Source organism: Elgaria multicarinata, chromosome 11, assembly GCF_023053635.1.
Source record: "Elgaria multicarinata webbii isolate HBS135686 ecotype San Diego chromosome 11, rElgMul1.1.pri, whole genome shotgun sequence".
In the NCBI taxonomy this organism is placed as follows: Eukaryota; Metazoa; Chordata; class Lepidosauria; order Squamata; family Anguidae; genus Elgaria; species Elgaria multicarinata.
Genome location: NC_086181.1, coordinates 24,428,909 through 24,500,683, shown reverse-complemented (window position 1 = coordinate 24,500,683; position 71,775 = coordinate 24,428,909). Strand labels below are relative to the sequence as shown.

The window sequence follows — 71,775 nt, the reverse complement described above, 5'->3', positions numbered from 1 at the left end:
TGCCTCACAGTGTACACCTCAAGCCTTATAGTCTCTCCCCTGTCCCAATTCCAGGATGTTTTAAACTATAGGCTCAATGATAACGCTCATTTCACTTCAAAGAAATCATAGCCTTAAAAGTATACAGAATCTCTGAATGGAGGGGATTTGAAACAAGGGATAATTGACATTGTCCAACCTTAATCTTGTTAGGTTGTTTGATCAGGCCAATTTCCCAAAATATTCCTTGCTTTCTTTTCTTTGTTTCTCTCCCCCCACCCCCATTTTACTTATGCTCTTAATGTTCAGTGCTTCCTGGCAGCCAATGAACACATACAGTCCTTACTGATCCATTTTGGGAGCTTTTCTTTTCTTGTTTAAACCTGCCCACTAATATTTTTCTTCATTTATTTATTTATTTATTTATTTATTTCACTTATATACCACTCCCATAGCCAGGGCTCTCTGGGCGGTTTACAGAAATTCTAAAATTAAGATAAAAACGAGTATACAAAATTTAAAATTCTAAAACACAGAACAAACACACATAAAGCATTAAAAACTGTTAAAAAAAACTAAATATGTGGGTGATTAAGATATCTTGGGAGTTCCCCTCATATGTAGAAACCCCTACCTTGTCTGTTTTTGCAGTGCTTCACAACCTTGTGGGACCACCACGTTGACTGTTAGACCTGATTGTTATTATAACAATCTTGCAAATACAGCCTCAGAACTTTCACTAGTCCTGATGGCTAAGTGCAACATCCAGTATCAGTGGCAACAAGCCTGTATACACTAGATGCTGGAGAACATGGATGGGAGGGTGATGTTGCACCATGCCCTGCTTGTGGATTCCTGATTGATAACTGGTTAGCCACTGTATGAACAGTGTACTAGACTAGATGGACACTTGATCTAATCCAGCATGGCTCTTCTTATGTTCCTTTGTTCTCATTATGAGAGAGAGAGAGAGAGAGAGAGAGAGAGAGAGAGAGAGAGAGAGAGAGAGAGAGAGAGAGAGAAGATGGTCTTTGTTTATTTCTGAAGAACATATCAAGGCAAAGAAAAAAACATTTTAGCGTTCTTTCATAATATGCATATGTGCCTGAGTGTTTTGTGTGTTGTCATTCTTTAGATAGCCTACTGTGTATTAGCACCAGCAGTGAATGTTCAACAGCACCTTCCTTCCTTCTACCGAATGGTTCCTAGTGAAGAATGTCAGTACTCAGGGATAGTCCAGCTCCTTCTTCATTTCCAGTGGACATGGGTTGGAATCATTGCAGCAGATGATGACAAAGGAGAACAGTTTGAGAAGAGGTTATTACCAATACTTTCCCAACATGGGATCTGTACAGGGATCACTGTAAAAACACCCTCCCTATCTGACATCTTAGAGACCTTCCATTCATTAGAACCCATACTGGGCATGATCATTGCAATAGCTAATTCCAGTATCAATGCATTTGTTGTAAATGCTGATCCTCAGACCACGACATGTCTAAAATGGTTGATATATTATGGAATATTCCAAGGCATTGCAGAGACATCTATCGCTAAAGTGTGGATCATGACAGCCCACTGGGATTTCTCATCGCAGAAAGTGCAGAGGGATTTTGAGATACATGTCTTCCATGGCATGCTGTCTTTTGCAATTCATTCCAATGAGTTGCTGTGTTTTCCAAAATTCCTTCAGAGCCTAGATCCTAACTCACCCAAAGGAGATGGGTTTATCAGGATCTTCTGGGAAGAGGCATTTGGCTGTTCATTTTCTGATTCTGATGAGGGGAAGGAGAGCAGACATACTTGCACTGGGCAAGAAAGGCTGGAGAACCTCCCTGGGACTTTATTTGAAATGACCATGACTGGCCAAAGCTACAGCATCTATAATGCAGTCCACGCCATAGCACATGCTTTACATAAGATGTTGTCATTTATATCCATACCCAAATGGAGAGTGGAAAGAGGCAGACAGGACATTGAAAATGTGAAACCTTGGCAGGTAATAGTTCAGATCTGAACAACTCTGTTATCATGGCTATTCTGACCTATGATACCCCTCGCTTCACAGCATTGGTTGTTGGCTAATATCAGGACTGGCGCTATTATTGCTGGTCTGCTGAACAGTAGGATGTGGAAGAAGGTGGAGAGATGGCTGTATGTATGTATGTCTCACTTTTGTTTCAATGTTAGTTCGATCCTCTATTAGCATGAGCTTGCAATGTATATTATTTCAAAAGTCCACAGGAAAATACATACATATTTTATGTGTGTTTCACAACATGTATGCACACTTGTAAGCACTTCTCAAATATAGGCACATTTATATGTACTTTTCCAAACATGTATATTTTTGAAAGCAATCTACCCCAAAATAAAGTGTTTTTGTGTATATATTTCCATAGTATATGTAATATAGGCATGTGCATATGTGTGTTTTTCTGGAATATATGCATTTTTTCTTTGCAAAGTGCGTCAAAAATTCTGAAAATGTGAATATTGCTGTATAACTTTATTCTGGTTTGCGTGTAGATTTGGGAAATGAGAATTTCTTATCCATCTCTAATTAGGGAAGGTTTTTCTGGCACCTGCTGTTTATAAACATTAGAGTAATTGTATCTGTTCCAGTTTCTTTCTTTTTTAATCCACTGCTATCTCTTTACAGCATTTTTTTTTTAAAAAAAAATGTGTTTCTACCTCTTTTTATTCTAGCTTCACGCAATTCTGCAGAGGATCTCATTTAACAACAGTGCTGGGGACTTGGTGTCTTTTGATGAAAATGGTGAATTAGCATCTGGTTTGGATATTATTAATTGGGTTACTTTCCCGAATAAATCCTTCTTAGGAATGAAAGTAGGAAGGATGGATCCACAGGCTTCACCAGATCAAGAGCTCACCATTAATAAGGAGGCCATCACATGGCACAGTATATTTAATCAGGTGGGATTCAGGCATTAGAGAAAAAGTTAAATGGGAAGTGTTCTGCTATTGAACTTGAATTATCCCTCCCATTGTGCAAGGTGATTAAAAGATGAAATTATTACATGGAGGAATTATTATTGAAATCAATTTTTTTCTCTTTGAAATCACTCCTTTACAACCTAATTTGAAGCCCACATTCAGGAGCATTGTCCATCTCACCATTTTTTACATTTTCAAAATGAACTAGATACTAGGGGTGTGCACGGACCCCCCGCTCCACCCCGTGGGCCAATCCAAAAATTTCGGATCGGCCCGCTCCGCGCTGCTCCGCCCATACTCCGCTCCTCTTCACCGTGGAGCTCCGGCTCCGAATCAGAGCTCTGCAGTGGAGGGGAGTTGTGCCAGGTAAGGCCAGGAGAGGAGGGTGGGGGGTTTACCGGGCCCTGCCGCCGTCGCCGCGATGGTGGCAGAGCCCGGTAAGGGACCAAGGGGGAGAGGGGCCTTACCCGCCTCCGTCCGCGGTCCGTCGGCTTCTTCAATTGAGCCTGCGGTTCAACCAGGAAGTCTGGACCGTGCAGCCCAGACTTCCTGGTTGAACTGCGGGCTCAATTGAAGAAGCCGACGGACCGTGGACGGAGGCAGGTAAGGGAGAGGAGGGGGGTTTACCGGGCCCTGCCGCTGTCGCCACATGGGCGACAGCGACAGCAGCAGGGCCCGGTAAACCCCACTTACCTTTCCGGCGGAGCTCCGGATCGAGGTGAAGGATCCGCCTTCAACTCGATCCTCTTTGCCACACTCCAACGGCCCCCCAATCCTCTTCGCCTCCGCCTTAAGGGGAGGCAAAGCACCCCGCTCCGCTTCTAATTCACCGGTCCGATTAGAAGCGGAGCACATCCCTACTAGATACCTCCTCATCCCTTCTGTTCAGGGAAGTGATTCCCTTGCATGTCCTCCCCATATTGAAGTAACCTTATCCCTATTTACTCATTTTGAATATGGGTAGAATCAGCACATGGAAAGAAATTACTACTCCTATCCATGTATTGATCGGTTCAGGGTATCCAGAGCCTACATTCACACAGGCTTTCTCTCTGTGATGTGGCATAATATAAAGTATAAGCTCTAGGCAGAGTCTTTACAATGCATGAGACTCTGGGGCTAGAACAAGAAGTACGATCATGATTCTCCTCTTTGATTGTTGATTGTATCCATTGATTATTGCCAGATACCGTGTCATATGCATAGATTTTATGATTCCATGGTAGAAGAGTCATGTATTCTCCCTTTTTTTTATGGATAGGTGCTCCCCCTAGCTGTGTGTAATGATAACTGCCATCCAGGTTACAGAAGAAAAAAGAAGGAAGGGAAGCCATTTTGTTGCTATGACTGTGTTCCATGTTCAGATGGAAAGATTTCAGACCAGAAAGGTAGGAGATATAGGCCGTAGCTAGACCTAAGGTTTATCCCAGGATCATCCAGGGTTCGTCCCTGCCTGAGCGCTGGATGCCCTGTGTGGTACTTAGATGAACAGGTTTGACCCCAGGACAATCCTGGGATAAACCTTACATCTAGCTACAGCCATAATGTTCACTGTTATGAAATTCATTGATGTGCTGTATTTCCCCTGACCTAACCATGACATTCTGCTCTTAAACTGTTTTTGCTTTCTGTGAAGCTATTGTGGGAATGTATCTGTTTACTTGAGATCAGAGACAATTATGAGAAAGCTTCTAATTATTGGAATAGTGCCTTTGAAATGGAACCCACTGTACATGATAATTCCCTTTCTACTCTTCAGTGACTCGGTTTTGTTTAGAGTGGAGCCAGTAGAGGCTGGTAACTCTGATGTTAGTGTGGCAGTGAATCCACTTTGATTTCAGTCGAAACTCTAAAGGACTCTCACTGACATCAGAGCCACTAGCTTCCACTGAGTGGAGCAATATTTCAAAGAAAGATGGTTTGATGGCAGAATAAAAGAAAAGCATCCATTCACTTCATTGATTACAATACATTAAAAAAGAAGCTCAACTTATATTTGTTGTATTTTTCAGACATGGATGATTGCTTCAAGTGTCCAGAAGATAAGTTTCCCAACAGAAACCAAAAACAATGTCTTCCCAAGGCCCTAAACTTTCTCGCTTACACAGAACCATTGGGAATTACTATAATTTTCTTGGCTTTGTCTTTTTCTCTGATCACAGCCTTGGTACTAGCAATTTTCATTAAGAACCAGAACACTCCCATTGTCAAAGCCAATAATCGGGACCTCAGTTACTGTCTGCTAAATTCCCTCTTGCTCTGCTTCCTCTCTGCCTTGCTCTTTATTGGCCAGCCTCAGTCAGTGACCTGCTATTTACGTCAAACAACTTTTGGTATCGTCTTCTCAGTGGCTGTTTCTTGCATATTAGCAAAAACCATCACTGTGATTCTGGCTTTCATGGGCACCAAGCCTGGATCCAGGGTGAGGAAATGGGTAGGGAAAAGATTGGCAATTCCTATTATTTCTGGCTGTTGCCTTATTCAAGTCAGTATTTGTGTTGTGTGGCTCTGTAATGCACCTCCATTCCTGGACATTGACATGCATGCTCTGGCTGAAGAAATCATCGTGCAATGCAATGAAGGTTCAGATACAATGTTTTATTGTGTTTTGGGGTATCTGGGATGTCTTGCCATTATCAGTTTCACAGTGGCTTTTCTAGCCAGAAAATTACCTGACAGTTTCAATGAAGCCAAATTCATCACTATCAGCATGCTGGTGTTCTGCACTGTTTGGTTATCCTTTGTTCCCTCTTACCTGAGCACCAGAGGGAAATACATGGTGGCTGTGGAGATCTTCTCCATTTTGGCCTCTAGTGTAGGATTACTAGGTTGTACATTTTTTCCAAAATGCTACATAATCATCCTGAAACCTGAATTGAACAGCAGGGATCAGCTAATATGGAGGAATTAATAATACTCTTTACTGCCCCATAAAGGAAGAGAGAAGATGGATCACATTGGGTATAAGGGTCACACCTTTTCTTTAATATTAACAAAAAGGATTTGCAATCAGCAAATAAGTAGGTCTATGTTCAGGCATCTGTTTAGCTCCTATAGATTGCTGGATAGAACCAGCAAACACACACTTGGCTAATCCACCCTGGGTGTCCTAATAAAGGGATGATATGTTGTGCCTAATTTCTGGGTACAAAGTACTGCCACACCTGAAGGAAAGAGGGAATTTGTACATTCCTGTTCACCCCAGCTAGGGCTGTCATGAGATCAGGAGTATATGGGCTCATGCTTGGATCACTTCTGAACTGATTCTGTTGTGATGACAAAGTTGCAAAACACCAGGTCATTCTCACCTAAATGAACATTCAAGCTCTGTTGGATAGGGCCCTCTGATGCCAATTTCTAAAATGTGGGCCATCGATTGCCCCAAAACGTCCCTCCTTTCCCCAACCACTTGACTCCAACCTGATCACTGATTTCAAAGTGGGTCATGCTACAGGAACTAGCTATCCAGCGATGGGCCCAAAAGGTGATGGGATGGCTGCATACCTGGAGCCATGCTGGACATGTGTGGTGGCCCCTCCACCCCTCTGTATCATCTTAGAGAATCACACCATGGTCCTCATGGTTAACTGGATGTAATTCACCCAGAGAACATTAATTACTGGGTAGATTAGAAATATCCCAAATAAATGAATGAATGGTCTTTGATTCAAACTGTAAGTCTCTAGCTGCTAATTCACAGCTTGAAGCATCCAACTTGGACTTTGCCAAAAGGTTGTGTATGTGTAGTACTGCATAAAGGCCATCAGGGTGGATGCTGTGATCAAAGCAAAATCACAGTCATTCTTGACAAGCACAGATAATTTGCATCAGTTGGAAGTGTGAGAAGATTGCCCATTTCATCTAGTGAAGACATACCAGGTAGGGTGAAATCTTATGATGTTAGATCTCAGCAAAGTGGATTTTCCTTTCCACCAAGGCCTTGTATCCTTACTATACAACCTGAAGGATGGGTATTCTTGCTGGTGCATCATGGGAGATGTAACAAAGAGGCAACACTGCTTAAATCTCTATGTAGAAGGGGATCTCCAGCTTTTTGCTAAGAAGTTGTATTATTATTATTATTATTATTATTATTATTATTATTATTATTATTATCTGGGCTGCTTACAGTGCAGTAAGATGGACCCTGAAAGGATCTTCTTCCTAGCCTCCTAGCATTTATTATTAAGGGAATGTGGAAGCAACATCCAACATCCCTACTAGAGGACTGTTCTCTGTTTGAAGATATTATCTATTTGAATGGCTACCCTGTCCAATTCTTATATAAAGATATAGAATTATGAGAATTGTTACCCATAACCACTTAGCACTTGGACATGAGACTAAACAAACAGTCCTGTTATGTCTCACCTGGTCACAGAATTCCACATTGCAGTGAGATGTACCACATTTATTTTTGAATTAAACTGATTATTTTTAAATTTGCACCGATACATATGAATTGACATATGCAAATTTTATGCAATTCACTATTGTCTTTTGTTTTCTTTAGTATTCTTTTGACTTCTTTTGTCCTCCTTTTGGGCGATTTGTAAATTGCCATCCTAGGACCTGTTGCAAAACTGGGCAGAATAGCTGGGAGGGCCGAAGGAGCTGGCTATTTAAGGAGAAGTTTCTCCTCCCCTCCTTCATTTATAGTTCATCCACCACCTACCTTCCCATGTTATAGTATGGGAAAGTTTCTGGTTACCAAACTTTGGCACAATAAGTCCCATATCTAACACAACCTAAGTAAGCTACAGCTTATAGACTCACAATATGAGGGACCAGTGAATAACAATAAAAAGAAAGGGGAGGATGTGGTGGACGTGGTGGTGGTGGTGGTGGAGGAGGAGGAGGAGGAGGAGGAGGAGGAGGAGGAGGAGGAAGAAGAAGAAGAAGAAGAAGAAGAAGAAGAAGAAGAAGAAGAAGAAGAGATAGTTTAATATTTTACATAATGCTATCTGGGGGCTCATCTAAACCAAGCAGATATTCCACTATAAAAGCAGTGTGAAAGCGGTATATATAAGGCAGGAGCCATACTACTGCTTTATAGTGGTATTGAAGTGCACTGACAACTGTTGGGTCCCATGACATATACCATATACCACTTTGGCCATGGCTAGAACAGGCCTATATCCCAGGATTGTCCCGGGATCATCCCTGTGCATCCAAATGACACACAGGGGATCCCGGAAGCAGACAGGGATGACCCCTGGGATAATCCTTAGGTCTAGCTAAGGCCTTTCATACCACTTTCAAAGTGTTATATCCTGCTTGGTGTAGATGTGTCATGGGCCCCAACAGTTGTCAGTGCACTTCAGTACTGCTATAAAGCAGTAGTGTAGATCCTACAGTGCACTTCAATACTGCTGTAAAGCAGTAGTGTGGCTCCTGCCTTTTATATACCACTTCCATACCATTTTCATAGTGGAATATCCTGCTTGGGGTAGATGAACCCACAGTCTGGCATCATCAGAGATAAAATTCAGTTGGTTTCCTGAATGTAGAAACAATTTTGCTGCAATTTGTTTGTGTTTTCAAAAGAAAGGTCTTATTTGCAGTAGGAAAATATCAAGAATAAACTGTGAACAACAATGCTTCAAGAAAAGCTGTCTGCACTAACCATGACACACATATAATGTGATGGACTTGTTAACCTATCATTTGATGATGTCATCTATTACTTTGATTTCCAAAATCATGATTGTTTTAACGTTTCATATGATATAAAACAGGCATGGTGCAGGTTGCATTGCATTTTAATTTCAGTAATGATGAACTGGATAACTGCTGTAGTATTTCTGTAAATTCAAAGTTTGTATAAAGGCTAAGTGAGATGGAATTGACCTTGGTCACGCTGAAGGATGATCATCTTCAGGAGAGGGACAGGGGGAGTGCAACCCTGTTACGACTCCTTGATCTCTCAGCTGCTTTTGATATCATTGACCATGTTATCCTCCTGGACCGCCTCCATGAGTTAGGAGTTGGAGGCACTGTTCTACAGTGGCTGAACTCATAGTTGTGTGGTCAGTTCCAGGGAATATCATTAGGAGACTGCACTTCTGCCCCAGGGCAGTTGAACTGGGTTGGTAGAAGGGAAATGAGAAATTTGGGGAGCACCTTGAGGCATCAAGGTGGCTTGCAATTTCAGATGTACCTTGGAAGGTTTTGATGCTTAGAGTTGGGGAAACGGAGATAGAATCAATAGGGTGCTTACACACCCACTATTTCTTTATGCCCTGCCAATTGCATTGTGCAAACAGCCCCCACTGTTTGTGCAATAACAATTTAGATCTTCAGGGGTAACCCAAAATGAGCAGTAACACTCATGTCTTGAAGGAGGTGGGTTGTGAGGTCTCACATAAGTGAACTTCACCAACCTGCTTCCTTCCAGAAATGAGTGTTTTCACTCATTTGGAGGTTTCTTTAGGAAGTGCTAAATCTCCCTTGTGTAAGCTGTGGATCCCGCTTGCACAAAGCACTTGGAGGGACCCACCGGTTTTCGAAAGGAATTCATGAGGCAGAGAAGAACCAACAGGAGTATAAGGGCCTTGCTAGATGAGGCTTTAGCCCGGCGCGAGGCCCGGGCTCATCCCTGAGCGTCCAGATGATGCACAGGGTATCCCAGGCTCAGGCAGGGGTCAACCCTCCCTGGGTCTTGGGTAACCATCACCTCTTTTAGCCTGGTTTTTCCTGTGGTCTCGGGCTGAGCCCAAGACCACAGGCATGTAGCCAAGTCTGTCACTTTTCCCAGCTACCGCATTTATGCCCAAGTAGCCAGGAAAAGCAGCAGATGGGCCGCAGCACTCCTGCCGCTGCTGATGTCCTCAGCCTCCATTTCCCACCGCCACCAATGTCCCACAGGACATCGGCGGCGGCAGGCATCACAGGCCGGGGGACATCGGCAGCGGTGGCAAATGGAGGCTGGAGACATCGGCGGCAGGGGGAAATGGAGGCTGGAGACATTGGGGGGATCATAGGCCAGGGAAGTTCATGGAGGGAGGAAATCGGGGAAAGGGGGGAGCAGGGGCCCCAATTTTTTTAACCTTTAGCAGTGGTGCACTCCTGCGCATGTGGCCCCTTTAACTGAAAATAAAAATGGCGGACATGACAGGGCTTTCCTAGACCCCATCGCATCTGATGTGTAGACGGGGCTGACAGGCCGTGCTACTTCTAGCATGTCCCGGCCCCTCTACAGGCCCGGATTTTAAGGTAGGTCTAGCAAAGCCCTTAGTGTCCCATTGAATTGTGCCAGGAGCTCCACTTCAGGCCTGTCCAACTCACCAACTCAATGCCACAACACTCAAGGTATGATGAGGTGGATGGAAAATCTGTGGTACTATAAATGGCTAATTAGGAAGGTCCAAGACAAGGGAGACAAATCCTATGGAGCTTAAAGCCGAGAGCTCACTGAAAAGATTTGAGGTCCTGGGTAAACATTCCAAAATCTTCCCAGAGAACATTGGTTAGAGCCAGTTTTCTTTTCTGTCAAGCATGTCAGTGTCATTGACTACAGTGTCAATGGATCTACAGACTCAGAACTACTACTCTGTATGGCCTTAATCTGGAGGACAAGTCATAAACTTTATACCAGTTACAACTTCTTCTTTTTGTCTTCTTCTTAGGAATTTTCATCTCCCAGCATTCCAAACTTCCACTCTTGGCATCTATTTAACATTGCACTTACTGCAATGAGGACAGAAGCCAAAAAGTTTAGCACTGAATATATTTTAAAACTACTTTTTTTTAGTCTACACTTATAATATATATTACACACACATAAACACACACACACCACTTTGTTCATGATGGATGGATGGATATTTGGCTGATGGACTCCTGACTCTCCTTAATTCATAACTTGGTATGTTGTAAGTATGACAAATTATGGGTTGGATCCATAGTAAGTCTGATTAAAACCAATAGGACTGACTTTAGCCATAACTAACTTATGTCTCATTGATTTAAATGATTGGATACCTACTCAAATTAGGTATCCAATCTTAGATTTCAACCCCTTTAAAAACGTTTTCACTTTGTATAAAGAATTTTAGTTACACACATATCCCAAATACATTATTTTCCTTTCTGCTGCTATAACAGAGGCTTATTCTTCTTCTGCATTTTTATTTTAGATACCAGCTGGGACTTCCATGTCCCTTGTGTTCCACTAAATCATGCCGAGTTCTGAGAAGCATTTTCTTTTCCTCTACAGTTTCAAATGAAATCTCAAACATGGCAATGCTCTGTGTGTGTGTGTGTGTGTGTGCACGTGCATGATGTTAAACCCCATAATTACTTCAAATTACTAGGAATCATCCTCCATTTTTCAAACCCCATATAATATTAAAAATGTGATCAGTAGCAATTTGAAAATGTACATAAATTATCTCTATGCCATTCAAAATTGCAATGGGGGGTCTATAGGTGGCAGGACTGCACCAGTTCAATCTTTTGTCATTTCTTTTTATCTGTTGAAAGGCACTGAAGATCAAGATTTGCTCTAAGATGGCAGCAATGATTCTGTTGCTGATACTTTTCCTGTGGTTGAAGCTGTTTCAAACTGAGGAAAACACAGAGAGTGTTATGTGTACCATGAGTGATCCCTTCATGCTCTCACACAGCTATTATAAAACCTAAGCATTACATTGGGACAATGGCTTCTGTGTTTGGCTGTGTATTTGATGAAATGTCTTTCAGTGAACACCCCAAAACAAAGTTTATAGATGATCTTATGTAAGGACATCTCCTTCCTCTTCCATGTGCATTGAGGGCAGGTTGTATCAATGCTGCCTATGTCATACAAACACTGATATGTTTGGGAAACAGTGTACATATCATTTGTTTCATGGACAAACTTATGCTTCTTTCACTACTTTTTCTTTGCTCTTCAATCTTCTGCTCTTTTTCCCTTCATGCCCTTTTTTCTATATTTGGCTACAAAACATCAGAGCTTTCTCCCATGTGCAGCTAAGTTACTAGCCAGTTTCCAGTCTTTTACTCTATCCCTCATGGATCCTGAGATATGGGCCTTAGCTAGACCAGGCTTTATCATGGGGTAAATCCTGGGATCATCCCTGTGCATCCACATGATGCACAGGGGATCCCGGGATCAGGGAGGGATGATCCCTCCCTTGCCCCTGGATAGAGCCCTCCCCTTTGGGCCCATTTTTTCCATGGTCCTGGACTGAGCCCAAGACCGCGGAATGTGTGGCCTGTTGCTGCGGTTTGAGCCGGGAGCTGCGCATGGGGTGATAAACCATCAGGGTTTATTTATTTATTTATTACATTTATATACCACCCCATAGCCGAAGCTCTATGGGGGAGCAGGGTGGGGGAGCAGGAAAAGTAGTTAAAATTAAAGAAAACCTTACCTTTAGTGCAAACTGTTAGTGCGTGCGCTCCTTCCTCTTTGAAAATTAAAAAATGGCAGGCGTGATGCCTCTCTTCCTGAGGTCGTTGCACCTTACATGTAAATGGAGGAGGGATCTCGCGTTAATCACAACCGAGATCTTCCCCCCTCTGTCACAGACTATAAGGTAGGTCTAGCTAAGGCCATACGTACATAATTTGGATGACATGGGCCAGTTTTAGAAATGAAGGAATCCTTCAGTATTGGTTTATCTTTATTTCTTATTTCTCAAATCTTAATTTCAGTTTGCCTGAAACTTCTTTTTAAAAATATTTGCATGAAAATTCCTAAGTATTTCTATGTGATTTTCTCCAATTCATGCATTTTGGCATTCACTTTTGTCTAAGATACAAGCAGGATTTATTCTGTGTATAGATAAGCTAATAGTACAGCTGATGAAATTCCTAACAATAGGCTCTGATTGATAGATCACTAATGAAGAGGAGATAGGGAGGGACAGGAACAATTTCAATATTGGAATGCTGCCAGTACTTGAATTTTTTCAAAGGAATTCTATTACAGAGGACTTCTGTGTCCAATGTCTATTCCTTTAATTATGGAATGGGACCTCATAAAGTGAGACTACACATTACTATATGGATTGGAACCCTAGCATGGATAATGGGTGGGTAGGGAGATTTTAACCCCATTACCATCCCCCCACTGTGATTCCAGTCCGGATCACCACCACCCACACCTCCAATTTACATTGTGAAAATGGCATCCAGTTTTAAGGTAAAATTCCAGTCATAGGTCAAAGGGTTAACAATTCCTATCTACCACTTGATGGTCCTGATCCATAACAGCTTACACATCAGCTTACTTTTGATTAAAGTTTTTAAAAAAGTCATTCCTACATCTGTAAAGTAGCATATAATTAGAACTTTGAAAAATTTTTGGATGGTGGAATGCCTAAGTCAGGAAAGGAGAGAGACCAGGGCCTTATGTCACCATTCTAATAGCAGAAATGCAGCACAAAGGCCCCAATATTTTATCCTTCTTTCTGAATGGTAGGTTAAAGGAAACATGGGAATGAGGCCCAAATGTTGATTTCCTGAAGGTGGAAATGCTATATGAAGGCCCCAATCCTTACTGTTTCTTTCTATGTGAATGGAAATGGAAGTAGAAGGATCATGTCTCACACAAGGAGCGAATTCACACATTGAACTGTCATGCACTCACATCTATGTACACTCATTAAGATGGTTGTGAGAATCTGGCCCTATACAGTCATTCTCATATCTATGCTGTATGTGTGAGGAGGGTGAAAGGGTATGGATTGGGTCCCTACTATGGGTGAGGTTTGTCCCTTTGGGATGCCATGAGGGTGAGGGTGATTCTCTGTTTCTCTCTCTTCCCTGGACAGTCAACTCGCTGCTTCTTTTAACCATTACCCCGATTGTGTGAGAAGAGTTTCCCTGAGTGAGAGCAGGGATCTCATGGGAAATGATATAATTACTTCTTATGTCCTCCCCACCCTGAGTGAGAGGCAGAGGTTGGGGGCTTCACCTATTATAGCTGCTTCATCTGCCTAGAGTGAGAAGCTGTAGTACTTGAAGCAAGAGGCTCCCCTGTGTGAGAGCCAGTGGGAGGAGTGTGGCCACACATCAGGTAGTAGTAGAATTAGCAGTTACTAAGGGAGGGAGATTGGGGGGGGAAGCACTTTATCGCTTAGTTGGTAGTAGCCTGATGTCCATCTGTGACCAGTGGCTGGTTACTACAAGTGAGAAATGTGACTGTGTTGTTTGTATGACTGAGTGTGGGTTTGAATGGTAAGTGAGTTCATAGGTGGTGTAGGTAAAGATGTTTTTAGGAAGCCGTGATGCAGTGACACATGGAGGGGGAGCCACTATTCCAGTGATTTGGGGCAGAAGGAGATATGGCAGGAGGAAGGGGTTGCAACATCAGCGTAGAACGGGTTTCAGGTGTCTTCACACTGTTCCTCTTCTACCTTCCTCCTCTAGTTCTCATGTACCTGGTAGCTCATCCACTGAGCCCTCCTTCCTTGTGGTGCTACTCTTTAATGCCAGGTCAGTCCGCAATAAGACCTCTCTTATTTATGATTTAATCCTGGATGAGAGGGCTGACCTAGCGGGCATTACTGAGACTTGGGTGGGTGAGCTGGGTGGGGTTGATCTGACTCAGCTCTGCCCATCTGGGTACTCAGTGCAGCACCAACATAGATTGGAGGAACGGGGTGGGGGAGTCGCCATGATTCATAGATCTTCCATCTGTATCACCAGGAAACCACTCCATCTTGGAGAAGGCCTTGAGGGTTTGCACCTGGTGTTGGGCCAGAGAGACAGATTGGGGGTGCTGCTGGTATACCGCCCACCCTGCTGCCTGGCATCCTCCCTGACTGAGCTGGCAGAGGCAGTCTCCAGTGTGGTGTTGGAGGAACCCAGGACGGTGGTTCTGGGTGACTTCAACTTTCATGCTGAGACTGTCTCTGGGGCTCCGGCTTGGGACTTTATGGCCTCCATGACAACCATGGGGCTGTCTCAGTTTGTCATTGGCCCAACACATGAAGCAGGGCATACCCTTGATTTGGTTTTTGCTCCAAGCTGTGAGGTGGGTAGTCTGAAGACTGGGGTGGGGGGTCCAAGTAACCCCATTGTTATGGTCGGACCATTTCCTGGTGAGATTTGAACTCATGGTGTTACTACCCTCCTGCAAGGGTGAGGGACCCATTCGGATAGTCCGCCCCAGGAGACTGATGGAATCCAATGGATTTCTGAATGCTCTTGGGGATTTTCCAGTGGAGAGAGCTGGTGATCCAGCCGAGGCCCTAGCCTCACTGTGGAACGGTGAGATGCGGAGGGCCATCGACTTGATCGCACCTGAGTGCCCTCTCCAGTCCTGTAGAGCCCACTCTGCTCCTTGGTATACTAAGGAGTTGCAGTCAATGAAACAGGCTGGACATCGGCTGGAGCGCAAATGCGCAAGACTCAAAGCGAAGATGACCAAGCACACTGTAGAGCGCATAATCGTGCCTATTGCATGGCAGTGCGGGCAGCAAAGAAGGCTTATTTTGCTGCCTCCATTGTGTCCTCGAGTAGCCGTCCAGCGGAGCTCTTCCGGGTGGTCCGGGGGCTGCTAACATCATCCCCAGCAAATAGGGCCCTGGCTCTGTCAAGGACCCGCTGTGACCTTTTTGCATCACACTTTGAGGACAAGATCGCTTCTCTCCGCAGTGAGCTTGACGTTGTTTTTAGTGCAGCTCCAGTTGAGGTGTCCGATGCCACCATCTGCCCAATTTTGTGGGATTAGTTCCAGTTATTGCGGCCTGATGATGTGGACAAGGTGCTTGCAGCAGTGCGACCAACCACTTGCCCTCTCGATCCCTGTCCCTCCTGGCTTATAAAAAGCCTGGGTGGGTCCAGGGGGTGATAAATGCTTCTCTCCAGGAAGGGGTGGTCCTTGCTGTCCTTAAGGAAGCAGTAGTGTGACCACTCCTGAAGAAGCCCACCCTGGACCCGATGGTATTAGACAACTACCGCCCAGTTGCTAACACTCCTTTTTTAGGGAAGGTACTTGAGAGGGTTGTGGCGGAGCAACTGCAGGCAGTCTTGGAGTATACCGATTATCTAGATCCATTCCAGGCAAGGTTCCGATCTGGTTACAGGACTGAATCAGCCTTGGTCGCCCTGATGGATGACCTTTATCGAGAGAGGGACAGGGGGAATGCAACCCTGTTAATCCTGCTCGATGTCTCGGCGGCTTTTGATACCATTGACCATGGTATCCTCCTGGATCAACTCCGTGGGATGGGCATCGGAGGCACTGTGTTACAGTGGTTCCGGTCCTACCTACGGGGTCATTTTCAGAGAGTAGCATTGGGTGACCAGTCCTCGGCCTCTTGGCAATTGAGCTATGGAGTGCCGCAGGGCACCATCTGTCCCCAATGTTATTTAACATCTATATGAAGCCGTAGGGAGCAGTCATTAGGGATTTGGAGCTAAATGCCATCAATACGCTGATGACACGCAGCTCTGTCTTCCTGTGACAACTGAATCAGGTGAGGCTGTGCAGGTCCTGGACCAGTAATGGGCTAGACTCAGTAATGGGCTGGATGAGGGCCAATAAACTGAGACTGAATCCTGGCAAGATGGAAGCCCTGTGGGTGAGTGTTTCCCGAGTCTGGGAGACAGGCTCATTGCCTGTCCTGGATGGGGTTGCACCGCCTCTGAAAGAACAGGTTTGTAGTTTGGGGGTACTCTTAGACCCATTTCTGTCTTTGGAGGCTCAAGTAGCCGCCATGGCCCGGAGTGCCTTTTACCATCTTCAGTTAGTTCGCCAACTACGGCCTCTCCTGGACAGGGATAGCTTGACCACGGTGGTACAGGCATTGGTAACCTCAAGATTGGATTACTGCAACGCGCTCTATGTGGGGCTGCCCTTGAAGCTGCTCTGGAAGCTGGAGCTAGTGCAGAATGCTGCAGCTCGGCTGTTGTCTGGAGCTGCCCCTTTCCAGCATGTAACTCCTCTGCTGAGGGAACTGCACTGGCTGCCTATTAGGTACCGGGCCAGGTTTAAGGTTCTTGTACTTGTGTACAAAGCCCTAAAAAACTTGGGACCAGGATACCTGAGAGAGCGCCTTCTCCCTTACCAACCTGCCCGGTCACTGAGGTCATCCAAGGGCCTGCTCCTGGTGGTTCCACATAGATCCATCCTCCGATTGGAATCCACCAGGGGAAGAGCCTTCAACATGGTGGCTCCCCTCCTGTGGAATTCCCTGCCTCTGGAGGTCAGGCAGGCTCCAACCTTGTACTCCTTTCGGCGCCTCCTGAAAACATCTTTATTCCAAGAAGCCTTTCTTTAGCATGCAGCCTTGGATTTCTGTGTTGTTGTTTTTTGCTTCTTTTTAAATTTTGTTTTAACTGTTTTATTCTGTTTTTATTTTTATTTTACCTTGTACACCGCTCCAAAAAAATTCAATGGGGAGCGGTATATAAATATTCTAAATAAATAAATAAATAAATAAATAAATAAATAAATAGGATAGGGAGAGTTTAAGCATTTAGCCCATCATGGTCACCACAGCTTGCATCATGCCCCCATGCCTCCAATTTACACAGCCAAAATCTAGCTGAAATGAAAAACTGCAGGCAAATGGCTTCTGTCCCTTACCCACACTCTATGGTTCTGCTCCATATCAGTCTTCTGTTTTTACTTTTGAGTAGAAATAGACAGAATAGCTACCTTTTAAGTAACATGGAGTAGGCAAAACAGTAGCCCTCAGTGCTTCTGTTTAAGGCAATCGAGGACCAGGACAATATTGGGCTGGTCCCAGGCACTCCATCCTCCCAATCTGGATTTATTTTATTTATTTATTTATTTATTTAGAGTATTTTTATCCCGCACCTCAGCCAAAAGGCTCTCAGAGCGGCTTACAATGTATCAATAAAGAAGACAGTCCCTACCCTCAGGCTTACATTCTAAAAAAGACATGACACACAAGAAAAAGTGTATGGGGAGGGAAGAGGGAGAAAATAAAAAGGAATTAAGGAGACTGCTTAGGCTGGTGGGAAGGCCCTGCTCTGTCCTCTCATCACCCAATGGAGGGGCAAACCAACAGCTCCTTCTTCCCCACAAGGTGAAGATGTTAGCCCTGTAGGGGAGGGGTCCAACTGAAGCAGGCTCTGATGGTGCCTGCCTGCTCCAGTCTCCCTTGCATCTTCTTCCCAACAGGGTGAAGATGGCAGTTAGCCTTGTGGGGGGTGGGTTCCAACTGAAGCAGGCTCTGATGGTGCCTGCCTGCTCCATTCTCCCTCGCATTTAGGTCTGAAAGACCATGGAAAAGTCTATGTAACTAGCACAATTAGTAACAGTGCACTGCACAACATCATCATGGAGCATGTCAGTTCAGGGATCACCTTTATAATTCCATTTCCCTGTTTTTTTTCCGTTTTTTTCTTTTCTTTTTGGAGTTTAGATGATCATGAAATAGCTTTAACTGAAAGATTTCATGATCAATACATATACTTTATCTAGCCCTTCCATAACTCCTGAACTACATATATGATGCCATTCAATAAATTTGTCCAACATATAGAGTTTTTAAAACTAATTTCTCTTTATTAGCTGGTCTTTCTTGTTCAGTTCTGGCCTCAGGATAATTATGTAGCATTTGGGGAAAAAATGCAACCCAATAATCCAACACTTGAGGCCAAGATGGAGAAAATCTCCACAGCCACCATATATTTTCCTTTGGTGCTCAGGTAAGATGGGACAAAGGACAACCAAACGCTGCAAAACACCAACATGCTGAAAGTGATGAACTTGGCTTCATTGAAACTATCTGGTAACTTCCTGGCTAGGAATGCCACTGTGAAGCTAACAACAGCCAAAACTCCCAGGTAGCCCAAAACACAATAAAACATAGTGATTGAGCCTTCATTGCATTCCAGTATAATTTCTTCATCCAGAGAGTGCATGTCCATATCTGGGAATGGAGGAGCAGTAGAGAGCCATACACCACAAATACTGGCTTGAAGAAGGGAGCAACCCAAAATAATAGAATTGGCCATTTTTCTTCCCACCCATTTCCTCATCCTGGATCCTGGCTTAGTGGCCATGAAAGCCAGAACCACAGTGATTGTTTTTGCCAATATACATGAAACAGCCACAGAAAAAATGACACCAAAGGCAATTTGACGTAAATAGCAGGTTACTGGTTGAGGCCAACCAATGAACAGCAAGGCACAGAGGAAACAAAGAAATAGGGAGATGAGCAGAGAATAGGTGATGTCCCGATTATTGGCTTTGACGATGGGAGTGTTCTTGTTCTTGAAGAATATTCCGACCACCAAAGCTGTGAGCAGAGAAAAAGACAGAGCCAAGAAAGTTAAAATCATCCCCAAAGGTTCTGCAAATGAGAGGTAGTTTGTACCCTTGGGAAGGCATTGATCTTTATTCCTATTTGGATATTGACTTCCTGGGCAGTTTGAACATTCAACCATGTCTGAAAAATAAAACAGATAATGTGTCAAACCCTATATCATGCCCTCACTTTGTTTGATATATTTTCACAATTTTTCCAATGAAGTACATCCATCTCCAGTATTTGATGTTCTGCTGATAGATTAATAACCTGTGAAACGTATTGTGGGTGTAAACACACACATCTGTGTCACTGGGAAGAAAACATTGTGAAAAACTGAAAAGCAGTGAAACATCAAGGGTAGTGTTCTCATTTTATTTCATATATAGACAACCGTCAGAGGCCTCCTATGCACAGGTGTACATGCTGTGTTCCCCACCCCCTTCCTGAATTCCTCCACTGTTGCCACAGTTGTGCTAGGGGGGAAAGTCAATACAGGGATTTTAAAAGAGGCTGAGGACTTTGGTTTTAGACCAATATCTTCTATTTTGGGCAAAATGCCTGGATGATAGTGATAATTTGTACCCATTTCAATTGGTTTTTAGGCCTGGCGTTAGGGTGGAGAGACTGCCATGGTTGCTTTGTGAGATGATGACCTTGGCCAGGAGAAAGATGGAGAATGCATCCTTTTGGTTCTCCTAAACCTCTCAATGGTGTTTGATATCATTGGCCATGATATGCTTCTGGGGAGGCAGTCTGATTTCAGAGTTATTATTATTATTATTAATAGTAGTTATTATATTTATATCCCACCTTTTTTCCTCCAAGGAACCCAAGGCAGCATACATAATCCTCCTCCTCTCCATTTTATCCTCACAACAACAACCCTGTGAGGTAGGTTGGGCTGAGAGTATGTGACTCAGTGGATCACGCAGTGGGTTTCCATGGCCGAGTGGGGACTAGAACCTGGATCTCCCAACTCCCAGTCCAACATCTTAGCCACTACACCACACTGGCTCTCAGAGTTGGAGGCATTGTGTTTCTACCCTTATGTGGGTGGCCAATTCTAGCAGGTGCTGCTGGCAGACTATAGTTCTGCCCTGTGGAGATGCACCTCAAGGCTCTATTTTGTCCCCCATGCTCTTTAATGTCTCTATGAAACCATGGCAAGAAGTTGCCCTGAGGGATGGAGTGAAATGTAATCAATATGTAGATGGCACCCAACTGTACCTCTCTTTTTTAACAAATGCAGGAGAGGATTCAGTAGACAGGCTTGGATTCAGGCTTGGATTCAGTAGACAGCTGGATCCAAAAGCTTCTCAGCCACCATCACTGCTGCCAGCAAAGTTAGATGGGCAAAGAAGCCTGTTAATGTACAAATAATCTTCAGAGGATGAAGATGCCAAGAAAGGCTCTGTCATTTATCCACACTGCCAGGCTCTTGTTGGCAGGTCGTTGGATAACTCAGTTCAACATTAGTGTAATCCATCCTATGGGTGTCCAATCCATAGGATTACAATCATATACTACTCCCAGTTAAATGGGTGCAATCTGTTACAGTTATAATGGCAGGAAACTCATTGAACTCAGCAATACATATGGGAACATATACCAATATACCCTGGTGAATGTTTTCTTCAGAAGCTTATGGCAATGAAAAAACAAGGTAGTTATTTATTAAAGGCATTTATTTGAAGTTATATGTGCATAGCTTGTTTGGTGTCTATATCATCATCATTAATGGCTTGTCATTATCCCAGTCCTCTTTTAAAGCTCCATCACTCCTGGGGGGAAATGCTGGCTACTGTGGCTTCTCCATTACTGGTTTTGTCACTCAGTTACTTCCTGTTTGAAAACAGGAAGTAAACAATGGGCACAAGGCCCATTCAGTTGGGTGTTGTAATCACTCTGCTTCCCCCAGTCACAGCAGGAGAGAGCAGCAACCAGATTTTTTCTGGTTTTTCTTGCAGTGCAAGGAAGGCCAGAAGGGGCAGAAGGCACGAGAGAGGCAGAAGACATCATGTGAGGACCTGTAAAAAAATCTGTTAGTGCCCAGTAATGAGTGTGCAATAAAATGCTCATCGGATGGAGCTCTGAGATAGGGATGGAGGAATACATCAGTTTTGTTTTCTCCTGCATTCATTAAAAAAAAAAAACCACTCAAGTTTTCCCCCCATCCCAAATATGAAGAAATTGACATTTTGGTGAATTCTTTTTTAAAAAATTAAAAACTGGAAATGAAATTCTCATCCATCTGCATGGACCAAATTCAATATCTAAAGCTGTTTGCATCATGGAAAGGACCATGTTGTATCAGCTTCCCTTATAACTGTTAGAAATGAGGAGTCTCACAGAAAAATAAATTAAATAAATAGGTTGGAAGCAACCTAATTTAGCACCAACATGGTTGAATATACAGGGTTCAAACACAGACTTTTAAGAGGTAAGCATTCAAAACCCTCATCTTGGATAGATGTAACTATCAGTTCAGGTTCTCTTATTCTCCCCCCCCCTCTTTTTTTAAAAAAAAACTCACATCCATCACTGGTTTTCAAGAATTCATCTAATGATAAATCAAAAGCAATGGAAGATGTGATGCAGCATAATACCACACATTATGTCTCCTACCATTTTGGTTTGATATTTTCCCATCTGGACATGGAGGACAATCATAGCAACAAAATGGCTCCCCCTCCTTCTTCAGTTTTCTGTAACCTGGTTGGCAGTTATCATTACACATGGCAAGAGGCAGCACCTATCCATACCAAGAGATGAAAATGTATGACATTTACACCTTATAAACAGAGGATTCTTTCTACACAGCTATCAGAAATGCTGCTTCTCATGGTAGGGTGAGGTGAAAAGAAGAAACAAGCTGGTTTTCAAAATGGAACATGGGAAGTGAACAAAGCTCCTGAAGAATTAAAGAGAACTTCAAAACTGGGTTTTTAAAAGATCAGTTTCAAAGAAGACACACTTATTTCTCAAATAAGGTCTCAGCATAATCTAAGTTGTCTGCCAGACAAGTGACTGAGGGTGAAACTAAATATAATGTTTGTCAAGTAATTTGGCTTTGCATGGCTGATCTTTCGGCATGTCTACACCAGTTGTTATCCCGGGGATTGTCCTGGGATCATCCCTGTGCCCCGGGATCATCCCTTTTCCTGCAGTTTCGGGATCGTCAGGAAACCGCAGGAGGTGTGGGCAGCCGTCCCGGTTTTGTCCCAGCTCCACGTGAGTAAACATGAGGAGCTGGGAACCGGGCATGGGGCATGAAGTTCCTCAGGCGCTCCATTCCCATCGGGGGTAGGGAGGGGAGCAGGATCCAGCTTTTAAAATTATTATTTACCTTTTTATTTTTGCTGGAGTGCTCCAGCTCTTCTTTCTTTTTTAAAAAAATGGCCACCGCAACAAGCACAATGCCCAAGATGTTGTGCAGCCACATGTGGACTGAGGAGGAGGATCTTGCAAACATAAAATCGTGAGATCCTCCCCCCTCCTTCCTGGAATGCCAGGAGGTCTAGACAAGGCCTTTGTTTAACAAATAGTTGCTTATGGTGGAGCCAGAGGTTCATGGCCCAGGGAGGTGGCAATATCCCTCCCCTCACATACACACATACACACACGCACACACACACACACACACACACACACACTGTGGTTCTAATCAAAGTTATCCCACACTGCCCCTTCCTGGTTATTGGCAATGGGAGAAAATCTCCGCACTGGCAGCAGAGGAGCTCTCCTTCTACTGAAAAGACCCAGGGGAGGTTTCATTCTATTTGGCACTGTGGTGAGATAAACACAATAAAGTCACTTCCCTCCATACCATACTCTCAGTCAAGCTTGCCTAACACACACACACACACACACACACACACACACACACCATTTGTCTCTTCATGTTTTTTCCCCCCAGAAGTTCAGGATTACTGCATCTGGGGCCATGGCTAGACCAGGCCTATATCTTGGGATCATCCCTGTGCGACCACATGATGAACAGGGGATCCCAGGAGCAGGGAGGGATGATCTCTCCCTTGGCCCAAAATATGGCCCTACACTTTAATCTCACTTTTCCCACAGTCTCGGGATGATCCTGAGACCACGGAATGTGTGTGGCCAGGCATCGCAGGTTGGCCTGACTCCTCACGTGGGCGAGGGTTTGTTTTTGTTTTTAAATAGCTTATCTTTCAGTGGAGCACTCGTGTGTTCCTGTTCCTTTAAAAAAACAAAAACAAAATGGTGGCCATGGTGTCATGTGCTGCATGTAGATGAGGGCGACTAGCTCACAATCATAAAATTGTGAGATCATCACCGTACAATCCCCTCATCAAGCCATGGCCTGGGTCAACCATGCACACATTACTAAGTCATGGCACAGTCCTTGACCTCAATAAGTAAGATCCAAACTGTTTGTATCACTGAGGCAATCTAATCATGAAGCTAAATCCTGTTAGCTATCTCAGGAAGGAGGGAAGGAACTATTCTTTATGGCATAATATGATCCTTTAAATGAGCCAGTGTGGTAGAGTGGTTAGAGCATTGGAGTGGGGCTCAGGAGATCTGGGTTCTAGTCCCTACTCAGCCATGAAGCTCACTGGGTGTCTTTGGGCCAGTCACTGACTTTCAACCTAACCTACCTCACAGGGTGGTTGAAAGGATAAAATGGGGAGGAGGATTCTGACTTGATTCTGAGGATTCTGAGTGCCTTGCAAGAGGAAGAAGGATGGGATCTAAATGTAATAAACAAACAAATAAACAACAGATAAAAATAAACAAATAAACCACTAATATCAATTAACAGGCTTATAACACACCCTTTACAAAACCACCAGCATTCAGAGCAGGATACAGAGAGATGGAGGGCCAGTTCACATAATCAAAACAGGCCACCATGAGTTCTTTAGTCAATGGTGAGCTGCAGCATTTGCCAGTGCATGACAAGCAGGGTGTGCATATTCAGTGCTCTGCTGCAGCTTCTCACATTGTGAAAACTTGAGGAACATGGATTATGCAAGGGTTAAACATCCTTGCATGACCTAACAAAGCATGGGTTATGAAAGAGTTGCTTAACCTGGGTTTGCAGGATGCTTCAAGCCATGGCTGGGCATTGATAAATCAAAATGGCTGTCTGCACACATGGCAGCCCGCCATGGCTTAAATAACTGATGGTGGGCTGTTTGATTGTGTGAACCAGGTCAGAATGTCCCTTTAATCTGATAGACAGACAGACAGACAGACAGACAGATAAATAGATATCAAGGCACAAATTATGTTAGTGAATATTGCAGCCTGATATTATGCATGTTTACTCAGAAAGGAGTCCCCCTGAGTGTAATGCCTCTTATTCCTACATACTCATGGTATTTCAACCTTAAGCTACATACAACACGACTTAATTGTAATTATTAAATGCATCCTTCCAGTATAAAACTATTATATTGTTCACAATACAATAAATTGGTGGAGAGAAATGAGAATTTTACCTCATTTTTCTCTAATAGTGATAAAGTACTGAGGTGGCCATGAGTGCTAGTCATATTAATCATCCAAAGAGTAGAGTTCATAATCCCTGGCCCAGGTCAAGACTTTCAGGCGCCAGGTCAAGACTTTTCTCTTCTCCCAGGCATTTAACACTATTTAGCAACGCTAAGTTTGTTTTTTAACGGACCCCCAGAACTGTTGTTTTTAAATGGAAACTGTTGTTTTTATACTGTTGTTTTTATGTTTTTAAATTTTGTATACTTTTAATGTTTACTGTTTTAACTTTTGTAAACAGCCCAGAGAGCTTCGGCTATGGGGCAGTATATAAATGTAACAAATAAATAAATAAAATAATCCCAAAGGTCAATATTCTAACATTTCACCATTCAAATTTGTGAATGAGAACCTATAGTCAAATCCCACCTGATTAAATGTCCTGTCCCATGTGATGATCTTCTCATTAAAGATGAATGTTTGGCCTTGTGAAGACTGTGGATCCATCCTTCCTATTTCAACTCTTAAAAATGACTGGTTTGGGAAAGTAACCCAGTTTATAATGTCAAAACCAGCTGCTAATTCACCATTCTCATCAAAAGATATGGTATCTCCAACACTGTTATTAAATGAGATGCTCTGCAGGAAAGTGTGGAGCTAGAATGAAAAGAAGCAACAAAGATTTTACAAAAGGATGGAAATGTGCAACTGTGGGATACATCCAACCTTGGTTGAGGATTTATTTATTTATTGTTCACTCAGTGGGACTTCCCCTTTCTCTCCTCCCACCTGCACCTCCTACACCTTCCTAAATCTACTCCAGACGGTCACTTAACCCTCTGGAGAAGTTTTTGAGGTTTTTATTCTTCTGCTGGATGGACACTTTGGATACAAGCCAATGTTGTTTTCATATCATTCATTCTAACATTTACAAGAAATTATGGTTTGGTTTTATTGCTCCTAGATGTGATTACCACTCTGGCGTATCTCAATACCAATCACTCTGGTAACCTCAGAATCCCAGGATCATATGACAGGAACCCATGATTCTGCAGCTTTCCATGGAGCCATTGCTCAGAACCCTCAAGGTTGATATTAGAGTGTGAAGTAGCTACAGCCTTGAGTCCTTTCACATGCCCATTGGTTTTGAAGATTGCTGGAGAGGCACTGGAATGAAACAATTTCCCAGCGGCTCCATAGGAAGAACCACAAGGGACATCTGACATGGATGGCTATAGTGTCATCAGCTAGGAAAGTATCTGCACATGAGGGAATTTCTTCTTCTTCTTCTTCTTCTTCTTCTTCTTCTTCTTCTTCTTCTTCTTCTTCTTCTTCTTCTATGAAAGATGAACTAAGAGCTGACAAATATTAGTCTAAACTTGACAAAACACCTTATTTGGATGTGAAACATTACCTGCCAGGGTTGAAGATGTGGTAGAGCAGCTCTGCCTTTGTCCATCACTGATTTGTGTTTTGCACCCCATGAGTATATCTTGTGTAAAGCCATTGCTATGGCATATACAGCATTGTAGACACTGTAGCTTTTGCCGGTCATGCTCATTTCAAAAAGAGCCCCAGAGAGGCTCTCCAGCTTCTCTTGTTTGGTGCAAGGATCTTCACTCTCTCTGCTTTTGTTAGAATCAGTAAATAAGCAGTTGAAGGCCTTTTCCCAGAAGATCCTGATAAAATCATCTCCTTTTTCTGAGCTAGGATGTAGCGTTCGAAGGAATTTTCTAAATGCTGGCACTTCATTTGAGCGAAGGGCAAAAGACAATGTACCATCAAACATTTGTATGTCAAAATACCTTTGCAATGTCTGTAATGAGAAATCCCATTGTGCTGTCATAATCCACACTTTACCTATAGAGGTCTCTGTAACGTCTTCTATTACTGAATAAAAATATATGAACCATGACAACCATATTGTAGTCTGAGGCTCTGCATTGACAATGAATACTCCGACAGTGGATTTGGTTAGTTGGGCAGCCTTGTTCTGGATAACTCCTTCTGCCTTCATTGACTCTATAGTTTGAGAGAAGCTTGTTGCTTTTTCATGGAGACCTAGACAGATGCCATTTTGAGCAAGCTTTGGCACCATGGTCTGCACAAAATTTTCTCCATTATCATCATCAGATGTAATAATTCCAACCCACGTCCATTTCAAATGTAGGAGCAGCTGGACAATCCCTGCATATTGATAGGCTTCATTGGGGACCATCCGGTAGAAAGAAGGGAGCTGGGTTTTAACACTCATCACTGGAGCTATTACACAATAAGCAATCTAAGGAAAGAGTTTGGAAAACAACTTCTATTTATGCTTACCTGTCACGATTTATTCAAAATATGTTCTGAGATGAAACTCAGTGGAATATCCTGAGGTAAAACTATTCTTAAGTGTTAACATTACTTGGGAGTCAAGTCTTCCAAATATTTTCTTGTCACACTTGAAATTGGGAACAATCTTTTGTGAATAGACAGAAGATAACCCCTACTCCTTCACCCACAATATCAAGGAATTAAATACCTTGTCACACTGGATATTTTATTTAATACTTGCCAAGGCCTTTTTCTTTTCTTTTTCTTTTCTTTCTTCTTCTTTTTTCTTTTTTGTTTATTTTTATTGTGAGTTACACATATATTGTTTTCAACTTCCTCTCAAAAACAACAAATAAGAAACAATATCATGAGGATAATATAAAAGGATAAATATGATACTAGAGCTGAAAAAGCCCAAAACATGCACACATGTTACCTGAGGAATCTTGTAGATGCCTAAAATAGTAGCCATGTGAAGGGATATTTCAGAGTCGAGTGCTCCAATGACTGCAATCAGGTTCTTTTGTTTGTCACAATTGAAGTTGGGGACAATCTTTTTCCAAGTGGACAGAAGTTTCAGGGTGTTCTGATGTGTCATCTTTGTACTTGAGTAACTGTCATGGATGTGGAAACCCAGAGTGATATTTGGTAGGAGGTCGGGATTCTCAGTGATCTCCTTCACAGCAAATGTCAAGGACAGGACATGCTGGTAGTTTTTTAGCACTGAACTAAAATAAGCATTATATTATGTGTAAGGCAGACACTCAGCCCTTCATAAAACATACATTTAAGAACATGCCACAGTGCATATAATCACAGTTGCACATATTTTCCAGAAATGCCATTAAAAACTAGGATAGATGAATCAATTTTGGTTTCTTTCACCATCTCATTTGTATGTGTTTTTGAAGCTGAAGCTTGTTCTGCCCCATTTATTGCATGGGTTTGTGATTCTTTTAGGAGTATGCATTTATATGCATTTCTGCACATGTTTCCCTAATGTACACATTTTTGTACACATTTGCTTGTGTGTGTTTTTAAATGGAAATCTGCATCAGAAAATTGATAAAAGTGTGATTCCAAAGTATAACTGAGTTTTCATTTTTGTGTTATTTTGAGAAGTGTGAATTAGGTAGGCTACATTAAAATACAACCTGAATGAAAGTCTCCCCCATCCCTATCAAAATCAAGGGAGTCAAAACAGATAATTTATTAGTGATGCAATATTTCTTAGGTTTGGAACGCATGGATACGGAATCTAAACCAATCTTCCTAAAAAATTTCAGCAGTCTTTCAAAAGGATAAAATGTATATCTACCAGATCTACCAGTTTTGAAATGTGATTCATGGACAAGGGCTTACCAACATGAAATATGTGTCCAACTTATCAATTTGAATGTGTTAGAGTATAAATTAGTGCACAAAAGGACACAGTGGAAGGATGAAATTGAAACAGAATAGAAGTAGTGAAGACACTGAAAAATATGAAATGAGAAAAAATGCAGAATGGACAAGAAGAGGAACAAAGGAAAATTAGGAAAACACATTGTATCACATTGAAGGGGACACACACACACGCGCGCGCTTTCTAATAAATATAAAACTATTTTTTTTAAAAAAAAAATATCATGTCGTATTTGTAATGATTATGACCTGGACTACTGCATCTTATGGATGAAAAAAGAAAACCCTTCTTACGTTATTTCATCTACAAACATTTTTGTGGGGTGTTCAATGAAAGATATTTCCTCAAACATGCAGCCAAACTGAGATGCAATCGCTCCAATAATTAGGTCCCCTGTCTGATAATACTTGTACGGAAGCTGGAAGGGATTGATCATTGTACACATAGCAGTATGTGACTTGCAATCAATTGGTGGCATCAGCATCCACAGAAACAGCATTAGCAAAAGAAATGGCCCTGCCATTTGGGGCAAATCGTGGCTCAGATGCACTATCATCCACTATCAGCCTAGAGACAACAGCCTTCTTTCAATGGCCCAATATTCTTCAGATAAAGTGCAATTATAGAAGATCACAATGGTATATCCCTCCCTACTCTCAGTCTGTCATCCTATCTCTGAATGGCTTAAACATGTTTTATACAAGCTTCTGACTCTGTTATTGACGGTAGCCTTAGAATATGCATGAGGAGTTTGGTAAGAGAATGAATGCTAGTAATATTAGATAATCTCAGTGTTTAAAAACATCTCCCTGGAGTATTGTGCTGTGTAGCAGGAGGCCAGAAAACATGATTGCTAAAATGTACTATAAATTAGTCAGATATGCATAGAATGTTACCTCTTTATTTATTTATTTATTTATTTATTTATTTATTTATTTATTTACATTTATATTCTGCCACATAGCCAAAGCTCTCTGGGCGGTTTACAAAAGTTAAAAACAATGAACATTAAAACACATATAAGTACTAAATTTAAAACCATTAAAAGTATAAAAACAACAATATCCATTTCAAACAACTTATCACCCCTTTGTATTGTTAAAAACTGGACTAATATACATAATGGGTTCTCCACAGGTCTGGTCTTGTTCAGTAACTGGGCAGATTTTTCAGGGACTGGGACAGATTTTGTCCACTATAAATTTATTCTTTCTTCCTTCTCTTCTGCTATTTCCTTGGCCAAACAGGAGTATTACTCTCGGCTTATTCAGTCAAATGCCAAGCACCCTCAGCGGCTCTTTGCTTCCTTTAATTCTCTTTTGAAGCCCTGCTCTCCATCCTTACCTCCTTCTCTGTCTGCCACTGACTTTGCTCTCTTCCTCAACTCTAAAATTCAAACACTTTGCACGGATCTTTCTAATTCTGCTCCCTCTTCTACCTTGGTCCCCCTTTCGTTAGTACCTTCTGCTACCTTTTCTGAGTTCTCTCCAACTTTGGCGGATGAACTTTCAAGAATATTGTCCTCTTCTAATCCTTCTACCTACTCTCTTGACCCCATCCATGCCTGTGTTTTTATTAATCTTACTCTTGTTATTCTTCCTTCTCTGCTCCACATTATCAACACTTCTTTGTCTTTTGGTTCATTTACTTCTGTCTATAAGCATGCCACAGTTTCTCCTATTCTTAAAACAAATATCTGGACATGCTTTCACTTTCTAACTACCGCCCTATCTCTTTGTTGCCTTTTGCCTCAAAGGTTTTGGAATGGGTGGTCTACTCCCGTTGCCTTGACTTTCTCTCTACTACCTCTGCTTTTCAGTCTGGTTTTTGTCATCTTCATTCCACCAAGATCGCCCTTACTAAGATTACTAATGATCTCCTTCTTGCCAAGTCTAAAGGCCTCTATTCTGTCCTTATTCTTCTGGACCTTACCGCAGCCTTTGATACGGTCGATCAATGTGGGCAATGGTGCCTTATGGTGATTGGCCAGATGGAAATGAGTATCAGTTTGCCATTTAAGGCTGGGTACATGCATTCCCATAAAGGAGTTACAAGGCAGCTTCATACCCATCCAATTGCTGCAGTGTGGGAATCGCTTTTTGCCAAAGGGAGCAACGAGTTCTAACCCTTTAACCCAGATGGGTTGTGTGCATTTTTAGCTTTAGTTTTGCCCACTCTGCACAGAAATGCTGGGTGAGTGGTCTCCTGCAAAAATGCTCAGCTAAATCATTTCACTACAGATCACAATTGACAGAATTAGAGTAGGTTAAAATGGGGAATAAGATTTTTTTTCCCTAACAAGCTGATCTTTGCTGTTCAGACCAGGCCTCAACACAATAATGTAGCATTTGGGGAAAAAGATGCATGCCAGCAACCCAGCACTAGAAGCTAAAATAGAGAAGATCTCCACAGCCACCATGTACTTTCCCTTCGTGCTCAGGTATGATGGAACAAAGGACAACCAAACACTGCAAAACACCAACATGCAGAAAGTGATGAACTTAGCTTCATTGAAACTATCTGGCAATTTTCTGGCTAAGAAAGCCACAGTGAAGCTGACAAAAGCCAGAAATCCCAGGTAGCCCAGGACACAATAAAACATTGTGATTGATCCTTCATTGCATTCTGATATGATTTCTTCAGCCAGAGATTTCATATCCAAATATGGAAATGGAGGATTAGCACATAGCCATAAAGCACAAATGTTGGCTTGAATAAGGGAGCACCCTAGCACAATAGAGTTAGCCAGAGTTTTCCCCACCCATTTCCTCATCCTGGATCCGGGTTTGGTAGCCATGAAAGCTAGAACCACAGTAATGGTTTTTGCCAACACACAAGAAACAGCCACTGAGAAGACGACACCAAAAGCAGTTTGTCGTAAATAGCAGGTCACTATCTGAGGCTGCCCAATGAATAGCAAAGGGCAGAGGAAGCAGAGCAATAGGGAGATGAGCAGGGTGTATGTGAGGTCCCGATTGTTGGCTTTGACAATGGGAGTGTTCTGGTTCTTGATGAAAGTTGCTAGTACCAAAGCTGTGACCAGAAAAAAAGAGAATGACAAGAAAGCTAAAGTCACCCCCAAAGGTTCTGAGAAAGAGAGGAAATGTAGGACCTTGGAAATGCAGACGTCTTGGTTCCTGTTTGAAAATTGATCTTCTGAGCATTTAAAGCAATCATCCATATCTGAAAAAATGAAATTTGCAATATATTAATTACCACAATCATACCATTATTTTTATCCTGACAGATATACTTTTTCAAATTAAATGAATAGATTCATTCCTTATGTCTGGTCTTCTGTCCAAAAAGTACCTTTAAAAACACCTGATCTAGCCATTGGATCATAAAAAAGTAATATATGGGTAGGTAAAAAGCAGTGAAGTATACGAGACAGTTAAAATATGTATACAGTGTAGGGAACATCAAACAATCAGTCATTGACGGAGGAAAGAAGCAGCAGAATTTTATTATGCTTGCTGTCCTTCATTTTAAAAAATAAGCATACAGAGGCAAAGTAGCCAGTTTAGGTGATTTACCTCAACCAGAGTGACAGAATTAGTTCTCTTATATCACTGGACTAAAGAAAAACATATATTATTTATTTAATTTATATCCCACTTACCTCCTCCAAAGAACCAAAGGCAGCATACATAACCCTCCTCCTCTCCATTTTATCCTCACAAAAACAACCTTGTGAAGTAGGTTGGGCTAAGAGTCATTGACTGGCCCAAAGCCACCCAAGTGAACTTCCATGACTGAGTGGGGACTAAAACCCAGATCTCCGAACTCCCAGTCCAACACTCTCTAGCCACTATACCACACTGGCTCTTTAATATGGGGATTTTTATATGTATTACTTTGCTAAGAATGTTTTCAATTTTCTTTTCTAAGCAACGTCTTAAATGCAGGTACAATGTGCTTGATTTAATAGGCTGAGACTTGTGGTAGTAATGACTGACTTAAGTTCCATTCATTTCAATGGGTCTACTTTGTGTATGAGTAAAGTTGGATTTTACTCATTGTTTACAAGGGGTAGAACAACTGTCTTCTATGGAACTAAGGTGAGTGCAGTGTTGCAGCTGGCCCCATATAGGGTGGGGGATAGATAGAGGCTGCACACTGCTTCCACCTCTGGGTGAGGTCAAGTTCACCTTCACCTTACCAGTAAATATCAGAATCTGTTGTGTCACAATGCTTACTTTTTTTTCTATTTTTCTAGTATATTCTTTACTAGAAATTAATGGCAATGAATTGATCTATTCAAGACCTGAACTTGTTATTGTATTTGTATGATGTATTCAGACCTGTTCATGCTTGAGCTGTCACCATAACTGTTGTCTTTGGAGAACTGAATAGATGATAATTTCAAATTGATGTAAGGTATTATGCGAGGTATCATTCACAGCACTGCACATTTAGTTTCCTACCCTTCCGGTCTGAAATCATCCCATCTGGACATGGAGCACAATCATAACAACAAAATGGCTCCCCCTCCTTCTTCTTTTTGCTGTAGCCTGGGTGGCAGTTGTCATTGCACATGGCAAAGGGCTGCACCTATCAATAAAAATGGGGAGAAATATGTATGGCTCCTGAAGTATAACAACGAAGTTGTCCTTTCCCACCCTCCAGATGTTTTGGTCAAGAACTCCCAGAAACTCTGGCTATTGAGCGTGCTGGCTGGGGCTGCTGGGAATTGAGCTCCAAAGCAATTGGAAGTCACCAAGTTGGGGAAAACGGAATTAGATATGTCTTAAACTTGGGCCTGATTGATTCATATTGGTATCCTCAAAACTCATCCTGGTCCTGGCTGGACCTGGCCCAAGCTGGGCACTATGACCAGGATACCAGTCTGACCAGATGGGGATAGGAACCCGTGGGGTCCCTGGCTGGCCTGCTACGTTATTCTGGGGTGAAGTGACCCAAATTGCTCATTTGCCCATTACTATGGCCTCATCTACACCAAGCATGATATTCCACTATGCTACTGCTTTACATTGGTACTGAAGTGCACTGACAACTGCTGGGGCCCATGACACATCTACACCTAGCAGGATATAGGACTATGAACGTGGTATGAAAGCAGTATATGGTATGTGTCATGGGCCCCAACAGTTGTCAGTGCACTTCAATAATGTAATAAAGCAGTAGTGCAGCTCCTGCATTTTATATATCACTTTCAAAACACTTTCATAGTGGAATATCATGCTTGGTGTAGATGAGCCCTATGTCTGCAGAATGTTGTGGTGTGGGAAAGTGGGAATAAACCTAAAACAAAATATTCATTTTAAATAAATTAAATCCCCCCCCCCCGAAACAAAATGCTGAGATGTACATAATAAGCCTAATAGGCCAGAAGCTGTGCTGGTTACCCCGGGCACAGGGAAGGTTCACCCCTGCCTGAGCCCAGAATACCCTGTGCGTCATCTGGATGCACAGGGGTGAGCCCGGGTCTTGCACCAGGCTAAAGCCTCACCTAGCAAGGCCCCCAGTTAAATAAAGAGGCCCCAGTTTTCCCAAGCTCTGGTGTCAGTTTCATTATTTCTGAGCTTCCTCCTTGGTCCGCAAGTGAGGGGCACTATATTTTGCCTGTTCTGTCTTACACTCATGGAATCCTCTGTCCTAACTATCTCATCTAGGTCTAGATGGAAGACGTTACAGTAGTTTTTGTTATTCCTAGATAGTTGGTTTCAAAAGCTAGTGCTTGGGGAATTCAATTACACTTTGACTTTTGGCTGCTGAGATGCCTCAGTACTGCATCCTCTCCCCTGAGCATTTCAGCATCTATATGAAGCCACTGAGAGATGCCATCAGGAATTCCAGGGGGGGAAACAAACTCCTACCCACCACAACACAGCTTTTGAACTCAAATCTTTCCAAACTGAAACATTCTTGAATTATTTCATATATTTAAGTACCACTGCTTTGTAGAACCTTATCTTTGTCTCACCTGGTTAAAACTTCTGTGCCACACAATTTGATCATCATCAAGGGTCAACTCTTTCCCTGGTGGAGCCCGAGGTTCCAGTCTTCCAACTTTTACTCTAACAAAAGAGTTATTGGGGAATGTTACCAAGTTTGTAACATCAAAACCAGCTACTAATTCTCCATTTTCATCAAAAGTCACTATATCTCCAGCACTGTTGTTGAACAAGATGCTCCTTAGAAAATGATGGAACTAGAAAGAAAAAGAAACAAAGAAACAAAGGTACAACAAGCTGTTGAAATACCTACAAGGAGCTTTACAAAAATGGATTCATCTAAAACTCTATTGAGATTATTATTGGCCTTGTCAGATGATGGATTGGAAGGAGTGAAGGTGGCATGTACCCCACAGGGCTCCCGCTTCCACCACTGTTTCCCAGCTGGCCAATTTCCTCACTTTCTGTCCCCTGGCTGTGGAGAGCTGCCAATTGCCACTGGTTGAATGGGTTGATTGGTGTTGTTCCAGTGCCTACCCCATGACTCGTACTGAGGAAAGCTCCTGCCTCATAACGAGGCAGTGTGAATGAGATGACTCTTAAGACCGTCTGTGTGGTCATAACTTGCCTAACTTATGGCTGTAATTTGCACAAATTACACAATTTACATCAGTAATATGCAGATTTTAAATAATTTACAAACAAAATTGGCAAAACCCTTATGATTTATGGTACTAATTTTTATCAAGTTACACAATTTATGGCAATGATTTAAACAAATAACACAATTCACACCAGTAATTTGTACAATTTACATAATTTATATCTGACATTTGCACAAATCATATAATTTATGGCCCTCATGTTTGAAAATTATGCAATTTATGATTTTAATTTGTGCAAATGTCATCTTACTATTATTATTATTATTATTATTATTATTATTATTATTATTATTATTATTATTGGGACTTTCGTGAGTTGGCCTGATGTGTTGTGCACCGAGTTGGGCCAACTGATGAAAAATGGAATGAATTATGTGGGCTGAGCCAATGAAAGTGTGTCAAGTAACATCCTGTAGCCAGATACTGTTAGCTTCACCCTACCCGGTGCCTGTTTACACTTCCCTGTGCCTGTTTGCATTCTCCTTCCCTCTTTATTGTTTACTACAACTTATTAGATTGTAAGCCTATGCTGCAGGGTCTTGCTATTTACTGTGTTATCTGTACAACACCATGTACATTGATGGTGCTATATAAATAATAATAATAATAATAATAATAATAATAATAATAATAATAATAATAATCCTAGCCTCATGCAGTGTGGCATCTTGATATAGTATTGCTAATTTGTGTTTCAGATTGCATATGTAATGATTTGATTTTGCTAATTTGTCCACTTCTTCCTTGTATTCCATATAGGGTGGCAAAGGTCCCATCTACATCAAGAAGAATATTGCACTATGAAAGTGGTATATAAAAGCCAGGAGCCACACCAAGCAGGATATAGTGGTATTAAAGTGGTGTATGGTATAGGTCAATTGAGCCCAACAGTTGTCAATGCACTTCAATAGAGCTATAAAGCAGTAACATGGCTCCTGCCCTTTATATACTGTTTTCATACCACTTTCATAGTGCAATATCCTGCTTGGTGTAGATGAGGCCAAAGTATGTTAAAAAAAACACTAAATGAAAATATCTAACAACATTAACTATTGTATTCATTGGGCTAGTTGAGCAAATGTTTGCAAAAAGCAGAGTAAAGATTACACATATCTGGGAGAACTAGACATAAGTCTCTCCATCTCTGGATGATATACTGCCCTACTTTGAAACATATAATGGGATGTAGTTATCTGCTATTGCTGCTTGTTCCAAAATGCCAGTGTTCATCCTTCAACTAATGCTTATCCAGGGGGGTTTGAGACCACAGTTATGCAGGACCCCACCCCCCATAAACAGACTTAGAGGGCATAGATTGCTTTACATTAACATGGAAGTGTAATAATCAGACATAGTTTCCCGTTTTAAAATGTCAGCCTCTCTCCTTTCAGCAACAGCTATGTTTGGAGCTGGAAGCCAAGGCAAAAGCATGGAAGAGTACTGATGGACTGAAGCAATTGGCAAAATGAATTTTAAAGGCAAGAGGGAGAAATAATAATAATAATAATAATAATAATAATAATAATAATAATAATAATTTTATTTCTCTCTCTGGATCGAGGCGAGGAACAACATAGAATACAAAAATATTATAAAATACATCAAACTGATTAAAGCATATAAACTAATTAATTATTAAAATAACAGCCAGATATCTTAAAATTTGACTGGGTAGGTAGGCCTGCCAGAAGAGATTAGTCTCTGTTGCTTTTTTATATTCAGAAAAACTGTTGAGTTGGTGGATCTCTCCCAGCAGAACATTCCACAGTCTGGGAGTAGCAGAAGAGGAGGTCCTCTGGGTAACAGTTGTTCATCTAGTTTTTGCTGGCTGAAGTAAATTCTCTACAGAGGATCTGAGTGTGTGGGGCAAATTGTACGGGCGAAGGCAATCCCTCAGGTAGCCTAGACCCAAACCATGTAGGGCTTTAAAGGTAATAACCAACACTTTATACTTAGCCCTTAAAGTTAAGTCAATGATTGTTGTGGGTGAATTAACAGAATTTTTATTTATTTATTTTAAGCAATTTTTAAGCAATTTTTATTTTAAGCAATTTTATCCCGCCATTCAGCCAAAAAAAGGCTCTCATGGCACCTTACAAAAATATTTCTTGACAGTCCCTGCCCACGGGCTTATAATCTAAAAAAATGTGAAAGTGTGTGCATGGTAGATGTGGATTTCTCATTTTTCTCCTCTTGGTTTAGAGGTAATGCTTCACTACTGCTTCATGTGTGGTTTTGGGTCAGACGCAGAATGCTCCATAAAAACTATAATATGTTATAATGTAGTTTCATTCTGAAAAGGTGGGATGCAGGAGATGGCTGGCCTTAATGTCAAAAATAGATACCTAAGGTCCTCCTAACCAACATCTAATCAACATCTAAGGTCCTTCTCCTCTAGGTACCTTCTCTGAGGGAAAGTTGGAGGACAGCAACAAGGGAAAGTTTCTTCTAAGAGGTAGCCCCCAATTATGGAATTACTTCCCTGATGAGGGCTGCCAACATTGTTAACTTTTGGCCACCAGGTCAAGACTTTTCTCTTCTCCCAGGCATTTAGCAGCATATGTTGGATTTTTAATCAAACCCAGATATATTTTTAGGTTTGGCTGGGAGCTCAAAGTTGTTTTTAAATGTATGCTGTTCTTGTATGCTGTCTGTTTTATGTTTTAATGGTTTTAAATTTTGTATATCAATTTTTAATGTTTAATGGATTAATCTTTTGTAAAGCATCAAGAGAGCTTAAGCTTTGGCATGAAATAATAATAATAATAATAATAATAATAATAATAATAATAATAATAATAATAATATAAAAGACAGCTGGACTTGGCAAAGTTCATCATGTCCATCTACAAAAATAGCCACAAGCGAGCAACAACAATAATAATAATCACCTGCCATGGTTGCACATTCTGAACAACTGGTCTCCGTTGCTCTACCCATCTTCTTCTGGATTCATAGATGGCATGCAAAGCATGTGCAACAGCATAGACAGCATTGTAGACATTGTAACTGTGGCCAGTCATATTCATTTCAAAGAAAGTACTAGGAAGGCTCTCCAACTTTTCATCCCCAGAGCAGAATTCCTTGCCCTCCACATTCACACTGGGAATTTCTAATGAACAGCTAAATGCCTGCTCCCAGAAATTCTGAATAAAATTGTCTCCTTTTGTCCAGTTAGGCTTTATAGTGTGAACAAATGACTGGAATCCAAGTGGCTGGTTTGAGTGAACTGTGAAGGATATGGCACCATGGAAATTCTGCATATCCCAGAACTTTTGAGTAGACACAGCTTCAAAATCCCATTGAGATGTTGCAATCCACACTTTACCCAGGGGTGGCAATGAAAAAAGTGGTGCTAAGAACAGCATTGTTCTCAAATTCTGCCAAGATGGAGGTTCTCCATGTACAAAATATGCACTGGATTTTTCCCCCATGAGAACTGAATATTTATCTATCATGTTTAAAAGCAAGCCTGTTAACTCATCCACATAAGTCTGTTTTGGTAATTGAAGTATGAATGCATAGCAGATACTATTCTGGGAAAACAGTGGTAGCACTGTCTGCAAAAACGTTTCCCCATAATCATCATCCACAGCCAAGAGCCCAACCCATGTCCATCCAAAATGGTGAAGTAACTGGACAAGCCCCATGTACTGATGTAATTCGTTTGGCACCATCTGGTATATAAATGGGAATAGTGTTTTGTCACCATGTGCTGCGGAAAATGACCCATAACTGAGCTGGAATAAAATGTATAAGTAGTATTCAGGTTGATTAAAAGAGTATGTTATGTTATCTGCCAAGGAATTTCTATAACCTCATGCAAATGTCCTACCTGTGGAATCTTGTAGATGCCAATGATGTTGGCCATAATGGAAGAAGCTTCAGTCACAAGTCCTCCAATGATAGCAGTAATTTTTGTGTGTGCATCACACATGAAGTTGGGAACAAATCTCTGGTGTGTGCAAAGTAGACTCATTGTGGCCTTATAGGTCATCCTTGCATTGTAGTAGCCATCAAGAATGTGGAATCCCAGAGTGATGTTTGGTAAGATTTTGTGATTCTCATTGATCTCTGCTACAGCAAATGACAAGGCCAGAATGTGTTGGTACAACTTTGGAGTAGAACTGCAATGAGAGTTGACAGACTAATGAAATATCAGGAAGTGCATTTGAACCTTTTGTTATCATATCTCAATATGTCTTTGTGATACAGCTTAATGCTATTCAGGAGCTTAGATTGAGGTTAAAGCAGGGTTACAGTTATTATCAGAGGGGGTTGTGGGTGAAGTAGAAAGGAAAGGAAAGGAAAGAAGGAAGAGAGAAGGGAAGGAAGGAAGACATTTTCTGAGGAAACTCTAAATCCTCATAACTTTAAGTTATTGGTGTGGAGCTTAATAAACTTTTTTCGATATCCAGTGGAATAAATATCTTTTATTATAGAAACTACACAGACAAAAACAGATAGCTCATTTGTATGTTGTATTCAAACCTGTTCAAAAAGTAATCTCTAAAGAGAAAAGAAATGTACGATAAGACCGGGGCAGGATCTTCACTGCTGCTTTAAAAAGTTTATAACTATATTGACTGCTTTTGGGGTCCATGACACACTCCATACACTGTTTTCAAACTATTTTCAAAGTGAAACATCCCACTTGGTATAGATCTGGCCTCTCTTTCCTAATCCTTTTCTTCTTGTTTTTTGACATTACGTATTATTATTATTATTGTTATTATTATTATTTCATTTTTCTTTTTTATTGTGAATATCAACAAACAGAACAGAAAATACATCCTAAAATTGAAAAAAACATAAATTGTGTATATAAAATTATCATTGTTTTCCATCGTACATACCATCCAAAAAAGAAAAAGAAAAAGGAGAGAATTATACAAAGGTTTCAAGAAAGGACACCAGATATCCATATGTTTATCTGCTTGCAAGTAGCCACCTATATAACACTTGTTCAAAAGTTGATAATGTTATTAGGTCCTTGATCCATTGCATTATGGGAGGTGTGAATTTGTCCTTCCAATGTGATATTGTAAGTTTCTGGCTGATATAAGGGGTCTGAAGTTCCATCTGTGCAGACTATGTGTTAACTTCCAAGAAGCTGGTAGGTAATTTAGGAGGAGATGCACATTATTCCATATTATAGATTGTTTCAGTACAAAGTTCATCCTTATTATAACCTCCCCCCCAAAAGGGGCAACTATGGGGCATTGCCAAAACATATGATTTAAAGAAGCATTAGATGCATTACATCTTCAACAATTATGCAAGTTAGACAAACCCTTATTGAAAAGGCATTGTGGAGTCCAGTAGAGCGGAAACAATTATTTTTTGCTGAATAAGACATAACCTGAGATCCATAGAAGCTTTAGATACAGATCCTAGAGCAACTGTCTATTGGTTATTAATTTTATTAATTATTATTTATTACATTCATAGCTGAAGCCCTCTGGGCAGTTAGGAAAGATGGGGCACTCCAATTCCCTATTCCAATCTTGTCTTAAGCTATGGGTATCATATTTACTTGCTGCTATTAGATACTTATATATATGGATCGTGGATCAACATGTCAGTTCAGCTGGTATGTTTCTAACAATGCTGGAGGCTCTGAAGCTGTAAAAGCAGCTGGGCCAAACCTAGATTTAGCAAGTGTTGTAATTGTAAGTATTGCCACTGAGCCGTAGCAGATAAATTATACCGAACATACAAGTCTGAAAAGGACAAAAACTCATAATCTGACCCTATTAATTGATCCAAAGTAAAAAAAAAATCTTATTCATCCATGTCCTCCACAGAAATGCTTTCTTTTCCATTTTTAAATCTGGGTTTCCCCATATAGTCAATCTAGCATGACAGAATGGATCAAACTGTAGTTGACATGATATTATACACCATGTCTCTCTAGCAGCCAGAATTGTAAGGGGGGGGTACTTATTCCGATATAATGAGAACTGAGTGTAGTCCATTTGGGAAGAGAGTCTAACCATAAGGCTCTCAGAACTGACCATGGTGGCAGTTCTGAAGGAGCAGAAGAACCAGAACATAGTACAACCAATAGGTAAGCTTGAAGGTACAAAGCTAGGTCTGGAAAACCAAACCCACCTTCTTTAATAGGAAGCTGCATCCAATTCAGAGATATTTGAGGTGGAGAAGAACCACAGAAAAAATTACGAGACAAAGCATTAAATTGTTGGAAATATTTGTCAGGTATAAGTAAAGAAATGCCATGCATAACATAAAGAATTTGAGGTATAAGGTTCATCTTAAATGTGTTGACTTTACCCCACAGGCTCACCTTTAACAGTGCCCATCAATCTATATCTTGTGTAATCTCACTAATCAGTTCATTTAAATTTATTTTTATCAACTGAGATATATCTCTTAGAATGAGTATTCCCAGACAGGTCATAAAATTGAGGCACCATCTAAATTGACCATTAGCCAACACACTAGGAAATATACTATCTTCAATAGGCATCAACTCTGACTTTGACCAATTAATTGAGTAGCCAGAAAGATCACCAAGGGTGTTGATCAATTTCAGCAAAGCAGGAATAAATTCCCAGAGTTTACAAATAAACAATAAAAGATCGTCTGCATAAAGAATAATTTTAAATTCTAGGCCAGCATGTACAAACTCATTAATATTACTATTCTGTCTAATTGCACAAGCCAGGGGTTCCAAACATTATTATTGTTTTCTAGTTAAACTCTCTGTATGAAGAACTTGAATCAAACAATAAATATAAAATAAAATAAAGCACTTTCAAGCAAGTGCAGGCAGGTTATATCTACTATTCCTAGAGCTCTATGAAGGTAGCGAGGGGTGAGGTGGAGGGGAACCTTCCATTAATTAAAGGAAAAAGCAGAAATATGTGACCGAGGGCTCATCTACACCATGCAGTATATTACACTATGAAAATGGTATATAAAAGGCAGGAGCCACTCCAAACAGGATATAGAAGTATGGAAGCAGTATATGGTATATGTCAATGGGCCCCAACAGTTGTCAGTGCACTTCAATACCACTATAAAGCAGTCGTGTGGCTCCTGCCTTTTATATACCACTTTCATAGTGCAATATCCTGCATGGTTTAGATGAGGCCCAAGACACAGTGCCTCCATGCCAATTCACGCATCATGTTGAATTTAGAAAAAGTAGAGATAAATGTCTATTTACAAACTTCATTGTATACAAATAGGCATTAGGGAATCAGGATCCTAGTGCCCCCTGGTCAAGTGCACAATCAACATGACACTCATGTTTGTGTTCCCATAGTGTGTGTAAGGACACAGAACCAAAGAAAACTGTAAGGGTGAATGGTGAAAAGAGAATAAAAATGGTAATGCATGTAAAATATGATAATATGAAATAATAGACTTTAACTTGAATGGATGGATGTGAGTAAATGACAGAGATAGAAGGGATAACCAGGGCATGTCAGTATACGTATTTTCTGTTTTGATGATTTAACCATTCTAAGGCCGTAGCTAGACCTAAGGTTTATCCCAGGATTGTCCCAGGTTCGTCCCCGCCTGAGCGCTGGATGCCCTGTGTGGCACTTAGATGAACAGGTTTGACCCCAAGACAATCCTGGGATAAACCTTAGGTCTAGCTATGGCCTGAATTATTTTTAAAAATCTCTCATAAGTCACATTTAAATTAAATGATTTTCTCCCATAAAATCGAGATTTGTTCTGCAGATTTCCATAGAATATGTATTTCTCCCTATTATACACATTTGTGATTGCATTTTTGAGAAGAGAATGGCTCACAACTTTCAGGGAAGTATGTGTAATCCAAAGGATAATGGTTCCAATCCATTATTCCAGCAATCCCAAATCTGCTTGGTTTACTTAAAAAGGGTGAACAAACAAAATTCTCTCCGTCTCTAGACATAGATGAGACAATAGGTAAAAGAGAATGAAGTGTTGAGAATGACCTTCCATCATATTCCACAAGCAGCACAAACAAAATAACTGACAATCCGTTATCTGTTCTATAATGATACTTTTCTCAATCTGGAAAATGTCATGATACATAAGCAAGCTCTTGTTTAATTATCTGTTGCCATTTACTATTATGTTTGCATGTTAGAGAAAGAAGGAAAACATCCTTACACAGGTTCATCAATCAACGTCTGTGAGGGCTGCTCTATGAAAGAGAGGCTTTCATGAAAGAAGAAGACTTGAGAGGCAATTGCACCTATGATAAAGTTGCCTGGCTGATAAAATTCATGGGGTAGAGGAAGTGGATCATTAGATATGCTGCAATTAATAGAATGTGTCTTGCAAACAATGTAAAATGCTGAAAGAAGCAGCAAAACCGCTAGCATCACCATCTTAAGGTCAAACATTTTTAATGCCAATATTGCCCATCAAGATTTAGGACTTCAAGCTACTTTCTGTCGCATTATCAGAATAGCATCAACTTTGTTTCATCCTTACACAAATGGCTTGTGATGGTGTTGACACACTGATGTAAAACTTCTCCCATGAGATATCTCAGGATCACTGCATATGCCATACAGTTGGTATAGTTTCCCTCTGTTGCAGTTTCACCATCAGTGTCTCTGAACAACGTTTTTCCTCTGCATCATGTACAAATATGAAGTGCTTTTCTAAATATTTATTCTAAATATTTCCTTCCCTATGAAAGACATAGACCTGTCTATCAATAGATAATATTTTGAACCATGTATTTATACAGCACAGAATTTATGGTTACTGCTGATCTCATCTGGAATCCAAATTCATACAGAAGCACGAAAACATAAAACCAGTAATTTTTACAATGACAAGTCAGATAAACATGTTTTGCTATTTGATATGGCATCACACATGGGAAACAGCTGACAATATATATTATAATGCTTATTTTCTGCTTTGAGTTGTAACATAAAATTGAGATGGAACAATTCCCCAATGGGCAAATGAGTAGAACCAGAGCTGAATAAAGCAATTTAAAATTTCAATCTGTTTGAAAATACATTTAATACTTAAGCAGGAAAACAGTGACTACTCTTCAACCAGTTAAACAAAAGAAACATGCCACACATGAAGTCGTAAGGTATTAACAGTTTATAAGAAGAAGTAAAATGCAAAGGAATATCACTTACGGAAGTAAAATGTGAAACATGTGATGATTACAAAAAAAAAAAAAATTACATGTGTACACCATGCAAAATAAACTTCAATTTAACTCTTGTTAAGGCCTGTTAGAAAACTATGTTAAGAGAATACTAGGCCCAGCTAGGAGCAGTTGGAAGGATACCGTGGGCAATGGTGTGAAAAGCCATTTGAATACAGCAGTCCAAGTCATGCTGAATATGAGCAATTTTGTATTCAATGTTGTGCAAAACTATCACAGTGAGCTTTTGAGGGTGGGACCAATACCCTCTCAGGTCGAAAAGATATGCTTACCAGTACTCAATGACAGAGGAGGACATCCACCAGTGAATGTCAGACCATGAGAAAGAACTTTGCCCAGCCCCCAGCCCTCAAACTTACAGCAGGCCCTGTCAGGATGATCCACTTCTTTGTAGCACTTGAAAGGCAGCCAAAGTTTGCAATGTGAGATTAGGTATTTGTTGAAATGGCTAAGTAGCATCCACTTCATCCTACCCACACCTTTCTTTATTTCTTTCTTCATTCTGCAATGCTGGATGAACAGCCTCATATAGGCCTGAGTGAGGTAGATGATTTGGGAGTACAGGAAGTCACAACTGGCAGGAACAGTGTGTGAAAAACAGGGAATAAGAGGCCAGAGATCTGATAAATACACTGAGATATCACTTAGGCCAGATCTACAACAAGCAGGATATGACACTCTGGGCCTTGCTAGACCTACCTGATAATCCAGTGGGGAGTCGGGGTGAGGCCGCACAGCAGCTAGCACGGGCCGTCGCCCCTAGCTAGACATAACACGTGATAGGGTAAGGGAAAGCCCTGTTGCGTCGGCCATTTTTTTATCTTAAAGGGGCCATGTGGGGGAGAGGAGGGGAAACCTCGTGTTGTGAATAACATGAGATCTCACCCTCCTTTACACACAAGGCACGATGACCTGAAGAAGAGAGGCATCGTGCCCACCATTTTTACTTTTAAAGAGACAGGTGCGCAGGAGTGCTCCAGTGACAAACATTGAGTCTTTAAAAAAATAAATAAATTCCCCACTCCCCACACCCTAACCCTGATTGCCGCAGCTCCCGGAAATGGGCCACATCGGGAAAAACCAGGGCCGAAGGGTAGGACTATATCCCGGGGCAAGGGAGGGATGATTCCTTCCTGGTCCCAGGATCCCCGGTGCATCATCTGGAAGCACAGGGATGATCCCGGGTATCAGCCCAGGATATAGCCTGGTCTAGCAAAGGCCTCCATCTTTTTGACACTGCCAAAACCTCAGTGAATGCTGGGATATGGTGACTGGTGCAGCCGTTTCCAATGCATCTTAGGATGTGTGCTTGAAAGGGCTTGGGAAGGCCTCACTAGGAGGGGAGGGGAAAGTGTCCTTCCCTAGACACCAGTGTTTCAGGGCTGGGAAGAGTTTTCCTTACACTGATCCTGTGCTGGGATCGAATGTTGTGTCATTCTGAACAGGGCACCTGGCAGGTATTGAATTTGCTTCAACCTTGCCAGCGCTACAGCTACACTGATTCTAGGAATAGGATGTTAAGAATTAAACAGATAAAAGTTAAATCATTGAAAAGCCTTTATTAATAACTTTGTGGCCGTTATATTGTCTTGCCTCCTGGTTCTATGGTTCATGGGCAAAAAACAAACTAAAGACCTTTTCCCACCAACGCGAAGGCTGTTGCGGGCGAGGGAGAGGATGAAAGGTGATGCGACATGTCTGAAAACGAGATCTGCGTAAGGCGTAAGCGGTGTCTGCCGATAAAGGTGATCCCCGCACGGTTTTTGGCCTCTTTTGCTCTCTTGCTGCTGGCTGAGTCACAGCGAGGCGAGGGAGGGGAGCTACGGGAGGATGGGACGCCGTTTATGGAGTGGTTTGTGTGTCCCCTCCCCTCTGCTTTAGGCCCTGGGGCCCCAGCACCTCTTCAGCAGCCTTTTCTTGGGAGTCGGGTAGGGCTCCCGATCCCTAGCTGCTCGTTTCCCGGGGAAGGTTTGGCGCCTGTTTGAGGACCGCGACAGCTCAGCCCCTGTCTCTTTGCCCATTCTCCTCGGGAGCTTGCGGGGTGGGCAGCCGCATCCTCGCCAGCCTGGCTCACTCCCATTTCAGGCGGGCCTGCGGGGCCTGGGGTTGTAGAGGGTGGGGGTGGGCTACAACAGGATCCACATGTTTGTTGGCATGGGCCCACTTCTCATCTCCTCTGCATGCGGCTTTCCTCCTGCCCACCCCACCCCTTGTGCGCGCATTGCTCGCCCTGCTGAGGTCCCGGGTTGGGCTGACGAAGGCCACTGCATTGTGGAGCTAGTGCCTTCCCCTCACCTCATTGTTTCAATGTTTGGAGAGGATTCTCTTGTTCTCTTCCCTGTTGGGAGTTGGGTGGGCCTCCTACACTGGGGGTGGGTGGGCTCGGCGCCTTCCTATGTGCCTTGTGGAACAAGGATAGTTGGTATCCCCCTGCAATTTCTCTGTTATTGTTGTTGTTTCTGCTTGTTTGTTTGTTTTTTACACATGCACACACACACCTTGGGGAGGGAGCAGGGGATAGTAGCGATGGGGAACAAGGTTTGGGGTAGTTTTCAGGATTTGAACTCATTACGCTTCCCCATTGGGGGAACTATGCTTCAGTCTCTTGCTGGTTTGGCTTCTGCCCACACACCCCTTTTATTTCCTCAATCTGCACTGCCCCCACCCTTTTAGGATATGACTGTGTTCCACTGAAGTGCCATTTCTGGGATCAAGAGAGAGAAGGTGGAACAGTCGAGGGGGCATGTGCTTGGAATCATAGAATAGTAGAGTTGGAATTGGCCTATAAGGTCATCTAGTCCAACCCCCTCCTCAATGTAGGAATCCACCATGAAGCATCCCTGACAGATGGCTGTCCAGCTGCAAAAGCCCACAAACTCCCTAGGTATTTGGTTCCGTTGTCATACTGCTAACAGGAAGTTTTGCATGCAGAGGGTTCCAGGCGCTGCCCCCAACTTCTCTGGGTGGATTATAGAAAGGAATCCAACCAAGACCTTGGAGAGCTGCTGCCATTGAGTGTTGGTGTTGGTGATGGATACACCAACGGTCTGACTCATACTGGTAGCATCATCATCATCATCATCATCATCATCATCATCATCATCATCATCCCCTGGGGCCAGGTCTGTTTCTCGACCCTAGGTAAACACTCAAACTTCAGGATGAAAGAAGTGAGTTGTAGTGATCCCAGCTATATTTAGCTGAACTGGACATTATAGTTTATAATAACGTGTCTTTGATAATGAGGAGATGGTGCACAAGGCACTTTTTCCCCCTTTCTTTTTGGTTTAACCCCCTGTTTCAAATGTGCCTCCCAAAAGGGCAGGGTGGCAGGAATGAGAGAGGGAAAGCTTCATGCCCACCTACTAAGCGGCTCTTTAATAGGCATGTTTTCTCCATCATAGGATTAAGGCCCTGATGGGTTGGTGATTTTGGCATCCTTCTAGCGTTGGGGAAAGGGTTGGTCACTGCCTCTTTACATGTCAAATAAACAGCAGATTATGCTTGAGTTAGGGAAAACAAGAGACAGGCCAGTGTAATCTATGACTTTTAGTTTCAGCTCACCAGCTCCAGTATCCTTCCATCAGCGGAGGTATGGCTCAGATTTTAGCTCAAGTATACCAATGGCTCCAAAGAGCCTCGTGTGGTGCAGAGCGGTAAAGCAGCAGTTTCTGCAGCTGAAACTCTCCCCAAGGCCTGAGTTCGATCTCAGCGGAAGCTGGTTTCAGGCAGCCGGCTCGGGTCGACTCAGCCTTCCATCCTTCCAAGGTCAGTAAAATGAGTACCCAGTTAGCTGGGGGGAAGGTAATAACGGCCGGGGAAGGCAATAGCAAACCACCCCACTATATAAGCCCTGCCAAGAAAACGTCAGCGTAAGCTGGCGTCCCTCCAAGAGTCAGTAATGACTCAGTGCTTGCACAAGAGGTTCCTTTCCTTTCATACCAATGGCTCCACATAGCCCTGCATCAGGTGGCTGCATTTGTGGTGGAATCCTGCCTGCAAGTGAACTGACACTGGAGAATACTCAAGTCCAGGATCCCTTTCTACTAGCGACAGCATGGTCCAAGGGAGTATGCTACACTGCGGGCAGCAGGTTGATCAGTTGGTCCAAAAGGGGCCCTGGCTATGGCATCATACTCAACTCAGACAGTCTTGGAATCTGCGATATCACCTTGCGCTGATCCCTAGGCTTTTATTAAGGGCACTGCAGTACTTATGAGTTGTATTTATCCCTTTGGTTATCATTTGCTCCTTGCCACTAAAGCAGAATTGGGAGGTGCATTTCTCATACTTTAGGTGGATGAACACAAGGATAAGGGCAAGGATTAGGAACAGGAGAAGGATGTAGAGGAAGACGATCAAGTGACTTGAGTGAATAGGCTTGCTGGCTATGTAATTGTTGATATAGCCCCGCAGAAGCACCCAGTCTATAGGATAACCAAGATGAGGGCTATTCATATGTTCTGCCTGTCTGAGATGATGCAGCTTTTAGACACCAGGTGGCTTTTAATTCTTGAGTCTAGCATGGCAGACTTCATGGCACCCATGAAGCCCACTTGGGCAGTCCTGGGAGAGGGCACTGATGGCACTCATTCTGTCTGGTCTAGCTTGTCCTCGGCCAGCGAGGGCTCACACAAGGAAGTGTTTCTTTCTTTGTTTGTTTTCCCCTCCATCTGCCTGCTGGGAGTTGTATTCTCAGGTGTCTGCACCACGAGTCTGTGCAATCTCTAGTTTGTATGTTTCATCATTACAACCCCCATCCATCCTCTGGATGCCCCCAGGTTAAAAAGGTTAGGGGCTCCAGCACAATTAAGTTGATGTTGACCCTTTCTTCTGTTGATTACCCATGTAGGGAAGACACATTCTTTGTTATGGTTCCCCCTAAGTTTAGAATCTCTTCTTAAATGCCTAGTGCCATCTGTTTGGCCTAGATGTAGGCCTGCAATTCTGTTTGAAGCACCAGGACCAGAACTAACTTAAGGAGTCAAAGACCATCCATGTTTAGGCACTTTTCTATGCCCCTTTGCACATCTTAAAGTGTTCCCATAGGGTTTAGTACCTAAGAATGCCCCCTCGGGGCATGCTTATCCCTTTTGGGTGTTAGCACTTGTTGGGTCTTTATAGACATTTATACATGCCATGATGAGCCAGTCTCATCACTGCATATACATTTAGGCCTCGTCCTGGGACAGAAGCTGTGATATTGAGATTTGTAATTTCCAGAGCTCATTCGCTTTGCTGTGTTGACCAGGCTTCTGGCCAAAAAATTTTTATTAGCCTATGTTCATCTTAGTTGGATAGCACTGTTCACATTACCCCCTTTATCGTTTAAGGAGCCTCAGGAGTGGGGCTGATAAGAGCCTAGAGTCTCTGTATTACATGCTATATTCTTGGGCCAGATAACAAAGTCAGTGACACTGGTCATGCAGTCAGATGTCCAGGTTCCTGAAGTTGGCCCTTGTGAATAATCAGTACTAAGATCCTATGCCCAGGTTAATGGAACCTGGGAGAAATGAGTAGCAGAAGTGATGGCTCCCTGGCATGTAGCCATCCTACCTGTGTGCAGGTATGGATTTCAGCTTTTAGGGCTAAGAGTGGAGCATCAGGCTTTATGGTGCATCCTAGTCAGCTATCTGTTGGAATGCTGGGTGATACTTTTCACCACAGGAGACTACCCATTGAAACACATGGGGTTATCCACTTTAACCATATGAAGAAAGGTGTTCAGCCTATCCTTTGCTACCATGGTGTAGAAGTTTGCAGGCAGCATGGTAATTTACATGTTTGAAGGATGCAGGAAGTGGTGGCAGGCTGGCCTGAGGGGGCTGATTGGGCTCTTCAGTTTTCTGATGCTCAGTCAATCACTGGGCAGTAGAGGTGCTGAGGTGCCATGGTAACGCCAGCGGTGGCCATGAGTGAGTAGATATGCCCTTGAGCACTCTGGCCTTCTATTTCACCCACCTGGGTAAAGGAACGGTTTCTGTTCTCTGGATGGGGCTGCTCCTTAACTGGTTCCATTTATACAGTAGACAAGAAGTCCCTTCACACATCAGGCTTACGGAACCTGGGTAGAGGTGTTGTGGTAATGCTCACTGAGGTCTTTGTGAGGGTATATGCCTAATTGCAGTTACCCTTCTTTGCCCATAGGGGGAAAGAACAGGGGTGCTATCAGCACTTGAAAGTGCTTCTCCTTTTCCGGTACCATTTTGATGATAGCCGAGAATCATAGAATCATAGAATAGCAGAGTTACAAGGCCATCAAGTCCAACCCCCTGCTCAATGCAGGAATCCACCCTAAAGCATCCCTGACAGATGGTTGTCCAGCTGCCTCTTGAAGGCCTCTAGTGTGGGAGAGCCCACAACCTCCCTAGGTAACTGATTCCATTGTCATACTGCTCTAACAGTAAGGAAGTTTTTCCTGATGTCCAGCTGGAATCTGGCTTCCTTTAACTTGAGCTCATTATTCTGTGTCCTGCACTCTGGGAGGATCGAGAAGAGATCCTGGCCCTCCTCTGTGTGACAACCTTTTAAGTATTTGAAGAGTGCTATCATGTCTCCCCTCGTTCTTCTCTTCTCCAGGCTAAACATGCCCAGTTCTTTCAGTCTCTCTTCATAGGGCTTTGTTTCTAGACCTCTGATCATCCTGGTTGCCCTCCTCTGAACATGTTCAAGCTTGTCTGTGTCCTTCTTGAATTGTGGAGCCCAGAACTGGACGCAATACTCTAGATGAGACCTAACCAGGGCCGAATAGAGAGGAACCAGTACCTCACGTGATTTGGAAGCTATACTTCTATTAATGCAGCCCAAAATAGCATTTGCCTTTCTTGGAGCCATATCTCACTGTTGGCTCTTATTCAGCTTGCGATCTACAACAATTCCAAGATCCTTCTCATTTGTAGTATTGCTGAGCCAAGTATTCCCCATCTTGTAACTGTGCATTTGGTTTCTATTTCCTAAATGTAGAACTTGGCATTTATCCCTATTAAATTTCATTCTGTTGTTTTCAGCCCAGCACTCCAGCCTATCAAGATCACTTTGAAGTTTGTTTCTGTCTTCCAGGGTATTCGCTATCCCACCCAATTTTGTGTCATCTGCAAATTTGATAAGTGTTCCCTGCACCTCCTCATCCAAATCATTAATAAAAATGTTGAAGAGCACTGGGCCCAGGACTGAGCCCTGCAGTACCCCACTCGTTGCCTCTCCCCACTTTGAGAAGGTTCCATTGATAAGTACTCTTTGAGTCCGATTCTGTAGCCAACTGTGATCCACCTAATAGTTGTTCCATCTAGCCCACTTTTAGCTAGTTTGTTAATCAGAATGTCATGTGGTACTTTGTCAAAAGCTTTGCTGAAGTCAAGCTATATGATGTCCACAGCATTCCCACAGTCCACAAAGGAGGTTGCCCGATCAAAAAATGAGATCAAATTAGTGTGACAGGCTTTGTTCCTGACAAATCCATGTTGACTTCTAGTAATCACTGCATTGATTTCAAGGTGTTTACAGATTGACTTCTTTATAATCTGCTCCAGAATTTTCCCAGGGATGGATGTCAGACTGACTGGTCTGTAGTTCCCAGGTTCCTCCTTTTTGTCCTTTTTGAAGATAGGGACGATGTTAGCCCTGCTCCAGTCGTCCGGCACCTCACCCATCTTCCATGATTTTGCAAAGGTTCTCAGAGTTCTTCCGCTAGCTCCTTCATTACTCTAGGATGCAGTTCATCGGGCCCTGGAGATTTGTACTCATTCAATGAAATTAGGTGTTCTTTGACCATTTGTTTATCAATCTCAAACTGTAATCCTGCCGCCTCAACTTCTGCTTCACTTTTTCAAGGGGGGTCATAGACCCGCTTTTAGGAGAAGACTGAGGCAATGTAGGAATTGAGCACTTCAGCCTTTTCTTTGTCATCTGTTATCAATTTGCCATCCTCATTAAGCAGTTGAACCACCATTTCTTTCCTCTGTCTTTTACTACTCACGTATCTGAAGAAAGCCTTTTTATTGCTTTTAGCATCCCTCGCTAATCTCAGCTCATTCACAAGCTTTAGCCTCCCTGATGCCATTTCGGCACTTCTTTGCCACCTGTCTGTACTCTTCTTTTGTAGCCTGGCCTTCCTTCCACGTCCTATACGTATCCTGTTTTGTTTTCAGGTCATCTCTAAGCCCCTTCAGACATTCGGGCCTATGGAATTATTCAGTTTGGACATCCAATCAGAATTGGGCTCCTGCAGCAGGGTTCAGAGATGCCAAGTTCTGGGCCATAGAGAGATGGCAGTCTTGAACATACATAATGGTACATTCAGTAAGGAAGGTGGGTACAGTTACTGTGGATTTAATGTTGATAATTGTGTTCATTGACAGATTGGCAGAGGAGACCACAGCCCATGGGGATTCTAAGCTGCAGATACAGCTGGCATCTGGGCTGGGCATAGAGCAAGACGAGCAGCTGTTGGCATGCAGTTGGGCTTGGTCAGATAGCCTCCATCCAGGAGGATGGCAGGCAAGACATGTGGTGGTGGTGTCTCCTCCTTGAGCAGTCCAACCAGTTTGTTACCCTGCAGCAGGTGTGGTGCCCACCTGGGGAGGTATGATGGGGCTCCTGGAGTGGAAGTCCCCAGCTTAATAGGCTAAGGCAGTCCTGGAGGATATCTGGATGGTCAGAAATTGATACTGTGTTATCAAATTTGCTATTATTATTATTATTATTATTATTATTATTATTATTATTATTATTATTTATATAGCACCATCGATATAAACCTCTGCACTAGAGGCATGAGGGTGGGGAAGCCCATAACTTAAATAGGGCAATGAATGAAGTTAATAGGTAAATTTGTATGTCTCCAAGGATTGGCAGTGAGGCATGACATATCATCCAAAAAATTTGCCTTCCAGAGGGGAAAATTGTAGGGCCAATGGAGTTCATCTATCCAACGCAGGGAATGACATTTCCCTGCAGGATCTGCATGCGGGTCTGCGGGATTTTATCCTGGGTGGGGTGTAGGATGTTGAAGCAGAGGCTTAACACAGTTCCTTGATGGGGTTTGTGCGGCAATATGTGGATATCAGTTGAAGTTGGTGAGCACCCGTTGGGCACCTTTATGGTGACTGGCAGGCTCAGAAGCCTGGTACTCAGGGGCTGTGGAGCTCTGAACCCAGGATTTGGGGACCTCCCTTTCTCACTTACTTGGGGCTATGTGGCTCCAATATGGGAGTGACACGGGGGGTTCCCCCAAGCACAAACGTGTGCTTAAGAAAGGAGCTGGGTTTCCATCTGACTCCTGGCATGGCCGAATGGTTCACCCTTATGCAGGCTAGTAGCCTGGAGACAGATTGCTTGGATTCCTGCACTCTCACATGCAGATCCAAGGAGGGGCGAGTTTTCCACCTATTAATAAAGAGGCCCTAGTTATATCCCAGCTCTGGTGTCCGAGTTGTTATTTCCTCCCTTCTCCCTCTATCTGCAAAAAAGTACAGAAAAGAAATAGAACATATTCTTGTGACAAATTTATTAACATATCAAATTTGTGAACTTGATTCCATTTTGTCAGATAAAGAAGAGGAACAGCCATGAAATGCAGGAGCTATAGATCACCTATCACATTTTCATGCTAAGCCCAAATGTGCATAGGATAAGAAAAAAGTAACTCATTTGAAAATAGCAGTCATAGGTATGTCTAAATCAGCTATATTAATATCACACCTTTGTAAGGAAATAATTAGTCACTGTACGCAGTACAATTGAGAAATAGTTATTTTGAGGGAAGGTTGCATGGCATACTAACCAAAATATTGGCTAGGAAAGATAGAGTAAATCTTTAAGACATATCTTTGGTTTTTGTGCAACATACATGTCATTATTGATTAATAAATTCAATGGTATTATTATGAAACTCTAATAGTGCAATTTTATATATGTCTGCTCAGAAATTAGCCTGACTGTGTTTCATTGGATTTGCTCCCAGGTAAATGTGTATGAAATCTCTATCAGGGCTGGAAAATTTACCTACAGAGGGTTAAGCCCTGGAAGAAGAAGAAAAAACTGGATGTTTGCACAATCTCTGGATCCTCAATTCTCTACAGGTGTTACACATCAGTACTGGAATGTAAAATGTCAAGGCCTCCTGACTCAACTGTTGATTGAATAATTGGCTGACGTAACTGAGTGCAATACCATGTATGAAATAAAGTTGTACAGATGTAATGGTAGGTGGGTGGATGCTGGATGGTGATATTTTGTATGCTGGATGACTTTGTACAGAAGACGTTATGCCTCAGTAAAATCTTTACTGAAGAAAAGCTATACGCGTTGTGAGTATATTTTCTTCTCTGAGAGATAAAAGCTCTATATCCATACAGAAGAATCAAACGCTGAAGCTGCTGTGTTCCTGCTTAAATCTCTGCTAAAGTCAATTCCTGACAATATCAGCATAAGAGCCTTACTAATTTCTACAAATTAGTTGCTTCTTGTTGTTCAGTTCAGGTCTCAGAATAATTATATAGCATTTGGGGAAAAAGATACAACCCAATAGTCCAGCACTAGAAGCCAAGATGGAGAAGATCTCCACAGCTACCATGTATTTTCCCTTAGTGCTTAAGTAAGCAGGAACAAAGGACAACCAAACGCTGCAAAACACCAACATGCTGAAAGTGATGAATTTGGCTTCATTGAAAGTGCTGGGCAATTTCCTTGCAAAGAAAGCCACAATGAAGCTAACAATGGCCAGAAATCCCAGGTAGCCCAGAACACAATAAAACATCATAAATGAACCTTCATTGCATTCCACTATGATTTCTTTAGCCAGAGAGTGCATGTCAAGATCTGGAAAAGGAGGAGCAGTACATAGCCAGACAGCACAAATACTGGCTTGAATAAAGGAACAAGCAAAAAGGATAGAGTTGGCCAGTCCTTTGCCCACCCAATTCCTCATCCTGGATCTTGGCTTGGTGGCCATGAAAGCCAGAACCACAGTGATGGTTTTTGCCAGGATGCATGAAACAGCCACTGAGAAGATGATGGCAAAAGCAGTTTGTCGTAAACAGCAGGTGACTCTTTGAGGCAAACCAATGAACAGCAAAGAGCAGAGGAAGCAGAGCAATAGCGAAATGAGCAGAGAATATGTGAGGTCCCGATTGTTGGCTTTGACGATGGGGGTGTTATTGTTCTTGACGAAAATTCCTACAACTGAAGCTGTGATCAGAGAAAAAGACAGAGGCAAAAATGATAAAATCATCCCTAGGGGTTCTGAGAAAGAGAGAAAGTTTTTAACCTTGGGAAGGCATTGATCTCGGTTCTTATTTGGATACTGACCTTCTTGGCATTTGAAACAGTCATCCAAATCTGAAAAGAATGAAACAGGAGATGTGTTAATCCTTCAATTGTGCCAATCTGGTATTTCTTCGAATTTTGGAATTAAAACCTTGCACAATTTCACTATATCACAATGGAACATAGAGAAAGGCAGAGAGAGAGAAAACACACCAGTGGAAAGCACATGAAAAAACTGAACTTAGTCCCAAAAGAATCTGGAAGCTGAAGCCTCAATAAGGTGCTGGGTTTAAAGCCTCATGTAGAAAAATATGTATATAAATCATGATGATGATGATGATCTTACAGTTGGACAATATTGTCCTTTATCTAGAAGGAATGAAAACAATTCTGAAATTTGGTCAGTCATAAAAGTAGTGTGATAGGCCTTGCACTTTTAACTTAAAAATCAGCATTAGTAGTCATGAGGGTTGGTTTGGACATTTACTAGTAGGGCTGTGCACAGACCCCCCCTCCTCCCGATCCACTCTGGATCCCAATCCACAACTTTCAGATCGGGTCCGCTCCGCTTTCAGCTGATCTACCAATGGTTTGCTCTGCAGCGGGGCACCGAATCCAGATTGGTGCTCCATGTTTCCCCCCCCCCCCATAGACTTGCATTGAAATGTTAAACACCTATAACTTTTTTAGTTTTCTAGTTAGAAACATCAAAATGGGCACCATGAGAGCTTCTAAATGTATCCAGATCCATGGCCATTTTGGAGGAAATCTGAGCATGCCCTGATTTTGGGGGGATTTTGAAAGTTTCAACCCTCAACCATAACCCCAATTAACAAAACTGCATACATCTCCATTGTAAAGGAAGCACGCCCCAGCCAAAGCTGGCTTCTTGACTGGATTTAGCACGGATCCCCAGGATAGACACTCACGGCTCACAATTTGAGGTTTAAGACCTTTCATTTCAGGAAACGGGTAGGATACATGGGATTAGCAGACTAAAACTATAAAACATGTATATATATGTAAGAACCCAGAAGGAGCAAGCAAGAGACTAAAAACTACAAATCATACGTCACCCAACCTTGGTGTCCAGCTGACCGCAATTGTTCCCCCCACCAAGTAGACTTTATACTATTTTTTCATGCTCCTTCCCCCCCTCCCTTCAGCTTTGATGCGAAGGTCCATTCACACCTCTGCCTTGAGATGTTAATTGTCTCAAGGCCGAGCGGACATGCCACAATCGGTCCTTGGCTCCGGCCGACTCCCACATGCAGCTGGGCCGCTTATCTGCCCTCCTATGGACCATAAAATTAACACATTAAAAAGATGCCAGCCCCAAGTTCCATTTAACCCTTACCTTACCCTTACATCCATCACTTTTAAAGTTAGAAACATCAAAATGGGCACCATGAGAGCTTATAAATGTATCCAGATATATGCCAATTTTGGAGGAAGTCCAAGCATGCACTGATTTTGGAGGATTATTTAAATTTAAACCTAAATCAGAATCTTCCTCTCAGGTAACCACATCAAAAATGAACACAGGGAACTTCCAGATAAATGAGGTGAGCGAACAGAACTTGCATTGCCACGCTTGGGTCACAATAATTCTAAAAATGTAATTTCTTTCATGCTATGCACTCATTTCAAAGTGCTATTACGTTTTGGTTTTTCAAGATGCACACACACACACACACACACCTCCGTCACAGTTCACACACTCCAGAGTATGCCCAGCCAATAACTGTAATATAACAATAAAAATACTAATAATCACAACAAGAAGAATTAGAACAAAAACTCTGTCTGCCTTTATCACCAGTAAGGGGAAAGTGGATGTGCCCAGTGGGACAGTGGGGACTGTGCCACCAGTCATTTGACTGGTCCTGTCTAGGTACCTGCCTTTGAAAAGCCACACCACACCTCAATTCATGCAACTCATTGGCTTCTCTTTCCACTGTTCCCCTTTGGAGGTTCTGATTATCCTCAAAGGCACTGGGCACGTCCACATGGCATACAGCACATCATCCACTTGCACCACATCTATTCAGTTGTTCACCAAGGTTATGGTGGGTACCTTGCAGTGCTGTGTTGCCTATCTGTTATTTTACTTTTTATATTATAAGGTTGTGCGTGAGAGTTTGCTGGGGCTACTGCTTCACCAATGCACTCAAAAAGTGGCAAAATTCCTACAAAAGACAAAGAAAGATAAGTTGCTAAGTATCCCGTTTTGCTTATTACCCCCCCCCCTCCAACATTGGGATTGGAGGATGCTTCACATAGGCTGATCACTTATCACGATTGGGAGATGAACCTGTCAATCACCGTTAAAAAAATGGTTTCCCCCTCCCGCTTTACCCATTCTATAAAAATTAATAGCAAGCAAACTGCACTACGAAAAATTCTAAAAATCGACACAAATGACCCCCAATCATCGCTCTCTAAGCACAGTAAGTTTCAGAGATGTAGCTTTAAAATCAAAGAAGTTGTAGGCATTCTTTCACCAAATGCAATCCTGTGCGAAAAAAGTTCCAAAATGCCGGTTGGAGACACGCGACTAAGCGGATCGCTCTGCAAATGGGCGGTCCCTTCGCAATGCTTTGCTACACCCGACTCGCTTCGCCTCTGCCTTTAACGTAGGCGAAGCACCTGTTCTGCTACCACTTCTACGACCCAAAACGGAGCGGAGCACAGCTCTATTTACTAGCACGCCTTCGTAAATGCTTACCATCAAGAAATGATGGCAATGAAGAAGGAATCTGAAACTCTTATACTTTTTCTAAAAATAATGCTATTGTATATTTACATGTCAGGGATCTAACGCTTTACTTTTAGGTATCATCATTATTTTTGAATACTGAATGGGTGCTAAAAGAGTGTAATATATATTATACAGATTTGTTTGGAACTTCCTTACCCTTCTCATCTGAAATCTTTCCTTCTGGACATGAAACACAATCATAGCAACAAAACGGCTCCCCTTCCTTCTTTTTTCTACTGTGACCTGGATGGCAGTTGTCATTACACTGTGAAATGGGCAGCACCTGTCCATAAAGAGAGAGAAGAAATTGCATGGATCTTATTACATCATTAACTAATTGCAGGAAGTCACAGGGTTACAGGTAGGTAGCTGTCCAAAAACTGTGTTTTAAAGCTCAATTTCCCCCCTCCGTCCTGTTAGTGTGGGAGTGACAAGAGATGGAGAAAGGAATGAATGCATTATGTTGTTATGCAGGTAAGCCCCATATTGGCTAGGGTGACCATATGAAAAGGAAGATAGGGCTGCTGTATCTTCATCAGTTGTGTAGAAAAGCGAATTTCTGCAGTTGTTATTTGTATGCATCCAGCACCTGGTGAGATTCCCTCTTCATCACAACAGTTAATGGCTGCAGGAGTGCTGTCCTCTTTTGTATATGGTCAATCTAGTATAGCTCCTGCAACTTTAACTGTTGGGATGATCAGGGAATTTCACCAGCTTCTCCATATATACAAATGACACTTGGTGAAATTCCCTTTTCTATGCAACTGTAAAAAAATACAGGACCCCTGTCCTCCTCTTCATATGGTCACCCTAATGTTGGCCCTGTTCAGAAGACCCCTTAAACCTTGTCTTCTGAACAGGGTCATTGTCATTTTCCCTCTGTTCAGCCTTTTGTCAATAAACCCTAGTTCATTCATTTCGTTCATCTTGCATTGTGGTTTCATATAGAACAGAGTGGGGAACTTGTGGCCCTATAGATGTTGTTAGGCTCAAATTCCCATCATTCCTGATCACTTAACAATGCTGGCTGGGGCTAAGGGGAGTCCAATAGTATCTGGAGAGCCACACACTTTCCAACCGTGGTGTAGAAGATCTCAGCCAATCTCTATCCAAAAGGGAACTGTATATTATTACTAGTGGTTACTAGGGGTGTGCTCCTCTTTTTTACGGATTCCTGGATCTGAAGTGGAGCAGGCCGATCTGGACCCCCTAAGCCCAGTTGCAGAGCAGATCAGAGGAGGACCAGATCAGCCCAAAGTGGTTTGGAATAGTCCGAAGTGATTTGGACCGTTCCTAAGCTTCGGATCCAGGTAAGTGGGGAGGGGAGTTTACCTGGCTCCCCCGTCCGCCGCAGTCCATGAGGTGACCGCAGCGGAGCCAGGTAACTGGGGAGGGGGGCTTACCTGGGTCCATCGTCTGCTGCGATCCGTGCAGTGGCTTCAACTGCTTCCCAGGCCTAAGGCTGGAAATAGGCCACGGAGCCAGGTAAGGAGGGAGGGGGCTTACTTGGCTCTGTCGCTGCTGCATTTTGCTTTTGGCTATTGGGTGGTATAAAAATGTAATAAAATAAATAAATAAATAAGGGGGAGGGGGGCTTACCGGGCTCCGTCGTCCTCCCTGGTCCTTGCAGAGGCTTCAACTGTGGCCTATTTCCGGTCCTTGCGGCGGTGGATTATGGAGCCAGGTAAGTGGGGGAGGAGGGGGGAGGAGGGGGCTTACCTGGCTCCACCATCTGCTGATGCAACGGTCTGTGCGGTGAAGGACAGCGGAACCAGGTAAGGGGGAGGGGTTTACCTGGCTCCGCTGCAGATGATGGAGCCATCTAAGTACAGGAGGGGGGCTTACCTGGCTCCGCCGTTGGTTGCCATTGCGGTCCGTGTGGCAGTGGGCAGCAGAGCCATGTAAGGGGGGAAGGGGGCTTATTTGGCCCCCATTTTGTCCCTCCTTCCCCACTTAACTGCGTCTGCCATCCAACGTGGAGGCAAGTAAGTGGGGAAGGGGGACAAAATGGTGCCTGAATATCAGTCTGGACCTCCGGATCTCACTCTGAATTTGGTTCCGGAGCAGATCGGGGGAGGTACGAATTGACCCAAACCAGTTCAGGCCCGGTCTGGAAGGCACCACCCTAATAATTACTCCACAACTCTAATTCCAGAGTGGAAAGAAGCAGAATCTTGTGAGATTTCGGAATTTCAAAACTAGATTCATGAACAGAACTTCTGAAGAAGTGGAGATGGCTTCAAATAGTCTTTGTAGGAGTGCTTTCTTGTGTGTTTTAAAGGAAGAACCATCTCCAAAATGTTTTCTTGGTATAATGTCCTGATCCCTTTTAACCAAGTGTAAGATACTAGAGCCATTTCCACACCTCACAGCCTTCTGGGAGGGAGGGGCAGGATCGCACAATAACCTGATCGCAAGATCCTTCCCCAGGGTGCATATATGCCTGGAGGAAAGAGGCACATTGCAGCCACCAATTTTCCCCCCTGAGTAGGGCCAGTCACAAAGAGCAAGGCCCCACTCCAACAAAAAGTAAGCAGGGTAAAAAAAAACCTAACCATGCTGCCCTTAAATGCTACCCGCCATCGCAGGGATGGTGGAATTGCTCACCCTCCCACCCCTGATTGGGCATGGAGCCATGTGGTGTGGCTCCGTGCCCATGTCTGGTACCATGCTGGCACCAGGCAGGATGAGTACCCACAACTCCCGCAGTCTCAGGATGACCCCAAAATGTGTATTTTCTCCCACCATTCTAATGCCAGAGTGGTGGGGGAAATGTGCAATTTCTCCAGCCTCTCCTTCCCCATGCACCAATGGGAGCCTTAAAGGCTGCCATTACAGTGGAAGGGGGGAAATATGCAATTTACCCAGCCTTGAGGAAATTGCATTCACCACCACCATGCAATCATGGCCTTAAAAACCCTCTTAAAATCTTGCATTAAGAGGGCCCTTAAGGCCCAGATTGGCATAGGGTGGGGGAAAAGGCAAAGCACACTTTCCGGGACCTCTGGAACGTGTACAATTCCTTTAGCCAGAGGCCCCACAAAGTGTGCTTCGCTGAGTGCTCATGCAGCCCGGCTCCTCAGAATGGGGCCGGACAAGCAAGCATCAAGGAATTTGCAGGGCAAGTCTCCCACAAGGTCTCCAGCTGCTATATGCAAGGTATGTTGCTACCAAAAAAGGAGTCTGGTAGGATAATACAGCTCTGTATTTTCTTTTCTTGGTGTTTAATGAGATGGTGAAGCTATTTCACAATTGCCGATGCAATGCAACAAGGTGGCTTGGGTGAAGGCAAAACTTTAACTTACCTTTTACTTATGTTGACAAAGAAGCCCTAAGTTCATTGTGAGTGCTACTTTAAGGAATACTTCTTGTAGGATGTGTGGGAGAATCTAGGGTTAATACTAGAACACTTTCCCATTAAGTTTCACATATTGCAATCTATAATTCAGTCCCACCTGATTAAATGTTCTGTGCCATGATATGGCCTCCTCGTTAAGGGTGAACTTTTGGTCTGGAAAAATACTGCCTACTTTCATTCTCAAGAAGGACTGGTTCGCAAAAGTAACCCAGTTTATAATATCAAATCCATCAGCTAGTTCACCATTCTCATCAAAAGTCACCAAGTCGCCCACTGTGTTGTTAAATGAGATGCTCTTCAGGAAAGGGTGAAGCTGGATTGAAGAGGAGAAGCTAGCATTTTACAGAAGGATTATAATAGTCGACATTGGGTTGCTGTTTTGTAAATCAGATTGAGTGCAGTCTGGAGCATGTTTACTTGGGCCAGATCTACACTACTGCTTTATAGCAGTATTTTAACTGCACTGATAACTTAGGGTGACCATATTTTGGAAACCAAAAAGGAGGAGAACATGGCCGCCCCCAAGGGGGCGTGCCCACCAACATGCCCAGCCCCCAAAGGAGCTTTCCTACCCAAACATGGCCTTGGTCACATGTCTGATTTCACAGCACACAGTTAAGACAAACCTTTTCTACTTAACATCTTAATGTTAAAACCAATGGAATAAAGAACAAGTGAGACATTCAACGTATCTGAAATTAACTTCACTCATTCCTACTTTTGTAGCTTTTGCAGTACTTTGAAGCTTTTGCTATACTCTGTGTGATACAGTCCCCATTCCCTCAAATACCTTTTCTGACGGCAAATCTTTCACTGGATGACCATAGTCTAAACTTTCCTAACATTTAACACACTTTCCCCATCACCTTCCTCATATCCATAGTCACAGATTCAGCATACTGCTACCACTGAACAAATGAAGGAGTTGACAAGTATAGAAAATCTAGTACAACAAACAAGCAAACAAGCATTCAGAATGAGTATAAACTACTATCACCCTGCAAACTTTAGCCATGGAACAAAATGGACTAAAAGCTAGCACCTCTTAGCTTTTTTCAATTTCAACCAGACATAACACTCAAAAACAACCAAGAAAAACACACCTACCTCATTGACATAGCAATATCAAATGACAAAAACGTTGCAGAAAAGGAAGAGGGCAAAAAAGAAAAATATACATCACTGGCTATGGAAGTTAAAGAACTATGGCAACAGGAGAAAGTTACAATTATTCTGTTTGTCACATCAGTCACCAGCATCACATCATTTCTTTTCTTTTCTTCTTACAGAAAACCTTCAGAAATTAGGCCTACCAAAATACATGCACGCTAACATCCAGAAAGCAGTCCCCTGGTGTGATGAGTCTCTAAATCTCTTACTTCCAGTAACTGACCCATAGAAGAAAGTTTTAGCTTTCAGAATTCTAGAAGAATAATTCCAAATTTTAACCTTTTAGATTTAAGAAAATTTGAACAAGCAGGTAAACCACAAAATGACCAGCAGTCGGGGGATGGGGTCAAGGGAAGAGGTGAGGCCTCCTACAGAATTTTGGAGGGCCAGATTGGGACCGCAGGTGGGCCGTATTTAGCCCACAGGGTTATGGTTCAACAGCCCTTTTATAAAGCATATCCTGTAAACTTTGAGGTTCTATACATTAGAAAATAAAGCCAGCTTTCTTACCACATGCCCCTGTCTTGGATCTTTTTACATCCAAAGTGAGCTCCTTCAGACAGCACTGACCAGTGACCACGTGATTTTTATTTGAAAAGGAAATGTGAATGAAAAGAAGTGGCAGCAGTAAAACAGCACCATCTGGTGGTGGAATAAAAGTCCATCATAAATAAATAGTGGATTTAGAGTTCCATCAGATGTGTGTTTTATTGCATGGTCATCACTGAGCACTCATGGATTTTCTCAGGTCCTTCTCACAACGTCATCTGCCACCCGTGTACCTCCTGCCCCTTCTATCCTTCTTTGCATGACAACACCCACCCCAGTAAGTCCAACTTATTTTTAAAGATGGAAGATGCTGCTATCTCCTGCTGTGTGCAGGAGAAGCAGTGGGATCAAAACAGCCCACTGAATGAGCCCCGTGCACATTGTTTACTTCCTCTTTCAAAAGAGGAAGTAATAAGGGACAAACACACAGGTGAAGACATAACCATAAGCAATTGTGATTTCCCCCTGTGTGATTATGCTATTAATGTGTGTTAAAATAAAACTGGATGTCTGTGGGAAGGGGCAGGAGATGTCCTGTTTGCTTACAATATAATGAAATTGACCCAAAAACTTCTGGGAGTGGCCAGTCACAAGTGTGCTATAAATCACTTCTTTAGAGATTCTCTTTATGCAGGGCATTTGATTTCGAATATTGCTATTGGATATGCATCTGATCAGGAGAATATATATATATATATCTCAGAAAGCTCTGGCGTGGGCTGGTCCATGAAGTCACGAAGAGTCGGAAGCGACTGAATGAATAAAGAACAACACTATATCTCAGGAGCCTTGTAGACGTCTATGGGTCAGTGGTCTCAGCCAATACTGAAGAAAACACATCTGGAGGGAAATGTATTTTTTTGTAAACCATCCAGAGAGCTTTGGCTATGAGGCGGTATACAAATGTAAATAATAATAATAATAATAATAATAATAATAATAATAATAATTTTAAAGGAAAGATTATATAATATTGTGTGCAAATTTGGAACTAGTGATATACATTGTGAAGTCAGTGCAAACAAATATTAAATTAGCCATCACAGGACAGATTCTTTGTGCAACATTACCTGCCAGGGTTGCAGATCTTCAAATCCACATTTGCCCGCTGTTGCTCTGAGCTTGGGCTTGGCTGAGAACAACTTGTGCAAAGCATATGCTATGGCATGAACTGCGTTGTAGATGCTGTAACTTTGGCCTGTCATGCTCATTTCAAAAAGAGCCCTGGGAAGGCTTTCTAGCTTCTCTTGTCCACTGCATTTGTCATTGTCCCCGATGCCCTCATCAGAATTGTTAAATGAGCAGCCAAATGCCTCTTCCCAGAAGATCCTGAAAAAATCACTGCCTTTTTCCGAGCTAGGATGTAGCATCTGAAGGAATTTTGGAAACTCCGGAACTTCATTTGAGTGAATGGCAAATGACAATGTACCATACAAGTGCTGTACATTGAAATACTGTTGTACCATTTCTGTAGAGAAATCCCACTGGGCTGTCATAACCCACACTTTCCCAAAGGAGACCTCTGTATTATCTTCAAATACTGAATGGAAGTGCATGAGCCATTTCAACCATGTCGTGGTCTGAGGCTCTGCATTTACAACAAATACTTTAATTTTGGAGTTGGTGAGAGAAATAGCCTTGGCTCCGATAGTTTCTATTATCTGCACTATCTCTACAACTTGAGATAGGGCTGGTGTCCTTCCACTGAGCGCAGTACAAATTCCATGCTGAGAAAGCAATGGTGTTAAGGTCTCCACAAAACTTTCTCCATTGCCATCATCTGAGACAATGATCCCGACCCATGTCCACTGAAAATGTTGAAGTAGTCGGACAATGCCTTTGAACTGGTAGTCTTCATTGGGAATCAACCGATAGAAAGAAGGGAGTTGTGTTTTAATATTTCTTGCTGTAGGTAATATACAATAGGCAATCTAAGAATGAATGAATGAATGAATGAATGAATGAATGAATAAATAAATAAATAAATAAATAAATAAATACATTTCTTTCACAATAAGGGGCAGATGTTATGATAAACAATGATTTATTTCAGATATCTGCTGAGATGGAAAAGCTTGACATAGATGTATGATTCAATTATACATTTTGGAAAAATTTAAAGAATTTTCTAGGTGGTGACTGTGTTGGATGCATTGTTTCATTGCATGGAACGCTGCATGCTTCTCTTCTTTCATACACTTTGTCATGGTGTGCATTTGGAGGGAACTCACTGAGTTCAAGGAGCCTCAGTGAAGAAGCATCTCAGTTTCTGGGACAAAGCAAGTTAAGCACTCGTTCAAAAAGTAGGTAAGTGCTATTTACTAAGTTATTTATTAAATTCTCTCAGGTAACCATGTAAAACTCATAAATCATCAGCTGAAGCCAAAATGAAGGCTCAGGAAATGTAGGGTGACCATATGGAAAGGAGGACAGGGCTCCTGTATCTTTAACAGTTGTGTAGAAAAAGGAATTTCAGCAGGTGTCATTTGTAAGCATGCAGCACCTGGTGAAATATGCTGTTTATCATAACAGTTAAAGGTGTAGGAGCCCTGCCCTCTTTTTATCTGAGTAATCCAATCTTTTCGCTTCAGAGTAGGAAATAATAATAATAATAATTCTTTCTGATGCTGTTTCAGAGGATGGCTGAAATGTGCATTTGGATGCTCAGAAATTGCATACTTGCTAGGCTTACGGGCTTTTTAGATACTTCTTCATGTGGTTCTGGAGATATCCTCATCATCATTACCATCATTTCTTATTGTCCTCTTTTAAAGTTGGTTGATCTAGGTTTCAAAGAGTGCTTTTAGGTATTGCTCTGATGGCATCATCATCATCGTCATCATCATCATCATCATCATCATCATCATCATCATCGTCATCATCTTGTGTGAATGTGTGAGTCACCCCCTGTACTTGTGGTCTTAAAGTGGTGTGGATAGTCATGCAAAGTGATTTTGGATTTTGGATGCTGTCCAATGGGTTTCTTTTGGTGGAGCAGGGTAATGTGAAAAAGGAATATTTCCTACTGCAGTTCTATGAGTCAGAGACACAACCAAGTCCTTTGCCTCTTGTGATACCTTGGCTCCACCTGTTGTGACCCTTTGGCTCTGCCTCTGCCCTATCAGCTACATTGGTTATGGGCTGCAATTATGGAGTTCTGGGGTCCTGGGTGCCAAAATTAGGTTGCTAGGTAGGAGGTTGTAATAGAGGATCACTATAATGGCTTTCTATGAAATGCTATTTGTTCCAAGCGCAGAGCCAGCTGAACAAGTAAAGTGGAGGTGTCTCAATGCATGCATGGCATGGTGGTGTAGAAAGGAGTGGTTGGATTTGTTAGACACTGTGGAACATTTTGGGACATTCCGGTCCTGTACAAGGGAACAGGTGCCACTCAAGCAGAGTGGTACAAGACAGCTGGCACTAAACATAAAAGGTGTTGGGGCAGCTTTGAAACTGAACCCTGGGGAAAAGCCGACCAGAGCTAGGTAGTATCCAGAGAAGATGAATATGAAAATGTTTTCAATAGCCCATATGAAGATAGGGAGAAAACTGGCCAGGAGCATATGATAAACATGATATCTAGTCAAAGAGACTTAAGGACCCTAGCAGAAAATGTGAGGCCAGGGACATTTAGGGAAAGACACTGTGCACTGGTGCATCTATGTTGATATTAATACCAAGATGGGAGAGCTGGAGTGCCTGTATTTAATCCTAAATGGTGCCTCCCAGTACCTAATAAAAGAACCATTTGGGAACAATGCCCATAGCGCTGAAAGATTTAATATATATTCAAGTGGAAAATTGCCATTGAAATCCAACACAATAATACTGGTATTCAAAAGATGAAATTCCTCTAAAATGAAGGAACTGAGGGGAAATGAATGTTAAAAAGGGGAGTCAAGAGGGTTAAATCCCTTCAAAATGCTTGGAAGATAGTCAAAACCACAATAATCAAAGCTCAGCTAGAGAGTGTACCGCAGGTTAGGAAAGGCAGCATCAAGAGGTGAGCAGCATGCTTAATAAGGTAATGGAAGGCTTCCTTCAGAAAATGGAAATCTTGCTCAAATGAGGAAAACAAAAGGGGGCACAAGTTTGCACAAAAGTCAATAGAAGCAGACAATAAGAGATGCAAAAAAAAGAAAGTTAAAAGAATATTGAAGGAGGGTAAGGAGATTCAGAAAAGTTTAATTAATTATTTTAGTCCCCACTCAGACATGGAAATGAACTAGGTGTCTTAGGCCAGGCACAGATTTTCAGCGCAACCTACCTCACAAGGTTGTTGTTGTGAAGATAAAATGGAGAGGAGGAGGATTAACTATGCCAACTTGGGTTCCTTGAAGGAAAAAAAGGTGAGATATAAATGCAATAAAACATAAAAGGAGCTTTAGGAGATCCAAAATGATCTCTCCAAAGTAGGAGGAAAGGAAAGGAACCTCTCGTGCAAACACTTGAGTCATTACTGACTCCTAGAGGGATGCCTGCTTTCGCTGACGTTTTCTTGGCAGACTTTGTAGTGGGTTGGTTTGCCATTGCCTTCCCCAGTCATGGCTACCTTTCCCCCAGCTAGCTGGGTACTCATTTTACTGACCTCGGAAGGATGGAAGGCTTTGTCGACCTGAGCCGGCTGCCTGAGAACCAGCTTCCGCTGGGATCGAACTCAGGCCATGGGGAGAGTTTCGGCTGCAGTAACCACTCTGCGCCACACGAGGGGGCATCAAAATCGCAAATGAGATTCAATGTAAGCATGTGTAATATGATACATGTTGGAGCAAAAAAATCCCAACTGCACATACAAATTGATAGGAACTAAGCAAGCAGTGACTGACCAAGAAAGAGATATTGAGATGGGGTAGACAGTTTGATGGAAATGTCAACCCAGGTATTTAACTTCTCTGAAAAAGGCACATTCCATCTTCACATAATTAGGAAAAGAATCTTAAAAAGACCCTGCCAATATCATATTCCTATTATACAAATCTATGGTGCAACCACACTTGGAATAATGTGTACTGCACTGCTCCCCACATCTGAAAAATAATATTTTAACATTGGGGAAAGTGTAGAAAAAAGAACTTAAAATTATCAACAGGCAGGAGCAGCTGAGGAAAGGTTACAGCATCTAGGACTGCTTAGCTTAGAGAAATGTTGAATCAGAGAAGACATGACAGATATGTATAAAATGACGCATGGTGTGGAGAAAGTGGATAGAGAGACATTTTACTCTCTCTCCCTCATAATACTAGAACCTGAGGTCACTCCATGAAGCTGGTTGGTGGATAGTTCAGGACAAATGACATAACTACTTCTTTATGAGTACAGTGTTAAATTATACAATGCATTACCACAAGATGAAGTGATGACCACCAATCTGAATATCTCTAAAAGAGGATTAGACAAATTTATGGGTGAGAAGGTTCCAATGGCTACTAGTTTGGCTGGCTGTTTGCTTCCTTTAGTATCAGGGGTGGTATGCCTATGCACACTATTTGCCAGGGAACATGTATGGGAAGGTGCTATTGCACACATGTCTTATTTGTGGGCTTCTCACTGGCAGCTGGTTGTCCACTGTGTGAACAGGATGCCAGACTAGATGAACCTTTGATTTGATCAGTCACAGCACTTCTTCTGTTCTAGTATTCTTATGGAGTCAAAGTGCTACTCTAATGAACACTTCTTGGCTTTTTGTCAGGGGTGGATAATATCTGTAAATTTCATACCAAGGCCAGATCTACAACAAGCAGGATATGACACTTTTAAAACGATTTGAAAACTGAATATGGAGTGTGTCCTGGGCCCCAACAGTTGTCACTACCATTATAAACCATTTTAAAGCAGTAGTGGAGACCCTGCCCAAGTGTCAGAAATTCAGAACATGTTTATTTTCTTCCAGCCTGTAGATTCATTTTACCTGTGGAATCTTGTAGGTGGCTAAGATTGTAGCCATGTGAAAGGAGATTTCAGAGTCAAGTCCTCCAATGATGGCTATCATATTCTTTTTCTTGTCACATTTGAAGTTGGGAACAATCTTTTCCCAAGTAGACAGAAGTTGCAGAATGTTCTGATGGGTCATCCTTGCATTGCTATAACTATCATAGACGTGGAACCCCAAGCTCACATTTGGTAGAATATTGGGATTCTCATTGACCTGCTTCAGAGCAAATTCCAAGGTCAGGACATGCTGGTAGTTCTTTGGTGTTTGACTAAAAGAATTACATTACGTATAAGACAGATATGCAACTCTTCCTAAAGCTTGCATGAGAGAGTATGCTACAGTCAGCTACATTATAGGTACACCAATTTTCAAGACATAAATCAGTATATCTTGAATGCAATAGAAAACAAAAGCGCAAACAACTGATAAATAATAAATGGTACTGCCATCTTTCCTAGGTTTTGCACATATGGAATGATTGATATCTTGGCTATTGTTCTTCCAGAGTTTATTTAGTAGATCCTACTAGGGAAGAAATGTATAATACAATACATGCCAGTTCCGATTCAGCCAAAGTTAAAAACATGCTAATACTGCTGCTTACAATTTGTCAATTATCTCTTTCCCATTGCACACTGTTTTCTGAATATGCAGGTGCTATATATATTTGATTCAATAAACAAAAAACCTACGGTTTACAAAACTACATTAAAGGCTCTACAGTTTTCAACCAAACTCCAAAAAGCAGGGAAATTGGGAGTTAAGGCTCACAACGCCACATCCTCCCTAAGAAGGCATAAAGTGCCAGTGAAATTCTCATTCTCCCAAAGCAGATATAAACCATGAGGGCAGGATGGAGAATAGGATATGCAGAGGTGACTGTGGGGTTCTGGAAAACTAATAACGAACAACTCAGGGCCACCTACTAATTTTTTGTTTGTTTAGAGCAGCCCTTCCCTAACCTGGTGCCCTCCAAAGGTGTTGGACTACAACTCCCATCATTGCAAGTCAGTATGTCCCATGGTCAGGAAAGCTGGGACAGCAAGATAGGGAACGCTATTCTATATCCTTACCAAATACAGGGGCTGCGCAATATTTTTTCCTCACACACATCTCGCATAGAACAGTATGATTGATAACAGAAGGGGCACTATTTGTTGGAGATGTAGAACCAGAGCAAGGGCTGGCACTTTCAGCTTTTGGTCAATACCCTGCCCTTCAAAGAACCAATGTTTTTTCTTAAAATGTGTTCATACAAAATATACTGTTCACTCCCCACAATCCCTCCACAATATGTCATCTCATCAGAGTGACAGAGGAACAGGAAAGGATTAGTTTAGGTGTCTTGAACTCCTTTCAGATGAGATTAGTTTGCAATCCTATACCACTTGGGGGGAAGCCCTAGTAAACTCAATGGCACATGTATAGGATCCAAGTATAAACCATCCTTCTCCAGCCTGGTACTCTCTAGATATGCTGTGCTGCAACTCCCATGTTATGGTGAGGACAAAAATCATTTTCATCAATAGTTTTAAAAATAATCCTTCCTTACACATGAATCTATTAGGTGGTAGCTCTGCCTTTGATCTCACACTGCTGAACATGTAAGAAAAATCCTCTGCGGTCACAGCATTCGCAGCATTCTTGATCACTGTCCATGCTGACAGAGACTTTTATGATTTGAATGCCAAAACATCTAGAAATCTACATTTTGCCTGCCTTTGCTCTAGAACAGCATTCCACGATCAGTTTTCCAGAACCCCACAGTCACCTCTGCATATGATAGCCAGCTGCTCTCCACATGTTTGAGAGTACAAGTTGCAGCATTCCTGTCTATGGGACATACTGATTTGCAATGATGGGAGTTGTACGCTGACTTGCACGATCACGCAGGCCAAGTACAAGACTCCATCGAGGTAGGGAGGGGGCGGAGACACTTTCAGGAAGTCCCAGAACGCGTCCCCCTAGCCCCCTTCCCCAGCATCAATGGGGCTGGGGAACTTGTACTTGTCCACGATGGCGCAGGACAAGTACAAGGCCCCATCAAGGTAGTGAGCAGGTGGGGATGCTGGGAGGAAGCCTGGGCCCAGGTGAGGCAAACCCTGTGTGCAGCTGCAGGCCTGGGTGCTGGAACGAGGCCCAGCCCCCATGAGGATGGCCTTGCTTGCTCCCAGACAGCACGGATGGCCCCCACCCTGCCCTCCCCCTCCTCTAATGCCCACCACTCGCCTTGCTGTTGCCCATCCATCCGGCCCGTCCATTCCTTTTGGTGTGCCGCAGGCTGCTGCCCCACCGCATCTCTGTCATCCATGTTTGTGCCATAGAGGTGGGGCAGTGCCGGCTTCCTGGGCTCTGTAGCCCTCATTAAGCCCTGCCTGGGCTGTTGCTTCCTGGTTGCTGCTCTTCGCGGCGGCAGCCAGCCGGAACTTTTCCGACAATCTCTCTCCCCATCCCTCCAGATGTTTTTTTTCCCAACAGTCTCCCTTCCTTCTCCCCCTCCCTCCTTAGTAGCTTAGACGCATGTGTTACCTTATCAGAGTCCCATAGGCTAACATTGGACAGAAATAAATTAATTAAAAATCAATGGAAGCAAATTTTTAAAAAAGAAAGGCCATTCCAT

General features: G+C 42.4%; 4 protein-coding genes across 4 annotated transcripts in view; 1 reads left to right on the top strand and 3 right to left on the bottom strand.

The window, feature by feature from the left end:
• Positions 1-5,848, top strand: part of LOC134405522 (vomeronasal type-2 receptor 26-like) — a 7,341-nt gene extending 1,493 nt beyond the window's left edge. The window contains exons 3-6 of the mRNA XM_063136767.1: positions 1,115-1,978; positions 2,689-2,916; positions 4,199-4,325; positions 4,950-5,848. Coding sequence (XP_062992837.1) covers positions 1,115-1,978; positions 2,689-2,916; positions 4,199-4,325; positions 4,950-5,848 — 2,118 coding nt within the window. The remainder of the gene's footprint in view (positions 1-1,114; positions 1,979-2,688; positions 2,917-4,198; positions 4,326-4,949) is intronic.
• A 12,623-nt stretch (positions 5,849-18,471) lies between these two features.
• On the bottom strand, positions 18,472-26,871 carry LOC134406821 (vomeronasal type-2 receptor 26-like). Its single transcript, XM_063138415.1, has 4 exons — positions 26,068-26,871; positions 25,083-25,310; positions 21,804-21,930; positions 18,472-19,316 (listed from the first exon to the last, which is right to left on the bottom strand). The coding sequence occupies exons 1-4, from the start codon at positions 26,869-26,871 to the stop codon at positions 18,472-18,474; spliced, it is 2,004 nt and encodes a 667-aa protein (XP_062994485.1).
• A 3,769-nt stretch (positions 26,872-30,640) lies between these two features.
• LOC134405521 (vomeronasal type-2 receptor 26-like) lies at positions 30,641-46,141 on the bottom strand. Its single transcript, XM_063136766.1, has 6 exons — positions 46,020-46,141; positions 38,793-39,084; positions 37,849-38,697; positions 34,322-34,549; positions 32,802-32,928; positions 30,641-31,557 (listed from the first exon to the last, which is right to left on the bottom strand). The coding sequence occupies exons 1-6, from the start codon at positions 46,139-46,141 to the stop codon at positions 30,641-30,643; spliced, it is 2,535 nt and encodes an 844-aa protein (XP_062992836.1).
• An 8,417-nt stretch (positions 46,142-54,558) lies between these two features.
• Positions 54,559-71,466, bottom strand: LOC134405519 (vomeronasal type-2 receptor 26-like). The gene is made up of 6 exons (XM_063136765.1): positions 71,378-71,466; positions 69,132-69,423; positions 64,294-65,154; positions 61,602-61,817; positions 58,303-58,429; positions 54,559-55,457 (listed from the first exon to the last, which is right to left on the bottom strand). The coding sequence occupies exons 1-6, from the start codon at positions 71,464-71,466 to the stop codon at positions 54,559-54,561; spliced, it is 2,484 nt and encodes an 827-aa protein (XP_062992835.1).
• Between the last annotated feature and the right edge of the window lie 309 nt (positions 71,467-71,775).

Coding starts and splice junctions, on each gene's coding strand:
- LOC134406821 (XM_063138415.1), bottom strand. CDS start 26,871: ATGGTCCCCAATGAAGCCTATCAATATGCAGGGATTGTCCAGCTGCTC. Junction 25,311..26,067: donor CACATCTTCAACCCTGGCAG/GTAATGTTTCAC, acceptor TTTTCATTCTAG/CTCCACACTTTCCTGCAGAG. Junction 21,931..25,082: donor GGGACAGGACATTTAATCAG/GTGGGATTTGAC, acceptor TGGTATGGATAG/GTGCTGCCTCTTGCCATGTG.
- LOC134405521 (XM_063136766.1), bottom strand. CDS start 46,141: ATGGGCAAAGAGACAGGGGCTGAGCTGTCGCGGTCCTCAAACAGGCGC. Junction 34,550..37,848: donor AGAATGTGCAACCATGGCAG/GTGATTATTATT, acceptor TTTTCTTTCTAG/TTCCATCATTTTCTAAGGAG. Junction 31,558..32,801: donor GATGATTTCAGACCGGAAGG/GTAGGAAACTAA, acceptor TCATTTTTTCAG/ATATGGATGATTGCTTTAAA.
- LOC134405519 (XM_063136765.1), bottom strand. CDS start 71,466: ATGGATGACAGAGATGCGGTGGGGCAGCAGCCTGCGGCACACCAAAAG. Junction 61,818..64,293: donor AAGATCTGCAACCCTGGCAG/GTAATGTTGCAC, acceptor TCTTCAATCCAG/CTTCACCCTTTCCTGAAGAG. Junction 58,430..61,601: donor GGCACAGAACATTTAATCAG/GTGGGACTGAAT, acceptor CTTTATGGACAG/GTGCTGCCCATTTCACAGTG.